At 41.8% G+C, this 71,369-nt stretch overlaps 3 protein-coding genes across 4 annotated transcripts; 2 read left to right on the plus strand and 1 right to left on the minus strand.

The window, feature by feature from the left end:
* Positions 1–5,693: 5,693 nt before the first annotated feature.
* On the plus strand, positions 5,694–8,836 carry LOC307171402 (glyoxalase domain-containing protein 5-like; the record flags this gene model as incomplete). Its single annotated transcript, XM_079893010.1, has 4 exons — positions 5,694–5,780; positions 7,014–7,166; positions 7,266–7,421; positions 8,318–8,836. The coding sequence occupies 4 exons, from the start codon at positions 5,694–5,696 to the stop codon at positions 8,438–8,440; spliced, it is 519 nt and encodes a 172-aa protein (XP_079749136.1). The 3' UTR covers positions 8,441–8,836.
* Positions 8,837–19,123: 10,287 nt separating this feature from the next.
* irg1l (immunoresponsive gene 1, like) lies at positions 19,124–24,678 on the minus strand. Of its 2 annotated transcripts, XM_079891802.1 has the most exons (6): positions 23,595–24,678; positions 23,160–23,223; positions 22,743–22,930; positions 22,408–22,500; positions 21,608–21,813; positions 19,124–20,937 (listed from the first exon to the last, which is right to left on the minus strand). In XM_079891802.1, exons 1-6 carry the CDS (start codon positions 23,610–23,612, stop codon positions 20,010–20,012), a joined length of 1,497 nt encoding a protein of 498 aa, XP_079747928.1. In that variant the 5' UTR covers positions 23,613–24,678; the 3' UTR covers positions 19,124–20,009. The 2 variants fall into 2 exon arrangements, with proteins under 2 accessions (XP_079747928.1, XP_079747929.1); XM_079891803.1 differs by lacking the exon at positions 22,743–22,930 and having other exon boundaries at positions 19,621–20,937; positions 23,595–23,879.
* A 1,802-nt stretch (positions 24,679–26,480) lies between these two features.
* On the plus strand, positions 26,481–30,634 carry LOC307170618 (uncharacterized protein). Its single transcript, XM_079891804.1, has 9 exons — positions 26,481–27,953; positions 28,032–28,124; positions 28,214–28,318; positions 28,411–28,520; positions 28,628–28,819; positions 28,929–29,091; positions 29,245–29,410; positions 29,840–29,934; positions 30,052–30,634. The coding sequence occupies exons 1-9, from the start codon at positions 26,642–26,644 to the stop codon at positions 30,135–30,137; spliced, it is 2,322 nt and encodes a 773-aa protein (XP_079747930.1). The 5' UTR covers positions 26,481–26,641; the 3' UTR covers positions 30,138–30,634.
* The last annotated feature ends 40,735 nt before the right edge of the window (positions 30,635–71,369 follow it).

A 71,369-nucleotide genomic window follows, 5' to 3' on the forward strand; every position in this document is an offset into this window, starting at 1 on the left:
AGCTCGGAGTTCGGCCCGAACCCAGAGTACTCCCCCCGTATGTAAGTGTTTAGGACTAGAAGCGTGGAGAAGGGGTGGTGGGGGGATGCTGCAAAACTGTCAATGGATTGAGGTGAGACTGCTGAGTGTATATATACCTCTTACCATTGATTGCTGAGTGCTCTCCAAATGTGTTAATTATCTGAACGTGCTCCTCCCGAACTTTGTTAATAAAACTTCATTTGTCGCCGATCATCCTCATACTGAATATGACACTGACATTGCGCCATCACAAAGGACATGGGTTTGACAACAGCTTCCTCAAATGAAACAAATTTGATGAATTAAACTTACGTTTTTGCTATTCTTACTAGAGTAAATTAAGTTACTGTTATATTGTAAACCATATCAATGAAGTGGTTCTGATTACAAATTACTCGGTAACACTTTACAATAAGGTTCATAAGTTAACATTAGTTAACTAACATGAACTAACAATGAGCAATATATTTGTTACAGTATTTAATCATCTTTGTTAATGTTAGTTAATAAAAATACAGCTGTTCATTGTTTTTTTTTTCATGTAAGTTCACAGTGCATTGACTTATGTTAACAAATACAACCTTTGATTTTAATAATGTATTAGTAAATGTTGAAATTAATATGATCTAAGATTGATAAATGCTTTAGAAATATTGTTCATTCTTAGTTCATGTTAACTATGATAGTTAACTAATGAACCTTATTGTAAAGTGTTACCAATTACTCAACACATTATGTATTGGAATCATAAGATTATTGGAGTTATGATTCCTAAACTTGAGTCTCTTAGCTATGTCTTTGACTTCAAAATCCATCAAGTAAAGATTTTAACCAGGCGTCCAGACCCGTTCCTGGAGAGCCACTTGAACTTTCCTGCAAAGTTTATCTCCAACTCTGATCAAACACACCAGAACCAGCTAATCAAGCTCGTCTACTCGAAACTTCTGAGCAAGTGTGTTCCAGGCTGGAGCTGAACTCTGCAGGACACTGGCCCTCCTGGAGCAGAATTGGACTTCCCTAACTTTAGCCATTAATAACTCAAAATGATCAAGTAAAATACTGAGGCTGTGGAAAATACCCATAAGCCCTTGCAGTTGTACTGCGTGTATATACACTCAAAAGTATTGAGCTGAATCAAGAGTGTTCAATCACTGACCCAGAGTCAGAATTGATCTTTTAGGGTCTATACATGTTATAATATTTTAGTCAACAGCAGTGCAAAATATGAAAAGACAATGCAGAAAAGCAGAGCGCATGTGGCGGAAGACTAAACTTGTAGTCCATTATAACATCTACAAAGACAGGCTTCATGCTTTCAATATGGAACTAGGCAAAGCTAGACAGACTTTCTTCTCAAATATTATAAACAGCAATTTAAACAACACACGCACTCTTTTTGCTACTGTAGAGAGACTGACAAACCCCCCAAGCCAGATTCCCAGTGAAATGCTCTCAGACAACAAGTGCAGTGAGTTTGCTTCTTTCTTCTCTGAGAAAATCAACAATATCAGAAAGGTGATCAGCACATCCTTGAGTTGCGCTGGGGTCAGACAGATCAGACCACAACCTGAGAAAGTAGTTACTATGTCTGATTTCAGCGAAATTGATGGCAAAATTTTGGAAGAAACCGTACAGCACCTTAAAACATCAACCAGCGCTCTTGACACACTTCCCACATCTTTTTTCAAAAGTGTGTTAAACAGTTTAGAAGCAGATCTTCTAGAAGTGGTAAATGCCTCACTTCTCTCTGGGAGTTTTCCAAACTCCCTGAAAACTGCAGTTGTCAAGCCCCTCCTGAAAAAGAGCAATCTGGATAAGACCATATTAAGCAACTATAGACCAATCTCAAATCTTCCTTTCATAGGCAAGATCATTGAACAAGTTGTCTTCAATCAGCTGAACAAATTCTCGAGCTTGAATGGATCCTTTGACAATTTTCAATCTGGTTTCCGACCGCATCACAGCACAGAGACAGCTCTCATAAAGATAATAAACGATATTCGCTTAAATACTGATACAGGCAAATTATCAGTGCTGGTACTACTCGACCTCAGTGCTGCATTTGACACTGTCGATCATAACATACTTCTTGACAGGCTGGAAAACTGGGTGGGGCTTTCTGGGACAGTTCTAAAATGGTTCAGGTCATACTTAGATGGGAGAGGTTATTATGTGAGTATAGGAGATCATAAGTCTGAGTGGACATCCATGACATGTGGAGTCCCTCAAGGCTCAATTCTTGCGCCACTCCTGTTCAACCTGTATATGCTCCCAATGAGCCAAATAATGAGAAAGAGCCAAATTGCTTACCACAGCTATGCAGACGACACACAGATCTACTTAGCCCTATCGCCTAACGATTACAGCCCCATTGACTCCCTGTGCCAGTGCATTGATGAAGTCAACAGTTGGATGTGTCAAAACTTTCTTCAGTTAAACAAAGACAAAACTGAAGTCATTGCGTTTTGAAACAAAGATGAAGTTCTCAAGGTGAACGCTTACCTTCACTCTAGGGGTCAAACAACTAAACATCAAGTGAGGAATCTCGGTGTGACACTAGAGTCAGACCTTAGTTTCAGTAGTCATGTCAAAGCAATAACTAAATCAGCATACTATCATCTGAAAAATATTGCAAGAATAAGATGCTTTGTTTCCAGACAAGACTTAGAGAAACTTGTGCATGCTTTCATCACCAGCAGGGTGGATTATTGTAATGGACTCCTCACTGGCCTTCCCAAAAAGACCATAAGACAGTTGCAGCTCATACAGAACGCTGCTGCCAGGATTCTGAGCAGAACCAGAAAATATGAACATATTACACGTCAAGTCAAGTCATCTTCATTTATATAGCGCTTTTAACAATGTAGATTGTTTCAAAGCAGCTTTACAGAGACAAACGTATAATTTGAGGTAACAGAGATTGTTTTGGCTTTATAGCGGTTCTTTAATAAAGTTATTTTCCAGCTAAAGTTAGTTTTGATTGATTCGCTTCCGTCGCAACAATCATTTGATATTAAATTAGGGGCCGCTAAGACGACACCATTCTCTCTACACAGACTTTAAACGCGAACCTGTGAGAAACGCTGATGGCGGTCACATGCGCATTAAGAATTGGTTCTATAGTTATGTGCGTTTGAATATATGTGTGCAGGTTTGGAATTCCCTACAAATCAAGCCTAAACAAAGTACTGGTCTTTCCTCATAATTTTTGATACAGAATTTTATTTTATTTTATCAATTCGGGGTAGATACGCGAATTGAGTTTCCCAACGACGCTTTATCTGTAGAGTGGGAAAGGGATCCTCCATAGGGAGAGACTAGTTGGCACTTCAGCACTGCGTTGTCATCGGGTCCAGGCAAAGGCCCTTCATCAGATCTGGATACGGCCTGGATCCGGCAGGCTGCGGGAAAACCTCGGGATAAACAAAAGACACTAAAATTAGCGTAGATGCCATTCTTCTTATGATGTAACGAGTACATCAGGATTTATGGGAAGTGTTCCCGGTTCCGTCTGACCTAATCTATGCAGCCTAACACTGAATTATAGAAGTCTATAATGTATTATGTGAATGCTAGATCAAAGAGATGTGTCTTTAGTCTAGCTTTGAACTGACTTTGAGATTGTTCCTGAGTGTGTCTGCTTCCCGGACAATGTTAGGAAGACTGTTCCAGAGTTTTGGTGCTAAATAGGAGAAGGATCTACCGCCAGCAGTCGATTTTGATATTCTAGGTATTATCAACTGGCCGGAATTTTGAGATCGCAATAGATGTGAAGGACTATAATGCGTTAAGAGCTCACTCAAGTACTGCGGAGCTAAACCATTTAGTGCTTTGTAAGTGATCAGCAATATTTTAAAATTGATGCGATGTTTAATAGGGAGCCAATGCAGTGTTGACAGAACTGGGCTAATATGGTCATACTTCCTGGTTCTGGTAAGAACTCGAGCTGCTGCGTTTTGGACCAGCTGTAGTTTGTTTATTAAGCGTGCGGGGCAACCACCCAGTAGAGCATTACAATAATCTAGCCTTGAGGTCATGAACGCATGAACTAATTGTTCCGCATTTGTCAATGAGGGCATATGTCGTAATTTAGATATATATTTAAGATGGAAAAATGTGGTTTTACAGATACTAGACACGTGACTTTCAAATGAAAGATTGGTATCAAAGAGCACACCCAGGTTCGTGTTAGACAGTATTCTAGGTTATTACGTGAGGAAGTTTTTTGTCCAATAATTAGAATCTCTGTTTTTTCAGAATTTAGAAGTAGGAAATTACGAGTCATCCAATTTTTTATATCTGCTATGCATTCTGCTAATTTAGTGAATTGGTAAGTTTCGTTTGGTTTTGAAGAAATATACAGCTGAGTATCGTCGGCATAACAATGAAAGCTAATTCCATGTTTCCTAATGATATCTCCTAATGGTAGCATGTACAGAGTGAACAGCAGCGGTCCTAGTACTGAGCCTTGAGGTACACCATACTGAACTTGTGATCGATGAGACATCTCTTCATTTACTGCTACAAACTGATAACAGTCAGATAAGTATGATTTAAACCATGCTAGTGCATTTCCACTAATGCCAACACAATTTTCGAGTCTATTTAAAAGAATGTTGTGGTCCTCAGGTCTTTACACTGGCTCCCAGTTAAATTTAGGATTGATTTTAAAGTATTATTACTGGTATATAAATCATTCAATGGCCTAGGACCTCAATATATTGCAGATATGCTCACTGAATATAAACCCAACAGATCACTCAGATCGTTAGGATCATATCAGCTAGAAATGCCAAGGGTTCACTCTAAACATGGCGAGTCCGCTTTTAGCTACTATGCCAGCCGCAGCTGGAACCAGCTTCCAGAGGAGATCAGATGTGCTCCTACAGTAGTCACTTTCAAATCCAGACTCAAAACACTTCTGTTTAGCTGTGCATTTACTGAATGAGCACTGTGCCGCTGTTCGTCCGACTGTTTGTACTGTACTGTACTGTATTTTATTTTATTTTTCTAAACTGTTTTAATTATTCTTATTTCTTTTTATTATTTTAATTTCTTCTATGTAAAGCACTTTGAATTGCCATTGTGTATGAAATGTACTATATAAATAAACTTGCCTTGCCTTGCCTATTTTAAAATGTGTTCTATTTAAATTTGCTTCTATTTGCCATTGCTGACATTTATTTAAAATTCACTCTTTGAAGGGACACACTTTATTTTACTGCATTGTTCTCCGTGTTACTGTAAGTACATATAGAATGTACATCAACTTGGTAATAACTTGGTACACTAACCCAGAACCTAACCCTAAAGTATCTCGATATATAAGCGGAAGGAACTGGATGAAATATTCTGAATAGTATCAATCCACAAATCTGACTTGTGCTGCTTTTAATGGGCAGGAATAAATATCAGAGCAACTTTGACTTATGGCATTGTACTATGTTACGTACGGGGCTTTGCAGCTGCAGACCCATGAAAGTGCCTATGATGACCCCTGTCCACTGTCGAAAGCTCCTGCAAAGGGCACGTGAGTGTCAGAACTGGAGAAGTGTAAGGTCACGAGTCCCGTTTTCTTTCACATCACGTGGACGGCCGTGTACGAGTGCGTCGTTTACCTGGAGAAGGGATGGCGCCAGGATTCGGGTGGAGAGATTGTGATGCTCTGGACAATGTTCTGCTGGGAAACCCTGGGTCTGGCCATTCATGTGGACGTAAATTTGACACGTGCCAACTACCTAAACATTGATGCAGACCAGGTACACCCTTCATGACAATGTGTTGCCTGGTGGAAGTCTGCAGGATAATGCACCCTGACACTGCACACATTGATCAGGAATGGTTTGAGGAACATGATAATGAGTCCTAGGTGTTGCCCTGTCCTCCAAATTGCCCAGATCTCAGTCCAGTTGAGCGTCAGTGGGATGTGCTGGACCAACATGTTCGATCCACGGCTCCACCTCGCAACTTACAGGACTTGAAGGATCTGCTGCAAACGTCTTGGTGCCAGAAACTACAGGACACCTTCTAGTCCAGGCATCTGCGGGTCGGTGCTGTTTTGGCAGCACACGAAGGACCAACAGCATATTAGGAGGGTGGTCATAATGCTTTGGATCTTCGGTGTGTGTCATGAAGAGAACAGCAGCTGTTTCGAGGGAGAGGTGTAGGAAACTCAGAAGCAAAGACCAGGAGACGCTGATGTATCTTCAGCAGGAATCTTTATTGAGAACGTGCTGTTGGTTGATGCAGTCATCAAGTCTGACTAAGGCAGACATACAATGTATTTGTATTGTATATTTTCTTGTGTGAGTGAAAAAAGAGCCCTCCCCTCGGACAGCACGCCAAATACACATAATCTTTACTCTATCTGATTACATGTAAGTGTGAACTCGTGAAATCTAATCGGTAAACTGATGCCATCGTGTTCACCTTGAATGCCCAGTGCATTGAAGTTTACCTCAGTTTTTCATGTGATGTAATGTCAGGATGTAGGATCGGCAAATTTTAAACAGACTCTTAAATTTGTAATCCCATAGAGGGGAGGTTAACATTTGAGGGAATATAAATGTAAAATAATAATAATAATAATAATGTGGACGGATGATAAATCATTCATAATAAACACTGCAACATTCTGCACACTGCACACTCGTCGTACTCGCTGAATTACGATTAGCATATTAGCATACTATTGCTATAGCTGCCATAAAACCCATTGAATGTTTAGAACAACAGCACTCTTTCTCTTGTGATGATGATTATTTTTATTTTTACTATCATAATAAAGTCAGTACAACAAATAACCACCATGATGTCCTTGTTATATATTATGTTTTTGCATAAAGGAAATGTATACTACTTTCAGGACCATTAAGATTCTTGTTACAATAATGTTGAATACATAAAAAATAAAAAAATATTCATTTTTGTGATATTACGCCAAATACATTCATCACAAATAATATTTTCAATCCTCTGACTCTATGTTCCAGTCAGTTGTCAGTGGACTGTCATCAGTCCGGTTCAGAAGTTCCTGTCCAGTTCACATCAGTCATCTGGACCACCTGGTGCTCACTGTTCGGGACCTGAACAAAACCACTCATTTTTACTCCAAGGTTTTGGGAATGGAGGTCATCACTTTTAAGGTAGAACTTCACACAAAAACCACACAGCGAACAATACCACATGGTGGCAGCAAAGTATAAGAATTCCCACCAATCACTTCAAGACTGTCTGTGTTCCAGGGTGACCGTAAAGCTTTGAGCTTTGGAGAGCAGAAAATCAACCTGCATCAGGCTGGGAAGGAGTTTGAGCCGAAAGCCAAAAGCCCAACACCAGGATCTGCTGACCTGTGCCTTATCACCAAGACCCCTCTGACAACTGTTTCTGCCCATCTCAAGGTATTCATTGCAATTAAATTGACTAATAAAATCATTAGTCCAACACTAGTTTTGCTAAATAAATAAATAAAACAATGACTATTAATTTGGACTTTTTATTCATATTCATTCATTTTGTCATACACAGAACGTCTGAGAACGAGGAGTTCTTCCACCATGCTTCATAATTAAGCAATACCACAGAGTGCTGTTGTTTTTAATACTAATTATAGGCATGGTCAAATTTATGACAACAACATGATTGTGAGTGTGATATTGCTTTTATACAGCAGGTCTATAAACAAGAAGTTACTACTGAATAACTTACATTTTAGACACAATATTGACAAAATTACTCTAACATTATTCAATTTAATAATCATTCTATTTTTACGGACAAAACATATTTCCAGACGAAGCCAAAGCAAAATCTCTGAGCAACACACCAGTGTTTATTTCCTGAATTAACTTTTCTTGTTTTAGAACTCAATCAGATTCAAGAGCCAAAACAAACTGTTCAATACATTGAATGTTAATGATTAAATAAAATGTAATATTTTTAAATACATATTTCTATAACTGACATTTGAAACATTAAAAATGTCAACCAACTGTTTCTAAAACACCCCCCATCTTTGAGTCTTTCATGCTGATTTTTTTTTAAACTACTCATACAGTATTATCTTGCTAGAATTTAATTCTACTATAATTTTACATACTTTAATTCAAACGTTAATTCTGCATTCTGTTTCCTACTTCAACTCAATTTCATTAATTGAACTGAAATTTAAAAGGCCTTCTAAATTCAGCTCTTAATGGTGCTCATCCCTGGTTTTAGAGGACAAAACACTGAAGTATAGCCGATTGTTTTATCATAGAATGATATATTCTCTGATTTTCTGATGTTGTGTTTCCAGGAGTGTGGCGTGACAATAGAGGAGGGCCCAGTTGACAGGACTGGTGCTGTGGGTCCCATCAGTTCCCTCTATTTTCGTGACCCTGACAACAACTTGATTGAAGTCTCCAATTACCAACAATAGACAGGAGGCCTTGTATCATTGCCTAAGGATGAATAGAAATCGTTCTATAAATGAATTGCTATTTAAAAGCAATAAAAAACTCCCATCCAGGTTTTAAAAAGAAGGAAATATTTGCTCAGCCGAAACCACATTAGCTAATTGCTTTCATGGTGTTTTAGGCTGAGCAAATATTTCCTTCTTTTTAAAACTTCCTCATGTTGTAACCTAAAGTTTTGTAAGATTCTGACTATATTCAATTAATCCTAAACAATTTTACTCATTCTATTTTCCTCTGTTCTTTGGATAATGTTAATAATATTAATTTAAAATGATAATATGTCATGATATTATTGGTCTATTGCTATACCTTAGTGATGATGATGATTTTTATTGTTTCTATCATAATAAAGGCCGTACAACAAATAACAACCATGATGTCCTTTTTCTTATTTAATCTACTTTCAGGACCATTAAGATTCTTGTTACAGTAATGCTAAATAAATAAAAAATACCAAAAATTGCAAAGTATTCATCTTTGTGATATTCTGCCAAACACATTCATCACAAATAATAATTTCAAAATGTTTGTTTAAATGATTCTTGGCTTCACATCCAGTCAGTTGTCAGTGGACTGTCATCAGTCCGGTTCAGAAGTTCCTGTCCAGTTCACATCAGTCATCTGGACCACCTGGTGCTTACTGTTCGGGACCTGAACAAAACCACTCATTTTTACTCCAAGGTTTTGAGAATGGAGGTCATCACTTTTTTGCTCCCCTACAACTTACTAAACAGCAAATATCAGTGGCATCAAAAAAAAAAAAAAAAAAAAAAAAAACGAGAATACTCACTATCACAGTGTTTGTTCGTTTGTAGCACAAATTTTATGCTGAACTTTTATAATAACTTTTATCTTTTTATTAATTTAGAAAAGACAAATCACTGTCTGGCCAACTGAGATTTAGGTATGAAGACAAAGGTTAGGATCAGTAGGACGTGTATTTTTGCAACATTTATCATTTGCTTTTACGATCTGATAGAGCGATTGGAGACACATTTCGAGAGCGTTTCGTTTCAGACTTAGCAAACGAAAATGACGTATGAAATGAGACCATTGGAAATTCTCTGTAAATGAAACCTGAAGGAATTCTCGTGGAGATAAGAGTTTAATTGTTCCACAGAACAATCACATTCACCTTTGGGATGTAAGGATGAAAACATGGGTGTGCTCTTTGATACCTTTTATTTGAAACTTTACTGAATGCATAGCTGATATAAACAATTGGATGATTAGTAATTTCCTATTACTTAATTTTGAAAAAAACAAAGATTCTAATTATTAGACCAAAAATCCCCCACACGTAATAACCATTGATGAACGCACCTGTCTAACAACTGATAACTGCTCTGTCAAGTCTTCGTCATCAGTTAGGAACCTGGGTGTGCTCTTTGTCACCGAGCCATATTCCTAGCATCTGTAAAACCACATTTTTCCATCTTAAATATATATCTAAATTACTCCATATGCTCTCAATGACAAATGCAGAACAATTAGTTCATGCGTTCATGACATCAAGGCTAGATTATTGTAATGCTCTACTGGGTGGTTGCCCTGCACGCTTAATAAACAAACTACAGCTAGTTCAAAACGCAGCAGCTCGAGTTCTTACCAGAACCAGGAAGTATGACCATATTAGCCCAGTTCTGTCAAAACTGCACTGGCTCCCTATTAAACATCGCATCAATTTTAAAATATTGCTGATTACTTACAAAGCACTAAATGGTTTAGCTCCGCAGTACTTGAGCGAGCTCTTGACGCATTATAGTCCTTCACGTCTATTGCGATCTCAAAATTCCGGCCAGTTGATAATACCTAGAATATCACAATTGACTGCTGGCGGTAGATCCTTTTCTTATTTAGCACCAAAACTCTGGAACAGTCTTCCTAACATTGTCCGGGAAGCAGACACACTCTGTCAGTTCAAAGCTAGACTAAAACACATCTCTTTGACCTAGCATACACATAACACATTATAGACTTCTATAATTCAATGTTAGGCTGTGTAGATTAGGTCAGATTCCAGTTCACGTGGCTACGCGGAAACAATAAATTATTCTGTATTATAATTTCTTAAGGCCAGACAAGAAATTTGTTGAGGTCAATTTGTAAAGAAAGACTACACACCTGCGCACATATATATTCAAACGCTCATACCTTTAGACTAAACACGTAATACGCATGTGCACGCCGTCAGCGTTTTCACAAGTTTGCGCAGAGATAATTATTTATTTATTTATTTTTTCAAGGCTTGCACTTTGGAACCTATTTCAAGGTTTGCGTTCTCGAGCCGCCAGGCACTGTTGTTGTGCGGATGAGCGGACTGGAGTGCGTTAGGGGTTTTCTGTTAGAGCGGTGTCGTGTTAGCGGCCCCTCAGTTAATAACTAATGATCGTTGCGACTGAAGTGAATCAATCAACACTAATGACTGATTTCCTTTTCTCACGTTTTTGCTGGGCAAGAAGGGCAATGATGTGTCACTGATCAGTAGGCCTATTGTTTCCTCAAACCACTTATGTAAAATAGAATTCTTGACAGGAAGCTATTTCCTTGTTCCATCACATGAACAGTTTCAGTGGAAAGTTTTCGTTTGTTTGTTTTATGTTTGTCGCCGATCATCCTCATACTGAATATGACACTGACATTGCGCCATCACAAAGGACATGGGTTTGACAACAGGTTCCTCAAATGAAACTAATTTTATGAATTAAGTTTATGTTTTTGCTATTCTTTTAAATTAAAATTAAATTAAGTTACTGTTATATTGTAAACCATATCAATGAAGTGGTTCTGGTTACAAATTACTCGGTAACACTTTACAATAAGGTTCATTAGTTAACATTAGTTAACTAACATGAACAAACAATGAGCAATATATTTGTTACAGTATTTTAATAATCTTTGTTAATGTTAGTTAATAAAAATACAGCTGTTCATTGTTTTGTTTTTTTCATGTAAGTTCACAGTGCATTGACTTATGTTAACAAATACAACCTTTGATTTTAATAATGTATTAGTAAATGTTGAAATTAATATGATCTAAGATTAATAAATGCTGTAGAAATATTGTTCATTCTTAGTTCATGTTAACTATGATAGTTAACTAATGAACCTTATTGTAAAGTGTTACCAATTACTCAACACATTATGTATTGGAATCATAAGATTATTGGAGTTATGATTCCTAAACTTGAGTCACTTAGCTATGTCTTTGACTTAAAAATCCATCGAGTAAAGATTTTAACCAGGCGTCCAGACCCGTTCCTGGAGAGCCACTTGAACTTTCCTGCAAAGTTTATCTCCAACTCTGATCAAACACACCAGAACCAGCTAATCAAGCTCATCTACTCGAAACTTCTGGGCAAGTGTGTTGACACTGGCCCTCCTGGAGCAGAATTGGACTTCCCTAACTTTAGCCATTAATAACTCAAAATGATCAAGTAAAATACTGAGGCTGTGGAAAATACCCATAAGCCCTTGCAGTTGTAGTGCGTGTGTATATAGTATTGAGCTGAATCAAGAGTGTTCAATCACTGACCCAGAGTCAGAATTGATATTTTAGGGTCTATACATGTTATAATATTTTAAAATGTGTTCTATTTAAATTTGCTTCTATTTGCCACTGCTGACCTTTATTTAAAATTCAGTCTTTGAAGGGACACACAGAGGAAAATTCCAAGGGTAGCACTTTATTTTACTGCCTTTTTCTCCGTGTAATTACTGTAAGTACATATAGAATGTACAACAACTTGGTAATAACCTGGTACACTAACCCAGAACCTAACCCATGCAGACGCCTTTTATTACTCAGCTTTCTTGAGTACACTGTAGATAATGTGCAACCAAAGCCAAGTCCATTTTACTTGAACCAAGTAAATTTACTTTGATTTTTTAAGGCCAGTGGTTTGAATGCTCTTGTTTTAAGTAAGGTCAGATAATTCCGTTGGCAACACTTTGCCATGGCGTTTTAAAGACGTAATGATCAAATTTATACCTTGAATGAAGGTAATGAAAATAAGTGCTGTCCATATGGATATGTAACTCCCCAGCCTTTTTACATCCTCAATGGTTTTACTGAAATTCCACATGATAACTGAACACTCATCCGGATTGCTCATGTTAAATTAATCTGATTGATCATGATGTTTCCATATTCCCTGCACTATTTCATCTTGTTTTATTATCTAACTGACAGCTTAGTGACTCCATCACTTCTTTCAGAGTGTTATTATGTGAGGTTTGATCGATAGTAATTTGTTATTTGCTTGTTTTTTTTTATTTTATTTTTTTTATAAAATTTTATTTTTGGAAAATACTGATGTCCACCTGCCCGACTTACAGTAGCACCAAGCAGTGTTCAAAGATTTCCTCATGATAGACAGTAAAGCCCTTGCGATCAAAACAGATTAGAAGGACTATGGGTATTGAGTTCCCGTAAAGCCCAGATTTTAAAAGTTAAATCTTTCTCTTCCTTCTTCTTGAAATAACAATGAATCAGATGTGTTTAAGATATCTGAGCCTCTAATCAGAGTTTCTTCTATTCATGCATTACTGTAAACTCATTCGCAATCTTTTCAGTGTTTGTTTTTAAGATTTGTCCTTAACCCCCTGAGGTCGACGGTATCGCCGGCGATACCAGCTCGCTTTTTTTTTATCAGTGTAAAAGAAACTCATGAATACTCTGTTGACTTTGATTTTCCATAGGAGTTCCATACATCAATCGATTCTGTTAAATGTGTATTATTTTTGTGTATACTCACAATAAAAACATAGTGTTGTGCTTTTCGACAAATAAAGAAAAATTAACACGAAGCGAGTTCTGCCTTCTCTCTGTCCGTGTAGTCCATTCTGAAACGCGTCCGAAAATGAACCATAACTCAGTGAATACTTCTCACACATACAAGTGATATATGTCTTTATGAAGCTTGAAATCTCTTCTTTTAAATGAAGTAATTTATATAAAAAACAAATATTCTCATCTTGTGAAATCTGTATTAAAAGAGAGCGATTCCAGTCGACCTAATTAGAGCTAATTCAAATGTAATGTGACTCCGCCCACGGAGAGCGTGCGCTATTCAAACGCAAATGGCTGAGGTAATCCGCGCAATCCTGTGAACGCCCCCATCAGCTCGAGAAAACCAAAACACAAGTTTATTCAGAACATTACTTGCTTACACCGTCTTGCAGCGCTGTGAGGAATAATGAGGAATACGAGGAATACGAGCTGAGGAATACTAGTAAGTTTTTCCTTCTCGGGTTTCTGTTTATTGACGAATGAACGGCATGCGCTCTGTTTTTTCTCCATTATGGACGCGAGCTCTAAAAAAAAAAACACTAAAAGACTTTCAAACTTTCACAGAGACCTCAAAACAGAAAGTACAAATCCTTTCTTTAAAACGAATTTCGTTTTGTATCAATTGTATCTTAATTTTAATAATTTTTTCATTAACAACTTTCCTGGATTTAAAGTAAATAAGCCTATCGTCAACGAATGATGATGTTTTAGCAAACTGTATTGCTATACTGAGATGAGTAAAAATCGACTGAAATATGTTGAAATAAAATGTTGGCTATTTGTATAAGCAACGTAAACTGCAAATTAACATTTATATGCCCTAATATTTCATGAAAACAACTTTACAGTCAGGCGAAATATGAAAGACAACATTTTGTTTAGTAGATTTGGGTACAGTTTTTACTGTAGAATATACTGCCTCGTCAAATAAGCTTTTGTTTAGCAATTTCTATATATAAAATAGCCTAATATTTTTGTCAAAAATAAAGTCATCAACTAAGATGTTAGCTGTTCCAATGTTGGCTATATTCAAAGTAATGAATACATAGATAAAATGTAGGCCTATAATCTTTCTCTTTTTTTACAAAGAAAGAGTACACTTGAAATATTGTTGAAATTGTAATTATTGTTGTAATTGTAACCTTTTTAATAAAATAGCACAACATATGTACAAGATAGATGTAAGCAAAATCTTAAATGGTCAATATAAGTCTTCTTCTAAATATCTTTTGTCCAAGCATTGTGGCTCAGCCAGTTTCACACCTGTGTGAATGGCTCATCATTATGCAGAGTGGGTGGTAATTCAGGTGAAAACCACTCCTCGTTCACGCCCCCTCGCATATTGGCTTTCCAAGCAAAACCTGTTTTACATCAATTTAAATCAATGTATGGTTTTATTTGAACGATAAAGCAAGACTATTTTCACATAATTTTGAAGAAAAAACTATAGGCGACGACATCCATTGGTCAAAAGTCTTATTGACACAAATTTACTATGTGTTTTGTGGCCTTAATTCAGAAATTTTAGTTTTTAGTTTTTTCAATATCCACGCATAAACATTATTCTCTCAAAAATTAAAACATGTACATACACGTGGCTCACATATTATGGTAGCCCTGTTTGTGCTTTATAGAGTGAATTTACACCTTTGCCATTAATATGTTTATAAGCAACTGAAAAAAGCACAAATGTAAGAGCATGTCAGAACATCTCAAGGGCCCAGAAAACCGCTCAGACTCCAGAGGGTTAATAAAAAGCAGTCACGAAGGCCCCTGCAGTGCTCCATCAGGCTTTGAAGAAACCGTAAAGCTTCAGTTTGTTGGACTCCCTTCCCACAAATGAATGAACTTCCTTCTTTTATTGTGTTTGTTCAATCTTAACGATTCAATTTCTCAAGTTATTTTCAAATGGTTTGCCAAAGTTTATTTATTTATTACCTACTCTTAAACCTCTGGTCTCTGTTGACATTGGATTGACGTTTTGTTTATAGACTATATTTTTTTCAAGATAATCTATTAAGTGCTTTCAGCTTCCTTATTCAGGAATCAGTGCCATTCTCAGAAATTCCTACTGACTGTGTCACTTTCTCTCGGGTGACACTGTTATTGTGTGAATATTAAAAATAGACCAGTAAAATGTAAATCATTAATCAATCTTTTGACAGCATACGGAAATCACTGTATATGTAGGTGTCTGTATATGACCAAGACACAGTTTTTCCCCCAAATCTTTTGTTTTGTCTACGAATGTAAGAAAAAGTCTCCTGATAATTAATCAGTAAAACAGACAAAGATATGATGTGACACATGACACAATGAAACCAAAATTCTTTTCTAGTTTTTTGGTTTCATTCCAAGGAAGTTTTAAAATACAAAATCTTACTTTCAATTCATAGTTAACAATTTGTATACATCAATAGACTATTGTAGGTGTCACATAACTCCTAACTGGAAGTATCTCTCCTATAGCAATTGACATTGACGACACTCCTCACAATAGATGATGCACAGATGCTGAAACCAATAAACAAATGCCATTTGTGGTGTAAGATGAGAACAATCATCTTATATTTCTGAATGAAAGCATACAAAAAGAAAAATGATCGCAACCATCTCACGAGACAGGAAAAACTAAACTGGTGAGCGTCCCTAGGGAGGACACTATTGCGTGTTCAACACTGTACAATACATGAATCACCAGGAACAATGTTGGAAATTATGCAAGGTTCCAGATTATTTGTCTTCACAACATGACATGTCATTGAGGGCGAGAAGTTTCTTTTTCGTTCTGTGGCACAGTAATACACTGACTGGCAGGAAAGGCACCTTTTGATCAGCTAACCTATATTCTGAACCACTTTGCTGGAAAGTAGTCATTTAGCGGACACTTAGTGTCCAAAGTACATTTATTACAGGAACAATATCCCTGGAGCAACCTGGCATTAAGTGGCTTCTTCAAAGGCTCATGACTCCTTTCAAGGAATTAACAACAACAATGAACTTCAAACTCACCACACCTTTTTTTATTTTAATGGCTGCAACACACTCCAAAAAAGTTGGGACAAAGGCAAAATAAAAGTGAAACAATTATATGATATCCAAGTTAAACTGTTTTTAAACTGTACACAATGATCAGGTGAATTGGTAAAAGATGAGGGAATCGTGTTTGGGTGTGAAAGAGCTTCTCTGTCTTTGCGAGCAAAGATGGGTCATGGCTCACCAATCTGTGCCAAATTTCATAAGAGAATTGTCAAACAATTCAAAAATCTAATTTCTCATTGCAAAATTGCAAAGAATTTACGTGTTTCACCATCTACCATAATATTGTGAAAAGATTCAGGGAATCCAGAGAAATCTCAGTCTGTGTAGGGCAAGCCAGGAGACCAGCTGGAATCCCTGTTACGCAAGGATAAAGTATATTCAAAACACAGATTCCACCGAGTTCTCTGGGACCGAGCTCCCCAGACAGCAACATAGTGTCCGCCCAGATCCGACACACACCATGTTGCTGTCTGGGTCATCTCAGATGGTCAAAAACACAGTGGAAATGTGAGCTGTGGTCAGATGAGTCCATGTTTCAGCTTGTTTTTGGAAAAAATGGACAATGAGTTCTCAGTCCCAAAAACGAAAGGGACCATCAGGTCTTTAAGAGTCTTATTATGTGAGGTTTGATAGATAGTAATTTGTTATTTGCCTTTTTTTTTTTTCTTTTTTTTTATAAATGGAAAATACTGATGTCCACCTGCCCGACTTACAGTAGCACCAAGCAGTGTTCAAAGATTTCCTCATGATAAAACAAAGACAGTAAAGCCCTTGCGATCAAAACAGATTAGAAGAATTATGGGTACTGAGTTCCTGTAAAGCCCAGGTTTTAAAAGTTAAATCTTTCTCTTCCTTCTTCTTGATATAACAATGAATCAGATGTGTTTAAGGTATCTGAGCCTCTAATCAGAGTTTCTTCTATTCATGCATTACTGCAAACTTTGTTTTTCATCCAGATTTTCATCAGTGACAGGTGCAATGGAAAACAATTATCATGGTATCATCCGTGCAAACAGTTTGGGTGACTTGTGTGAAGGTACCTTTGACATGGAGGCATATATTTGGATTATAAAGACACAAAAACTGCCATCAAGATGACATCTTTCCTGAGAAGCAAGTCAATGCCAGGCTCATTCTGCACATGCTAAAACTGAGTGGTTTCTTAAACACTCTACACCATAAAATGGATGTGCCTGACTGTCTGTCTACAGTACAGTTCTGTCTCTTATTGAAAATGTTTGGCCCATCATGAAAAGGAGAAGAGCAGATGTATTTTATCTTTCTTCTTATCATCTTTTATATGTCTTTCTACTAGCAAAACGGCAATAATTAGTATCCTCGATTCCCCAAAAATTAAAAAGTGTAAAAAAAAAAAAAAAAAAAGGTAATGTGACACAGTGGTAACCCAGACAGCAACTTAGTGTCGGCCCAGATCCGGCCCACATCTGGTACGTGTGGCATCCATATGTAGCAGATGTGGGCCGGATCAGGGGCGACACTATGTTGCTGTCTGGGAAACATGCCTCTGTCCCAACTTTTTTCGGAGTGTGTTGCAGTTATCAAAATCAAAAGTTGTTCAGTGAAAACATTGTACATTTTGTACAAAGAAAATTGTTTTCTTTGTACATTTGTCATTTAAATAAAGGTTCAAGAGAATTAACAAATCAGAGATTCTTGATTTTATTTCATTTTACAAAATGTCCCAACTTCTCTGGAAATGCGGTTTGTAATTTCAATGTCACTATATCGCAAGTGGTGTTGTCGTTACATATAAGGCAATATATTATTATCACATACACTCACCTAAAGGATTATTAGGGACACCTGTTCAATTTCTCATTAATGCAATTATCTAATCAACCAATCACATGGCAGTTGCTTCAATGCATTTAGGGGTGTGGTTCTGGTCAAGACAATCTCCTGAACTCCAAACTGAATGTCAGAATGGGAAAGAAAGGTGATTTAAGCAATTTTGAGTGCGGCATGGTTGTTGGTGCCAGACGGGCCGGTCTGAGTATTTCACAATCTGCTCAGTTACTGGGATTTTCACGCACAACCATTTCTAGGGTTTACAAAGAATGGTGTGAAAAGGAAAAAACATCCAGTATGCGGCAGTCCTGTGGGCGAAAATGCCTTGTTGATGCTAGAGGTCAGAGGAGAATGGGCCTTGTTACCACTGTGCAGGCTGATGGTGGTGGTGTAATGGTGTGGGGGATGTTTTCTTGGCACACTTTAGGCCCCTTAGTGCCAATTGGGCATCGTTTAAATGCCACGGCCTACCTGAGCATTGTTTCTGACCATGTCCATCCCTTTATGACCACCAATGTACCCATCCTCTGATGGCTACTTCCAGCAGGATAATGCACCATGTCACAAAGCTCGAATCATTTCAAATTGGTTTCTTGAACATGGCAATGAGTTCACTGTACTAAAATGGCCCCCACAGTCACCAGATCTCAACCCAATAGAGCATTTTGTGGTGGAACGGGAGCTTCGTGCCCTGGATGTGCATCCCACAAATCTCCATCAATTGCAAGATGCTATCCTATCAATATGGGCCAACATTTCTAAAGAATGCTTTCAGCACCTTGTTGAATCAATGCCACGTAGAATTAAGGCAGTTCTGAAGGCGAAAGGGGGTCAAACACAGTATTAGTATGGTGTTCCTAATAATCCTTTAGGTGAGTGTATATACATCCTCAGGATATATGAAGATATAAGTTTATACCATGTATGAAATATCCATAGTTAAATTAAAATAACATATATGTAAAAAACAGGAATAATGATTTGATTATATTTACCTCATATTAGTGTATAATGCAAATTCATTTTATTTTTAAATACAGTAGTTATGTTTCATTGCCATACAAGCTCCTACCATGTCTCGAATCATTACATTTTGATGGGCCCCATAGACCTACATTTTTACTTTTACTGGAAAAACCTTTAATCTTTCTGGGAAAATGCAAAATTTGGCTCTGCATTTCTGTTCAATCCCATTACGCTGTGATATTCAAACATCATCATGTATTTTTTACATTAAATCCTGTAACATTTTGCCCTAAATCATATTTCAATATAAGTAGAAGAAATCTAGCAATAGCTAGATAGCAGATGGACAAGATCCAACTAGCGGTCTATCTGGTTTGGCCAAAAATAACAATGACCTGAAATCGTTTCAGTACCTACTTTCAGTTTGTAGCCAAACATGTTTGATTGTTGTAATTCATCCCGTTGAGGTATAACATTTTGCAGCCCCACTACATTAACCATAAACATACAGTAATGTAGACTCCCAGACTATTTCAATTTTATGTGTGTTTATATGACAAAATGTACGGTGGACAAGAAATCATGTATAGTAATACATTTTGAAGTTTATTGAGTTTCATTCTAAACAAGATTTTACAAAAAGCAGAAGTCATCAAGAAGATTCTATTATATGATATTTAAAAAGAGCTTTTAAATAGTCATTTTAAATAGTGTAAATAAATATTGTAAAAACATGAAAACAGACATTCACAATAGGAAAATAAGAAGGTTTGTACTGTTAGTCTACAGTATGTACATCAAGAAAGAGTATAACATGTTTGAGTAGTACTTCTATTAAATAAATACAAGTAGCTGTGTTTCTCAAAAATTCTATATTCATATTACACTATTGGTGTCATTTCGTAATAAAAGCACCAAGCTGTTTACTGCAGTTGAGTTAGCAGTGGTTTACAGTCATCTAGATGCTCCAGGCCTTCGACAGCTTCGATCAGCCTCTCCACCCTCTCATTGGACAGAACTGTGCCTGCATTGTTACAGAACTTATTCTGAAGGCTTTCTTGGCTTAGTGGGTTCCTCCAATGGCCGTAGAAGGTGTCACATCGCCCTTTTAGGACATCTCCAGTTACCAAAGTAACCTCCACCTCGCCGTACATTATGTTGAAATTGGCCGGGTTGTCGTGGGGGTGCTCCAAACGGACACGGGAGAGGAGCGCATGAAGTTCGGGCCGTTGGATGGCTTCTGGGTGGAAGGACTGCACTGTGACTTCTCCATCCAACAGGGCAGTGCAGGCATTAAACTGGAAGGAGTGTCGCGCCTGGTGCTCTGTCTCTGGGAATGGACGGTTGATGTACTTGGAGAGCGGCACCCTAAGCAGGATATCCTGCACCAGGTTTGGAGAAACGCTGCCTCCTCTCAGGCCAACCAGGGTCTTGTGCACAACAGCGGCAGCATCAGCGATCCAGTGCATCCCCAGGTGTGCGGGAAAGCGCTTGAAAGCGATGTCTTGTTTCTCTAAGAGGAAGCTGTGCTCATCCCTCTCGGGGGACGGGATGGGGTGCGGGGCGTAGTCTTCATAGAAAGCGCTGAAGCCAGCTACACCAGGCACTGCATCCAGGACCATAGGACTTGCTTCCAACCCACGAGATGCCAGCAGGGCTGCTTCGAGCCCGAGGCGCGAGGCGTTTCCGATGTGTAGAGGTTTGGATTGTGTGGCGGCGTTAGCCATTGGCGCACCTGCCAAAGATGCAGCGATGGCCAGGGCATTACTGCACTGATTGAGGTCCAGAGAGAGGAGGCGAGCACAGGCAGCAGCACTACCCAGAGTTCCCACCACACTGGGAGGATGAAACCTAGCAGAGACGACAGAGAAAGAGCACAGTCGTTATTTTACAAGCTTGGCCATTCTCAAGACAATACAGAGCCACAAAACTGTCTAAATGTTGATCAGCTGATCAGAATATAAGTGGTGCTTGCCTGTGCAAAGCTCTCCACAACTGTAAATCCAACCCCAAGCCCATCCTGGCCTCTAAATATGACTCTGATCCTTCTTCAAAACAAGTATATGAAATATTTACACTCTTTTCTATTGTTTGCCATGGTAAAATCCCCTAAATGTCTGAAATAGTCACAGAAAAAATTCATATCCTTTGCTAGCTCCAATAAAATTCTCTTGTACTCAATAAATCACAATGTTTTTTTTTTGTTTACACTTTATAGCTACCAGACATTATTCTAGAACACAGGTGGATTCTGTTTTCAGAGTACTCAGGAAATAACAAATTATAAGTGTTTAACTATATTCCCGGAGCACAAACAGAACTGCTCTGCATAAACAGGAGCCTTGACAACCTTTCACATGGAATCTGCAGTGTTCTTCCCCACCTAGCCCTCTGTTTGTCTATGACCTCAGACAATACCCATGCTGTTATACTGCCATATTCAGGCTGTGCTGTACTTAGAAATATAGTTATCGCTCTCAGTCACTTTAGTTGAGAATGAGACAAAGAAATTGACTCTAACCTCTTAGGGATGTTGTGAGCCTCCCTGGAGAATCTCATCAGTCGACCCTGTACTTCGATGCCCACATTGAAGGCAATTAGAAAGTCGAGCCCACTTGGTTTGCTGTTCTTTTGCAACATGTCACTTATAGCCAGGAGTGCAGGCAGAACCGCTCCAGAGGGGTGGGTTGCAGGGTGCCAAGTGTCGTCAAAGTCCATTGAGTGAGCCTGTGGAAAACCAACATGTCAATCAATGTCTAGAGTAAAGACTAGAGTATCTCTTTACTGTGGCTGTCCTGGGATGATGGTTTGTGTTTCTAAATCTCACTGCACATAGTCTCAGAAGACTATGTCATAGCCTTCAGATAGCTTCACTAGCGTAGCCAAAATGCCACCGGGAAAAGGAAAAAGCTGTGCATGACTACCGATAGTATGAGCAAGACCCAATAACCCGGTCTGTCTAGTTTCTATAATCTGAAACACTTCCTGAAGTGTTAGTGGTTAAACACACTTTATTTAGAGGGTTTACATACTAGACTTTAGCATGGATGTTGCTGTAGACCATAAAAGTGCTGAGGTTTCATGACTTATTAGAGTTTTTTTTTCTTTCTCATTTCCACATTTTGAATGTTGCTGAATGTTACAAAACAAGTTTATAATTTCATGCATAATTGACTGTCTGGCTTGATACTAATTTCAGGATATGCAGAACAGGACTTTCTGGAGAAACACTGAGCATGTGTGTAGGATGTTGAATCACTCTTCCAGTGTAAGATAAACTAAGAACTGCAATGACTTCACAATGCACTTCATTATACTTACTGCAACTCCATTGACAAAAGCTGAAAGGGTTGGAGAAAGCTTCACTCCTTGACGCCCATAGACGAAGCTGACGTCATCAGAAGCATACATGTGCTTGGGGAAAAGGATAAATGAATGGTCATTAGATCCAACTCATTCACACATAAACAAACAAATTAGAAGTGTCCGACATCACTTCCTGTACACCATTACTAAACTATGTCCAGGGAAGAATTGCACTCTGTTAAGTCTTGGCATCACTCAATTCTACTGAAATATGCTGTTCTCTCAATGATTGAAAAACATGTTGTTTTCTCTAAAGGTTACTATTATTTCCTATTGGCATTGTGCCCTACCTGGCAGTGCTGAAGGGCCAGTTCAAACACCTCAGTGTTGCTTCCCAAAAGCCCAACGCCGATGCTGTCCAGAATCATGCGTTTGCTGCGCTGCAGCACGGTTGGTGACAGATGCCTTGGTTGTACGCTCTGAATAAACCTGCCAAAGCTGCTGGTCACTGTTTCCTCAGGGGCAGGACGCTCTGCCACTAAAAACAGACAAGAGACAGTGTAAATAAACACTGAAAGAATTTCTTTTGCTGGATAGCACTCATCCTGAGTGCCAATGACTATCCTAGATTAGCGATTCAGTCTATATTAATGTTTATCTAAATTCCAGACCCAATAAAAGTCCAGACTTTCACTTTTCTTTTCTGCCAAGAGTTAACAAACAGCAGTTTACTGTAAATAAGACTGTGACAAGTTGAGCTTGCTCACCATCTAGTGCAGACTTATGGAGTCCTCGAGCAGCAGAAAAAGCAGACAGGCATCTGGTAGATCTCTGTGTACAAACAATTATATTTGAGTGCCTCAGCTCAATAGTATGTACATACAGTATATTTAGTTAGTGTATAGTATATGTTTTGTTCTCTTTTAAGTGTACCTTAAAAGCACTGCTAAAAAGCCTAGTCAAATACAATATAAAAACCTTCTTTATTTAGTAATATTTTCTGAAAGTTTTTTCTTATATGAAACATAAAAAACCCTATTAAACTGGACAAATTGTAAACAGTTTGGCTTCAATAAGACACTTCATAAAAAATCCCGTAATTTATAAAACTTGTAATATTTTTTTTCTTTATACACCGAGCAATCACATAAATCTAGAAATTACACATCTATGACAACATGATAGCACAAAATTTTCTCTACCTGTGCAAATGTAAGCATGTTGTCAATTTTTGTTCAGAATCTGGATACGAAGAGGCTTGATATCTCTGTTTGTTGATTCGAAGTTGAAGAAAGACTGTCTTCTTTTCCCTATCTCAGTGTCGAGATGGACTGGTTGAAGGTCGATGATGATGATGTGCTAGAGTCAGGTGTGTCCACATCTCCTTTTTTATACAGTTCTGGACCACAAAAGATGATGACACGCCCACTGAAGAACTGAGGAAGGGCTGGAATTCCCAAGTTTGGTTTATTTTTAGGTTCATAGGTGGGATTTCGCAGCAGGAAACAAACTGTCTTATGAAAAGGGTCAATGATGTCATCATTTGCAAGACCAAGGGTTGGTTGACATCACTGTAACTCCTCCCAGCTTCCATGAGGATGTTTCTATAAACTTAAAGCTTTCTTCACAAGCATCTCAATACTTCATTACAGATCAAGGATTCTCATTAGGTAAGTTAAGAAACTTACTTTCTTATTTTTTTAATGTCAATGTAGTTGTGTCTATTTATTTAAAGTGTGTATGCGCGTATAGGCATGTTCCATAAACATAATGATTTTTATACTGTACAAACTGTATATTCTATCCCATAAACCTACCCAATTACAGAAAACTTTCAGCATTTTTACATTTTCACAAAAACGTTTATTATGATTTATACTGTTTTTCTCATGGGGACAAAAACAAACAAAAAAGAAAGTCCTCACAAGGTCAAAAACTTTTGGTATTACTATCTTTGTGGGAACATATAATATTGTAAATATGCACAATAACGTTAACATTTCATTGCTCACTCAGGTATGATTACGTTACTATGTTAAAAACATGTTGAAAAGTTGACATAAAAGTCTGTTCAAACTTACTGTGAGTTTATCCTCAAGCATTGTCCACAGATAGCTATCTGTGTATGATGACACCTGTCTGCTGGCTGTTTGAAATGAAACTGTACCGTCACCTAGACTGTAATTGTATAAATCTTCAGCCAACAGTCACATCTGTGTCAGAGAGGCAGTTTTAGTTTTCAAGCCTGAAAACTAAAACATCCACTATGTGAAAAGCTTTTGCCTCCTGCTCAGCTGTTTGCTGAATAGACAACTGTGTTGCTTACTTACGGAGGGGAGGGAGAATATGAAACTAAACACACCCATAAATAGGCTGTTTAGTGCTCACTCAAGAGATAAATCTTTTGGCACATCTTAACGAGGCTTTGACAGGTTTCATTTTATGAAGGTTTTTAATAATCTTTTATTTCACATAGACTAAATTTATTTGTAGACATGTTTGTACACATATACAGTACAGGCCAAAAGTTTGGACACATTACTATTTTTAATGTTTTTGAAAGAAGTTTCTTCTGCTCATCAAGCCTGCATTTATTTGATCAAAAATACAGAAAAAAATGTAATATTGTGATATATTATTACAATTTAAAATAATTGGTTTTCAATTTATTATACTTTAAATTATCATTTATTTCGGTGATGCAAAGCTGAATTTTCAGGATCATTACTCCAGTCTATCAAATGATCCTTTAGAAATCATTCTAATATGATGATTCATTATCAAAGTTGGAAACAGATCTGCTGCTTAATATTTTTTCATAACCTGTGATACTTTTTTAGGATACTTTGATGAATAAAAAAAGAAAAAGAAAAAAAAAAGAAGAAAAAAAAAAGAAGCAAATATTTTCAAGATAGAAATCTTTTATAACAACAATATACACTACTGGTCAGTAATTTGGGGTCAGTAATTTTTTTCTTTATTTTTTTTTTAAATAAATCAATAATTTTATTCAGCAAGGATGTGTTAAATTGATAAAAAGTGATAATAAAGAAGATTTATATTAAATTTTTTTTTTTTTTTTTTGAATAAATGCAGTTCTTTTTAACCTTTTATTCATCAAATATATTAGGCAGCAGAACTGTTTCCAACACTCATAATAAATCATCATATTAGAATGATTTCTAAAGGATCATGTGATTGACTGGATGTCACATGTGACACTGAAGACTGGAGTAATGATCCTGAAAATTCAGCTTTGCATCACCGAAATAAATGATAATTTAAAGTATAATAAATTGAAAACCAATTATTTTAAATTGTAATAATATATCACAATATTACATTTTTTTCTGTATTTTTGATCAAATAAATGCAGGCTTGATGAGCAGAAGAAACTTCTTTCAAAAACATTAAAAATAGTAATGTGTCCAAACTTTTGACTGGTACTGTATGTCCCGCCACTAAAAGTACAGAATACAGAAAGTACATTTTAGCATGCTGATTAAATGGCTTATATCAATCAGTTAAAAGTAATTTTTATTAACCTGGATACGTTCATAATGTCAATCAATTTGGGCTGATAAAATCAGAAAAAAATATTTAAGCACACTGGGAATTAATTATTAATGTTTCAATGTTTGACTGATCAAAATATCATTTTGCCACAAATGTTAGAATTTGTATTTTTTTATGATCATATATTTATATATTATCCAACTTAATTCTATCAGCAAAAGCTACACTTAAGGGGAAGTTCATGGCATCAGCGAGTGACTTTCCGGCAAGTTTTTATGGTGAGCCAGGAGTGCTTGGGCTCCTTGCCAATGGCATCAGTGCTTTCCTGGTCTTACTGCAGAACTTCCATGGGGCCAGGACTGGCATTCCTGCAGAGGGAGTGGAGAACATATTAGCAGGTCATTGTTTTGTCATTTTAATATAACAAACAACTTGTAAGAATTATACATTTATATGCTAATAGCAGAAAATAATGCATTTTTGCATTTTAGTTTGTGCAATACACCAGACAGCTTACTTCCTTGAACATCATGCATCCCTTTCTTTGCATATTATGTCAATTTATACAGGTGTTCATCTCATTCTGATTGGTGGAGTGTGTCAGCTTGTGGCAGGTTTGCTGTCTTTCCGAAAATATGACCATCTGAGTGGAACGTCATTTGTAGGATACGCAGCTCTGTGGGGGAGCTATGGGGCCACAAGAATTTTTCTAGGTGCCAACCAACAAAGTCCAATGACTCAGTCTAATGAATCAACAATGATAAACAGCACATTTCAAAATCTGCTCACAAACACTAGTGCCAATAACACCGACATTCCAATGTACATCAAGGAGTCTGCCATAGCTGGGCTGGTACCTTACATCCTGCTTTCCTTTCTACTGGCCTTCTGTTCAGCAACAGTAAACTACATCATGCCCTTTGTGTTTGGGGCCATCACCCTCACACTGATATTTGAGGCTGTGGGTCTGGTAGGAGGGTGGGCTTTAGTGGTCTCTGGGATTCTGGAGCTCCTAATCCTGCTCTTTGCCATTTATGGCTCATCAGCACTGCTAATCAAGGGATTGGCCCAACGCTACGTGCTGAGGGGTTTTGGAAACCCTCTTTTTAATGTGCTGCTCCTAGGAACCACCAATGCTAGCAGCTCCCAAAGCTTGGGCCAAGAGAAGAAGAAGAACACAAAATATGCCGAACCTATGGCCTTGGGATTCTTCTGCGACACCGTCTCACCATTTATATTCGCATTCTACGCCTTTGGCTACTTCCCGTCAATCCCAGTAGCTGCCATCTGGATAAGCATTAATTCTGCTGCTCAGCTTCTATCAAGCTATTATGCATATCTGCGTCAAGATTGCTACCATGCAACCAAGTTTGGCCTGCACTGCGTGTTTTGGTTGGTGAAGACCTGGGAAGAGTATGTGGTTACAGAAACCATTGGCCGGACTGAAGCTGGTGAAGTAAGGCATGCCATGGTGGGCAACTGGTTCTTCCTGTCTGCTGCTTTGGTTTTCTGCGTTGCAAGTCTAAACAAAGACACTCTTGAGCTAGTTCACAATTCATTTTTTGTCCTGGTGACCATATCAACCATCTCCCAGATTCCCATCGACAGGTACTACATCTTTTTTGGAGTGACCTGCTCCCTCTTCACTCTCTTATCCTTCTATGGCACTTTTGCACGCCTCATCAACACTATTGCTGAGAAGTCCTTGATTCCAGTTGGACCCCAGCCTGTCTCCACTGAATCCCTGCAGAAATATCTCAGTTACCTAAAGAGATCTAAACTGGATGAGCCTGAAGATAAAGGTGCACAGCTCCCCGATGCTTTATTCTACCTTTGCAATGGAGTGGCGGCACTCTCAGCCATTCACAGCAGTCAGTCCGGGCTGGCGTTTTTCGACCTAACTGTTCCCTGGGTACTCATCCCAGGAGCTATTATCCAAGCCTACGTCAGTCGACTACAAGTACTAGGTGGCCAGAGATTTGGCTCTGTCATTCCCTCGTTCTATGTGGCTATTTGGGCAACTTGGAGCTGGTTTAGGTTTGCAGGTATGAAAATGTAAGATAAAAAAAAATACTTGGCTAAAAATTTGGGTAGAATTCTAAGATTCATATTTTTTCCTGCAGGACATCGCTTGCAAATATCCACAGAGTCAGCAAACGGATTTGCAGCTGGGGCAATCGCATTCCTGGTCATTAATGCTTTCTTGATTCTAGTTGGTAGGTTTGTTTACTAATACATTACATACATCCTCACTTCTGACTTTTGCCGTTTGAAGGATTGTGAATTGGACCTTTTTTTTTTACAGCAACCTATGGCAATCTAGTTCTCTTGGCATTGACCACTGTCATGGAGATCATCATAGTTTGTTTTCTCCTCTCTACATTTAGAAGACTGCCCTATCAGTTAGAAGGTACAGAAATACATTTTGTTAAGAAAAGGATTGTAAAGAAATGAAACAATGTGTACAAGTTACCTCACATTTTCTTGAAACTCTTTCTTTAGTTGCTATGCTAGCAATTTTCGCCATCATATGTTTGTATGGCATGCTAGCATCCCTTGTGAACGCTATCTTCTCCAAGACCCTGATACCAGTTGGACCTTCCCTTATCAAGGTATTATATTTTAATAATGATGACAAAGTGCTTGTGAAGTTTAATTATGTTATACATTCATGGTTAGACAAAACACTCCAACTGATTAACATCTGCTTTTTTCAAAGGACAAGAAAAAGAAGGAGTCTGAGACCACATATCCATGTTTCATTGCCAAGTCTCGGGAAACCAGCGGACTCCTCAAGATTGCAAAATTGTTGGAAAACAATGGAGTGTGTGGTATCCCAACAGATACAGTCTATGCATTGGCTGCTTCATGCAAGAACCCCAGTGCAATTGAGAAGATCTACAGTATCAAAGTACACGCCATCACAAACGCTTTGAAACATAATATTATTTTACAAATGATCAGCTGCCTGTGCGCTTTGTCAGCTGACCCACTGACTCATAAACCTTTCTCTTCGGTAGGACCGTCCTGCAGAAAAGCCAATTTGTATCTGTATCTCAAGTGTGGAGCAACTTGTGGCAGCCAAACCTCCCTTCAGTCCTTTGCTGTGGGAGTTCATGAGAAACGTCTACCCGGGAGGCATTAGTTGCATTGTCCCGAAAGGCGAATGGCTCCTCAAACTCGGTAAGGGTATAAACACGCATTAACATTTTGTAATTACACCTAACCTAACCCCAACTCTAACTCTAATTAAAACTTTACTGAGAGAACCTTTTCAGGAATCTGTGATGATTATCTATTATCTCCAATCATTTTCAATGGTCCTATTGTTCACAGGTGTGGGTCCTGCATATGACCGTGTGGGGACCAGAGAAAGCATTATGATAAGAGTACCTGACCACACTGCTACTGCTCACCTGTGTGAATTCACCGGTCCATTGGCCATTACATCAGCCAATCCCAGTGGAGAAGCTGACAGTACACATCATGATATGGTCATCAAGTAAGTTTAAAAAGCCCCAACAATAGTTAGAGGCTATACTGTGAAGGAATACAAACTCCACAAATCAAATGCATTGAACACGGAATTGTATTAAATTAATAAATAATGTAGCCTAAACAAGGGAATATTATAGGGTTTTAGGGTTTGAGATTTTACATAATTCAGGCTGTTACCTTGAAACAACAAACCACAATACTCTAATGTTAGGCACAATTAGCAGTGTGTTCTACGATCAAAGGTTTACCTCTTATATTAAAGCATACCTCTTCAGAAGCCAACTTTATTATTAGGAAGGATGTATTCACTGCTGGTCGTGACATTTTATATTAAAACAATAATTGCAATAGAAACACGTTAGATTTGGCAGTGTTGCCTGATTGCTGGTCTCAAGGGTTAATTGGAGCATTGTTTTCTTTTGTCCTGAAACAGCCGTCTTGGCCACAAGATTGAAGGAGTCCTGTGTGACGGAGAATCTAATGAGGTGGTGGCGTCAACTGTAGTGAACTGCCTCAAAATTGATGAAGGTAAACTGATATCCCAAAGAGCTTATATCATGTCCTAATAATATATATATATATATATATCTATATATATATATTTATTCCATTATTAATAATAACATGCATTTTGTTCATTTCCAGGAACTATCAGCATTCTCCGTGAAGGTTGTGTACCTGCTTTGAAAGTGAGGCAGATTTTTGATCGAGTAAAAAGCAACATGCTATAGGATTTCTACTAAAATCAGCTTCAACCTCTAATTATTGTCTTTAACATGAAGGATGTTTCATTTTGCACATGAAGAGAAAACTTTGACACACGTAAACAAGTCAATTTTGATCTCACTTGCTCAAATGTATTATCAGTTATTCTGAGCAAGTATCACCATTAAAACATTACGTGAGCAATGTTAAAGTTCATATTAAGTGAGCGTTATAGCTACATAAACCTGTTACAGTAGTGCTGCGTGAATTTACTGTATGTTTGCCAATGGTTTTGAAGGTTTAAATGTGTTGTAATACTGAACTGTTCTTTTAATTTATTGCTATTTATATATTCTTTCAATGGATCGTTCCTTTGTTGATTAAGAGTAAACATCAACGAGCAATTCAACCAGAGTGAGTGAAAATGCATTTGAATATTATCTTTGTAAAGAATGCTTTGTGTATATTGCGAAATGAGAAACTGTATGCATGAGATTACTGTTTAATAAAATACTGGTATATGAAGATTTGTTTTGTCATGAACATCAAAGTTGGTCTTATACAATGACTTCACAATGCCAAGTTTTCATGCTGTTTGCAGTAGAACCAAACAAAATCAGTGAAGACAATAAAAACAGAACACACAAAACACATGGAACAATATACAAAACACAAGGAAAAACGTAACACTTCAGAATACTGCCCCGTATAATATAATATTAACATTATAGTAACTAATAATAAACTCTGATTAAGAAATTAGTAAGTAATAGTGCTTAGTCGAATGTGGTAGTTCATCATTAGATAATCAATAACAACTGTTTTTTCACACCTATAAGAGGACTACTAAGAACTACTATATACAGGTTCATAATTAATGTGAATAATGTGAATAATGCATAATGTATAATTAATTCTAAAGTGAAGGTAATGGTAAACCACTAGTAACGTCAACGGTTGCTGTGTTGAACACTCTCGAGGATGAAGGACAACAAATCCAAGAGTGTTTATTTTAAATCCAACAACTTAAATCCAAGAAATTGCAAGGGAAAACAATACCACACAACTAAAATATGACTAACGCCAGACAAAGAAACAAACCGAAAATGAGGGTATAAATAGAGAGCAAACACAAGGGCTAAAAAACAAGGAACACCTGAACTGAATGAATCAAACAATGTGTAACTATGTAAACAAACAGTCAGGGAACAGAAAGAACAGAACTACCGTATTGTTCCGAATAGAAGATGTGCCAAATTAGATTAGTACAAAGTAGATTAGATTAGTGTCTTTTCTGTGCTATGTGATCCGCCTAAAAAACATTCATATCCCCCCTGGACCAGTAATGCCGATCAAACACCTATGTTTTTTGACATGCCAGAATATCAAAATCAACTGTTGGTGATAGATCCTATTTAGCACCAAAACTCTGGAACAGTCTTCCTAGCTGTGTTTGGGAAGCAGACACACTCTGTCAGTTTAAATCTAGACTAAAAACACATCTCTTTAACGTGGCATACACATAACATTTTATCAATTTCTACATGTAAAATTAGACTGCATAAATTAGGTCAGCCAGAACACTTCCCATAACACCTGATGAACTCGTTATATCATAAGAAGAATGAATTGCTATGCTAATGCTAGCTAAATGTTAGTTTATCCCGAGGTTTACTGTAGTCAGCTGGATCCGGGCCATATCCAGATCAGCAGATGAATTAACTGCTCCTAGACATGACCACAACACAGCCCTGACGTGTCAGCAGAGTGTGCGCATGTGACATATTAGTTAATAGTAATTACTAGAATGTTAATATCGCGTTACTCATTTGTTCGTGTATAGTTATTCATTAATAACTGCAGATAACAGGTCATTGTGGTTCCTCCAAAAAACTGAAAATATGGTTAATGTTGAATAAAATTGTGAACATTTATAGATATTCTGGTATGGTGTTTTTTTTATTATTATTCTTGTGTTGTGTTTTGTATGTCCTTAACATCAACCTGCAAAAGGGACAACGGATGAAAATTAGCCAGTGTTGGCTAAATCTGGCGCATTTTACAAATTGTTATGTACAATTAATGTGTACTGTCCCTGATTAAATAAATAAAAATAAAATATAATGACAGAACAGTATTCTAAAGTTTTACCGGAAAACAAAATATATAACAATTGAAAACATTCATTGCACTACACAGTAAATACTGTATACAGTACATAAAAGTAATGTGTTCAGAAAACAATATACAAATTTTGAAGATGATATATGTGCAAATATGTATAATTCATATACTGTATATATATAAAAAGTCTACACACCCGTTTTTTTGTGATGTAAAAATGAAACAAGGATGAATCAAATCAGAACTTTTGCACATTTATGTAAAAATGACAACCTATGTGTGGCGACCGAGTTCTTAAAACAGGGACACAAATTAAATAAACCAACTACGCCACCCTGGGGGCTTTTTACCAGGGAATCGCCCTCGGCAAACTAGGAGCACACAAGGCTCACAGGCTCATATCGGTTGGAGTCAGGCATGAGACATGGGTAGGGTACAAATAGTACAATCACTTTTATTGATTAAAATGATCCAAACAATCACAGAAAAAGAAAACCATTATCAACAAAAAGGATATTCAAAATTGGACACAGTCCTGGCGACGGAAATTGGAAACGGCAGCCAAATCACTCAACCCAAGGGGCCTCCCTATTGTCCTAAAAAAAAAAGAAACAAAGAAAACCACAAACACACGTGCACTCACACCGTACTCAGTCGAACACCTCCGTGTGGCACAGCAATCACTCCAAAATACCACCACCAAGATGAGGAGGGCTGCCGCCCTTAGTTTCCTTGCCGCCCAGGCCTACAATAAAGAACACACACATAAAATTCATACACCACAAATAAAAACAAAACAAAAAGAAAAGAAAAACAAAGAACTACACCAAAACAATTGTTGGACCCAAATACACAGTGTTCATCTCAAACAGTATGCTAACAAACCTTCTCATCACATGTAGAATACATTCAGATGATCATCTCACAACATTGCTTGATACTACACATTCAACACTTAAATCCAGGGTACTCCTATGAGAACAATTGGATAACCGGATATCCTAGACAGCATCAGGAAAATACAGACCAGGTGTTTAAATCGTACCAGGGCCACAGAGACCGCACTTGAGCCAAACAAAAGAAGAATTAAGCAACAAAACAAACAAAATTCACATGATAAGTAAATAGACAAAGAAAATGGAGAAGAAAAAAAAAAGAAAAAGAAAAAAAGAACAGTGATGACTAAGAATGAGCATCAAAAGGCAAAGCCACTTAAATAGAGCTGGGTAACCAAGATCAAATCCCGGGCAATGAAAACATTCCCACCAGTTCTCACGGAATGAAACGGGAGCAGTTGACGTTACTGGTGTCGTTGAGGTCGGAGACGTCGTAGTGACGCTAGTCATTAAGGCTACATAGCAGAGCAGCACAACAGCACACGGAATTGTACACTCGCAGTCGTATATCCGTGAAATTAAGTCAAACAGCAGCACGTAGTAAGTTAGTGGTCGCTCAGCAGCTTATGTTGAACTGGACCTCTGATTCAAGCGTCCAGTGAACGACAATGACGAAACAACCCAACCTTGAATAGGCATATGAAACACACCTGGATTAGAACACAAAACAAAGAGGAAACTCACCAAGCGAACTTGAGGTCGGACTGAGGCATTACATATAAAAGGTTGAAAACATACCTGAAACAGCACGTCATTAAAGAACCGCGAAACTCATCCGCTTTACCGGAAGCTCGCACAACAACGAGCGCCGCCGAGTGTATGCCGATTAATTCCCCTGTCCACTACAACAAAGTCCATGTCACTTGGTGCCACAGGAATCACTTGCAACAGAGTCGCTAACCAGCAGCTCTTACCTCTCCAGGGGCACGTTCAAGTTCAAAACGGTAAGCAACGTTTTGCTACGGTTTCCGGGTTGAACGTCATGTTTCCTGGAAACGCCGTGCACCGGTGTGCAACCATAGACAGTAAAAGAAATGGACACAGCGACCCCATTTGAACTCAATTGAGACAATTGAAGCCCATTTTTAGCGATTTCTTAGCACTTCCTTTCCTGACGCGCAGACTCAAACCGAGCAAAGCGTTACACGGACCACGTGAGCAACCCGTCTGTCTTCTAGTAGCTGTGCCAAGAGAAATCTGAATCATTCCCTTCCGAATCTTGCAGAGACGGAGAGTGTGAGTAGGAGCTGTCCATGAGCTTGGAGCAGGAGCAACTTTTGCTAGATATTCTGATTAATTATATTGTCATTTTGCATCCACGTCCCCCCGATTGCCCGCGAGCCTCTCCTCCCCGTCCATACGGTAATCTCTCTACTGTGCGACAGAGAGTCGCGTGGTTATGACGCAATCGTTAGCCTACTTTTACAAAAACTGCTTCTACGGGGCCATAACATAAGCTACAAGGTAATGGAGCATTTTATACATTGTCGTGTTTCTTTAGAAATAAATAATGGACAAATGGAGTCTTCAAACGCCTCAGATGTAAAGTTATTCGCTGTCAAAGTGACGCCAAAATGAATGGGAGTCAATGGGGTGCTAACTGCAGGTGAAGTTCTGCTACAAGATGGTGGCACGCGGCCGGCTTCAACTTCCGGTCGACTTCCTTCCCGCCTGTGTGCAACGGGGTTTGAGATACGTTTTCTCTTGTTTGGTGGGTGTGTCAGAACTGCAGTCCAATCAGCAGCAACATGTATAAAGCACGCGGTATTAAAGTGAACTCGCACAATGGGTTCAAGGAAAGTAATTTACAAATGTGTTCGATGCAGCTCGGTATACGCAACAACTGAGGATATTAGAAGACATGTTTGTTGTAAGTTTTATTGTAAAAATATAGGATATCAACATAATGTAGTTGTTTATATTTTTAGCTTCATTGCAAGTGTATGACATTTGGTATAGAAATAAACAATGGTAATTAAGTGCTTTTCCTAAAAATGAGAAAGAAAATACAGGGTATTAAAACAGTGAACTACAAATAAAGTCAGTATGTGAGGCTAAATAGATGTGTTTTAGTCTGAATTAGGTAAGATGTGTGCTTCCATTTCAGTTTCCACAAATTCCTTCACTCGATTGGGATGTTCTCTTGTGTTCTGGGCGGCAAGTGCAGTAACTGTTACATCGGGCATATTTTGTAGTATTAAACACATATACCGAATTCATCAGGCTCCGAAAATTCTCACAAAGAACATAAAGAATGGCCTTCTCAGCTGCCATAGTTGCAACTCTTGCGTCATCAGTGGCATGTTCAAGTTCAAAACGGTGCGCAACGTTTTGCTACGGTTTCCGGGTTGAACGTCATGTTTCCTGGAAACGGCGTGCACCGGTGTGCAACGGGGTTTGAGACACGTTTTCTCTTGTTTGGTGGGTGTGTCAGAACTGCAGTCCAATCAGCAGCAACATGTACATAAAGCACGCGGTATTAAAGTGAACTCGCACAATGGGTTCAAGGAAAGTCATTTACAAATGTGTTCGATGCAGCTCGGTATACGCAACAACTGAGGATATTAGAAGACATGTTTGTTGTAAGTTTTATTGTAAAAATATAGGATATCAACATGTAGTTGCTTATATTTTAGCTTCACTGCAATGACATTTGGTAGCCTATAGAAATAAACAATGGTATAAGTGCTTTTCCTAAAAATGAGAAAGAAAATACAGGGTATTAAAACAGTATGAACTACAAATAAAGTCAGTATGTGAGGCTAAATAGATGTGTCTGAATTAGGTGTGTGGTTACATTTCAGTTTCCACAAATCCCTTCACTCGATTGGGATGTTCTCTTTTGTTCTGGGTGGCAAGTGCAGTAACTGTAACATTGGGCATATTTTGTAGTATTAAAAACATATTTATACCGACTTCATCAGGCTCCGAAAATTCTTCACAAAGAACACAAAGAATGGCCTTCTCAGCTGCCATAGTTGCAACTCTTGCGTCATCAGAACAGTGTGTTCAACGCATCACCGTTTCTGTTTAAAAAACGTCGTGCAACGTTTTGTCGGGGCTGAACATGACGTCACGTGTAATGCCCTGACAGGTAACGTGCACCAACCACATTTATAGTCCTCATAACTAGAGCTAAATCATTATCCAGCCGAGCGTTAATAGGCGGGGCGAATGCTACATATGCAATGCCATTTAAACCAAAGTGAGACATTTCAGAGAACAAAAAACTTGGAATAACTAACTGCATAAGTGTGCACAGCTTTGAACAAATATTTATTTGAAGCACTTTGATTTTATTTCAGCACTCAGTCTGTTTGGACAGAAGTCTATCTGCTTGGCACATCTTGATTTGTTTTCCCATTCTGGCTGGGCCATTCCAAAACATTCATCTTGCCTTGCTGAAGACTTTCTTTTGTTAAATTCAATTGTGTGTTTTGGAAATTTGCTGAAAGCTGCAGGTTCTCTTCATTCAGCTTTCTAGCAGATTCAAGGGGCCTCATTTATAAAATGTGCGTATGTCCCATTTTTGATCTTACGATCATCTCTCAAAAGTGAGTATATGTCATTCAGAGAACAAAATCACAAAAATGTGCATATGCCTCTCTTCCTGATGTGGTTGAATGGTTTCACATCTCTGCCTTTTAAACGCCGCCTATTTAATGTCATTAACATATAAAAAACACCAGTCAACATCCAAATAAAAAACACCAGTCAACATCCAAATGCTTTACTTGAGAATGGCGAGCGGCAAGATTTCCAAATACCTGCAGTTCTCTGACTCTCTGCCACAAGGAAATGTGTGTACATCTGCTCAGACCCTGACGTGGGACTAAGCACTTTTCCGTGTCAAAGACCATTTTTATAAATATGAACGTTGGTGTGGTTTTATTTTACAAACATGTTTTTGCACCCAACATTGTAGTGTTCTCGTGCAGTGTGTTGAAACTCTGACTAAACACCAAGTTAAACCGTGCAAATGAAGACAGAGTCGTAGTAAGTTTGATGCTTTACAGTCACACTTCCTCATTTACATGTAGTGGTGAAAACTGTAATAAAACAATACATCAATATTCAGTGTCCATTTCTTGAGTACAATTACATTGTGAATGATAACAACATGAATATACAATGCTATTCTCAATGTAGCAGCAGGTTATACAGGCTATTAGCATTGCTGTGAACTTGTACACAATAGTAAACATCGTTTTTAACAATGTTATCAAACATCATCTTTTCAACACAATCTCTACTAATATGATCTTTAACATGTCTAATATCACATAAATAGCCTAAACTTACGGCATTGCCTCAATAATGCTTTAAGATGGATGCAAATGGATTGAACCCCGAGAGCACACCATGCCTGTCTCATTGCTTCCATGCAGTACCAGGAAGGACAAACAGGAAGTGACTTTATAGGAAGTGACATCACCACATGACACAAAAACTCTAAAAGTTAAATTCCTTAAAAGACAACACACTCCCTGCCTGACCTATGTGAGGTCACTATGAATTTATGAGAGTGCCAAACCTTAGATCTCTAGATCAGTCTTTGGTTAGAAGTAGAACAACTTCTGCAATTGGCCGTAGAAAGGTTTTTATATTGCCTTGGTCACTTGTCGTTACCTCAACCTTTCTGACATGTCCATCCTTTCCAGGGAATATGGCAGTGATTCCATGGGCCAGCAGTTGCGGGCTTATTTGCTTGTCCCTGAGCAGAACTAGATCTCCAACTTGAAGGTTTCTGCAAGGTACTGTCCACTTCTGTCTGTGTTGCAAGCAAGGTAAGTATTCACGGCTCCAGCGGGTCCAGAACTGGTTTGCAAGAGCCTGAACTTGTCTCCATTGCTTTGTGTATAGGTCCTTGTCCGAGAAGTCTCCAGGAGGAGGCGGAACTCCTGTCTTCTGTGTAAGGAGCATTGATGGTAAAAGTATGAAAGGTTGTTCTGGGTCTGCAGACACAGGTAAGAGTGGTCGTGCGTTAATAATAGCAGTAACTTCTGCCATTAGTGTGCAAAGAACTTCGTGGGTTAAGCGAGTGTTCAGCTGCAGAAACATTGAATCTAGGATTCTTCTGGCAATGCCGATCATACGCTCCCACGAGCCTCCAATGTGAGAACTGTGTGGTAGATTGAATTCCCAGCTGCATCCTTGCTCACTGAGGTACCTCTGCACCTTTTTGTCCATTCCAAGCTCCTTGCATGCCCCAATGAAATTGCTACCGCAGTCGGAACGGAGCTGCTTCGCAGGGCCTCTGGAGTGCGAAGAATCGCCTTAGAGCGTTTATGCAGCTTGGCGTGTCCATAGACTCGATAACCTCGACATACACAGCTCTCGAACTCATACAGCAGAACATGATCGCCCATCGCTTGCTCTCCGCCTGTCCTCCGCTGGTGCGTCTGGTTGTAACGCACAAGGGTCCAAAGACATCAAGCCCCACATATGTAAAAGGAGGGCAGGTTTTGAGGCGTTCAGATGGCAAGTCCGCCATACGTTGTTCTTCTAGCTTTCCATGTAACTTGCGACAGGTTATACATTTGTGGAGTACTGAATTGATTAGTGCTTTGCCTCCCAAGATCCACAGTCCTGCTGCCCTGATCGCTCCTTCCGTCAAGTGACAGCCTTGATGTTTCACTTGCTCATGGTGATGTCGAGTGAGCAGTAGGGAGATGTGGCTATCTTTGGGCAGAATTATTGGGTTCTTTTCAGCAGCTGCAACCTGAGAGTGTTTTAGACGTCCACCAACACAAATTAAATTGTCCTCTATGATCGGACTGAGTTTCCGCAAGCGGCTACTTTTGGATACTGCCTGGTTAGCTTGGAACTCTGACAGTTCTTTTGAAAACGCAGCTTTTTGTGTTGCTTGAAGGATAACATTCCTTGCTTGGTCCATTTCATCCGGAGTACGAGGTAAGTCACATCTGTGCCAACCTTTGCATTTTCTGTTTTGGTTTGTGTGTTTACAAGATTTTGCCATGTGAACTAGAAATGCTACTCCTCTTACTAGGGATGTGAAGGTGGAGAAACGTTGGAATCGGTCAGAGGTAAGCTCTGGTTCTTCCAGGTTAGTAGCACAGCTTTGTACTTGAGGTCTGATTTCTGAGTCTATTTCAGGTTCAATTAGCTGAAATGACTCACTCGATTCTGTTTTCTCTGCAGATGGCTGATGCAGGAAGGAAGGACCGGTGAACCAAGAAGTCTGCACCAGGCAAGATGCAGGTAAGGATCTTGATGCATGATCTGCAGGATTTTCTTCTGTACATACATACCGTTCCCGCGGCGGTAAATTGCGGGTGTGTATTTGCAGCCTCTCACCGCTAAGAGGCGCTACAATCACAGACTTTGCCCAAACACCAAACAGCAAGGTGTCAATTTATTCTCTATTGCGTAATCTGCCGTAATCTCATTGAGAGCGATTGAAAGCTGGTAGCAAATCAATTCAAATGAAACATTGAACGAATTCATAATCACAATACTGAAATTACTGAAATTAAATGGAATAAATTGAATAATGAAAAAAATTCAACATAAAACATTGCAATAGAAAAATATTAGGCCACATCAATGAGGCTTTGTAAGAGCAGACCTTAACTTAACAGTATTCAGACAATAGCTCTGTGGTCAACGCAACAACATGAACCTCTTGAGCCTCAAGCGATCTGAGAGCGAATCTCAGTGTAGCTGATAGTGTTTATGTTTTTCCGTTCTTGATGCTTAAATATGTATCTGTTTATTAAGTCAAGCATTGTTTAATTATCAATTGTACATTACAACATAAATTTGCTACATTCCAGTTGAGCCGCTGCAAAGACGACTCATCTGATGAAGGAAGACTGTCAGCCGAATGAAGATGATGAAGCTCGTCTTTAATCTGCTAAATGATTTATTTATTTATTTTTGTGAATCATTCACGAAATTGAGATGACTGACAGTGATACCCGGCCAAAGCCACATAAGACATTTTTCAAAACAGATCGAAAAAATCTGAAAAATACTTTCAATACAGTATTGCTTTCAATTAAAAGTTTGAAAACCCATCGCACATTTCAAGGTATAAATAAAGTGTCGGGACACTTTATTTATTTAAAACAGGGTTGCATCGATAGAGTTTATTCCCTTTACGATGCAAAATAAGAAACACAGAATCTTATTCTTGCAACATTTTAAACCTCTATTGTCAAAGAAATTGCAGCTAAGTAAAAAAATTAAAATGGTACAAAACGAAAATAGTTCAAAGAAACATAAATTAAGAACAGGCATTTTTCTTTGCCTCTCTCTCGCGCTGGATCTTTGTTAGTAAGTTGTTTAGTAGCCTAAGTCTCCCTCACTGCGCGCGCCGGGTCTTTCTCGAAATTGAACATTTCAGGGTAAAAACACACCATACAGCTAATAGTACTGTATATGTAGCTGCGTGTCATACACACAAATCACGAAAGAAAAAAATGTAACAAATAGCCTTTGTTGCTTCAAAGATACAGCATATTGCTGAATTCACCTCACAATAAAACGAGGATGATCGCGACCAGATAGCTTTGTATCTGCTAAATTGAAATTGTGTGTGGAAAACCAATTAAACTACAATACTTATAATTTAATAAGATATAGGCTAGGGCCTACATATGGACTTTTGGAGATCTTTGCCTGCTCATCAGGCTGGCTATCCAACACTCTCCATATGAAAGACGGAACATTAACACCTCTTGTCCTGCATCCCCACGATAAAGCAACTGCCTTCTCCAAAACCCCCACAGGCTATCTGAGTTTGCAAAACAAAACAAAGAGTTTGCAATTCACACTTAAATCGCTATTCTAGACATTAGCAATAGGCTATTCAGGTGTTGATAATGAAGGAATTAAATAATTTAGGCTATGTAGTAATATTCCTGTCATAAATTTTTATTACTAAATATTTAATTAGGCCTATTTCAATAACTGAAGAATTAAAATGCTACTTCAGTTTGGGCCAGCTTTTTCCAAGCCAAACTAAATACAATCTTCAAACGCATGTTCATTTGTTGTCATGAACAAAATGTTCAACTCAATATTAAATTCCACAGGGATCTTTGAATCCTTACAACCAGGGTGCGATTTGTGAATAAAGTTTTTTATTTTTTTATTCAAATAAATCTCGAACCACAGTACTTCGTGCTGCTGTTAAACTAAATAACATTATGAACTTAAATGAAACAATATCGCAACATTGACATTTATTTGAGCTTTTTTTACAATTTAATTCAGGGCGATTTAGCCTATTTAATTAGTGCGAGATTACATAATCAGGCTTTAGACATAGCTGATTAATTTCGTATCGTGACTGAGCTGAGGCAAGTGGCTTTCGGTTCATTTTTGTGACGCGCAGTTTCCAGAGACAGAGACGACAGACACTTTTGTCGTTAGCCTAATATGAATAAAAGTTTACAGTTTTGAACGATGTAGGCTACTCTACTCGTATCTGTATGACCGAAAAACTACAGAGTAGCCTACTATAAGTTATTTTAGCTATTAAGAGAAAAATAAATCCAGATGAACGCGCCGCTGCATTTGTCGAACATTAATTCAACATGCCAGAATAAAACCTGGCTTTGCATTATTTTTTTGTTTTTTTGTTTTTTTAACAGAACTGCTTTTGAAATTACGATTGGAATTATTATAGGCTACAGAAGTAAAGTCATTGTATAATATTTGTTCTCTTACGAGAGGTTCTCTTGTACTGCGTAATATCTTACGCTACGGGGAAATCTCTTTTCCGTGAGATACTGAAGCCAAAAATTATCCTTAATTTTGTAATAATGTAAAACGCGTTGCGGCAGCACACAGACATAGGCGAAACAGCTTGCGCGCCTGTTGGCTGCTCTGCGGCAACTGCAGCAGCCTATCGAAAGGCCCCGTCGAAAGGCCTATTGAAAGGCCCCGCTTCGCGCCCACTGCGTCACGTCTCGCCGAAACGGGCGTGGCCTTGGGCTACAAATATAGCTCGAGAGGCTGGTATAGCTGATTTTTCATCTCTTCAGCGGAGCTCACGCATTGCTGGATCCTGAGAGAAGAAGCCGCGCCGTCAGAAAAAGCCTTTCAGCGGGACGAGCCTTGCATCTGAAGCCGCTGGCCGTGGCGCCTTCAGCCGCCGTTCCTGCTGCGCTATCCGGCGTTATATCCTTTTCTCTGCTACTGTGTTTTGTGTGTGTGTGTGTGTGTGTGTTCGCCGCCACAACACACACTCTCATTGCACTAAAAGAGCCAGGCGTCTTTTTCAAGATGCCCCTTTCCTGCCTGGGTGAGGTTCACGCAGCTCTCGCGAGCTACTGCCTATGGCGACTCTGAGGACTCGCCTGGCATCCTTTTCTGAGACTGCACCTCTGCCCGCCGCGGTACCGCGACATAAAAAGCGGCGTGCTCGGAACCAACCCGCAAAAGCTCGCCGGTTCGCCCGCCTGCTTCACCCGCTTCGCTAGAGTCTCTTCCTGATGGACAGCGGCCGCCGTCTGCTGCCGCTTTCCGTCGTGGATATCGACCAAGAAGCCGCGTCTGTGGGGGATGATACCTGCTCTCCCTCTGTTCGAGCCGCGCAAACTGCGGCGTTCACAAGAGAGGTCAGGAGCGGACGGTCCCGGGGCTAGTTTTTCTTTGCGTTACAAGAAAGCTACCCCGCCCTTGCACCCATTCACGCGTCACTCACCGGCGTAAAAAGAAGAGAGTTTTTAGTCCCGCCGAGGCCGGTCTAACCTCCATTTCTCACATTTCTCACATTTCTCAGTCCCCTCTTGAGTTCAGGCGACTGGAAATATCAATATTGCAGCAAACGAGCCTGTTATAATACACGCACGCCTGCAAACAAACGGCGAAGCAAAACATGATGGCGCTCTCTCTCTTCCCACTCTCTCTCCCTTTGCTCGTGCCGCGCAATCTGCGCAGTTCACAAGGGATGTCAGAAACGGACGGTCACTGGGCTAGTTTTCTTTACGTACAAGAAAGCTACCCCGCCCCTCGCGCCCATTCGCGTGCGTCGCCGGCGAAAGGAGGAAAAGAGAGTGTTTTTTTAGTCCCGCAGAGGCCGGACCAACCTCCTTTTTCTCACACATTTCTCAGTCCCCTCTGAAGTTCAGGTGACTGGAAATGTCAATATTGCAGTAAACGAGCCTGTTATAATACATGCACACCTGCAAACAAACGCCGTCACAAGACGTGTTGACGCTCTCTTATATGCTCGCGCTAACTGAAAGCTTATGTGTTTCCCCCTGTGGCTCAGTGGCGGAATCTTAGGCTTTCGCGCCAAAGACCCGTGTTCGAATCCTGGGTCTGCCGGCAGATAAAATTATGCCGTCAAGGCTTTCGCTCTGTCAAGTTCCCTTAAAAGGCAACATCTGTGTATGTGCAGATGTGTAGAAAATGCGACTGTCCCAGTGTATTTTGCAGAAACAAGCCGGTACCACAGCCCGTTTGCCTGCACACAAACGCCGTTTTCACGCCGGCCCAGATAAATCTCATAAAGAATATATTTTTGGTATTCCGGCCACGGCCGATGGTGTTATGAGTGTAGTAAAATGCCCACGCCCAGTGCTCATTCCTACACACAAGCACAGCCCGCCACATTTCAGGGCTCGCACACATGAAATCGTCTCATGTCGATTGTGCATTAAATGTAGTGAATGTGCCCACGACCCAGTGCCCACAAACACTGCACACTGCATGTCTCACGGTTTCTGTAAAAACGAAACCAACGCACATACAGTCAGCTCAAGCCGACGGCGTTCTCAGTGTAGTAAATGTGCCCGCTGTCCCGTGCCCACATTCACTCACAGACATGACAAGCCCAGGGCTCGCACAAATAAAATCGGCTCATGTCGATTGTGCGTTAAATGTCCGGTAACACTTTATAATAATTGCACACTATTAATCATTAGTTAAGCATTAGTTAACAGTTCATTCATCATTTATAAAGCATTAATAGACATTAATAAGCAGTTTATAAATACGGCTATAAATGCTTTAATCTTGACTTATAAGCATATCTATAATGTGTTTAATAATTGTATTTTCATAATTTATTAATGATCACTTTATCATTTTTAAATTAAGTATTGCATTATTTACAAACCAGTTATTTAGGTGTTGTCATTGATTCATAAGATCACTTAGAAAGTGTAAGTAAATGTAGTAGATGCAGGTAGTTATAAAGCATTTAGTAGTGGTCAGTTCACTATTTCTGTGAGCTCATCTAAAGTGAGGACTAGTTATGCTTTGTAAATCATTTATAAAGGAGATGTAAAGACTCAATTATCTTCTAAACAGAAAAAGGAAACAAACACAACACAGTCATACAGAACTTAGAAATATTAACAGCCTTTAAATCTCCTTTATAAATGCTTTACAAGGCATAACTAGTCCTCACTTTAGATGAGCTCACAAAAATAGTTAACTGACCACTACTAAATGCATTATAACTACCTGAATTAACCCTGAATTACAGTAGAAATACATGTTAATAAAGCATTTATTAACACACTAAGTAACTATTACTATATGTCTGAATAATAAGATGTATGAATGTACATTTAAATAGTTTCTATTGATAGTAAATCATGTACTTACACTTTCTAAGTGATCTTATGAATCACTGACAACTCCTAAATAACTGCTTTGTAAATAATGCAATACCTCATTTAGAAATGATAAATTGATCATTAATAAAGTATGAAAATACAATTATTAAACACATTATAGATATGCTTTTAAATCAAGAATACAGCATTTATAACTGTATTTATAAACTGCTTATTAATGTCTATTAATGCTTTATAAATGATGAATTAACTGTTTACTAATGCTTAACTAATGATTAATAGGGTGCAGTTATTATAAAGTGTTACCAAATGTCCTGCCACGGCCGATGGTGTTATGAGTGTAGTAAAAATGCCCACTGCTCATTCCTACACACAGACACAGCCCGCCCCACAGGGCTCACGCACATAAAATCGACTCATGTCGATTGTGCATTAAATGCAGTGAATGTGCCCACGATCCAGTGCCCACAAACACTACACACTGCATGTCTTTCGGTTTCTATAAAAACGAAACCAACACACATACAGTCAGCTCAGGCCGACGGTGTTTTCAGTGCAGTAAATGTGCCTGCTGTTCTGAGCCCACATTCACTCACAAACATGACAAATCCCACGGGGTTCCCCCCGCCCGCTCTCTCTCAGCTATATGCCCAAAGAGAGTCGAGCGCGGACAGGCTGCCCGCTGTGATCAGCGGGCCCCCCGCCTCAAACGCTGCAAGCACTATGTTACAGCATACCGAAGCTCTCCGGCCGCCACTATGTCACGGCCAGAGCCCAGATCTCATTCAATCCCTAGCTATTCATGTGAATGCATGGGCAAAGCTTCCCGGGGTATCAGAATGGGTGCTGAACGTTATAGAAAGAGGCTATTCGCAACAGTTCGCTCAACGCCCCCCGCAGTTGCGCGGCGCGAATCGAAACCACGGTGAAAAAGGAAGTAGCACATCTACTTCGAACCGAGATTGCGAAACTGTTGAGCAAAGGGGCCATAGAGCCTTTATCTCAAGCTCAGAGCGAAGGGGGTCTGTACAGCAGATATTTTCTGGTACCGAAAAAAGACGGGGGTCTCAGACCCATTCTAGATCTAAGACAGCTGAACAAAGCGCTTGCAAAGCGCCGGTTCAGAATGCTCACAACCAGGAAAATCCTCTCGCAAATTCGCCAAGGGGACTGGTTTGTGTCAATAGATCTGAAGGACGCATATTTTCAAATACAAATAGCGTCACGTCACAGGCAATTTTTGAGATTTGCCTTCGAGGGCCAGGCATATCAATACACAGTCCCGCTCAGAAAGTTTCAAAGGATGCTGGGTCTCATGGCCTCAGCATCATCAGTACTTCAGTTGGGTCTGCTCCGCATGCGCCCACTGCAGTTCTGGTTAAAAGCGCGAGTGCCGCGCCGAGCGTGGACCTCCGGTCTTTTTCGCCTCAAGGTCGATCAGAAATGCGTCTCAGCTCTGAAACCTTGGAAAGCGATCAACTGGTACCAGTCAGGTGTAAGCCTGGGGACTTCCTCGAGTGTGAAGGTGGTGTCTATGGACGCCTCCACCTCGGGATGGGGAGCGCTGCTCGAGGGCAGACCGTTCTTTGGCCAGTGGTCAGAACGGGAAAAGCTTCTACACATAAACTGCTTGGAAATGATAGCAGTCGACAACGCGCTGAGGCGCTTTTTGTCCCCAGATAGCAGGGCACCACGTCTTGGTCTGTTCGGACAACATGTCAGTGGTGGCCTATATAAATCGCCAGGGAGGTATCAGGTCCCGAAACCTTTACAGGCTGACGGAACGCCTCCTGGTCTGGGCTCAGCACAATCTGCGCTCGCTGAGAGCAGCGCACGTGCCCGGCCACCTGAATGTGGGACCAGACAGACTGTACAGGAACAATGTTCCAGCAGGAGAATGGTCTTTACACCCGCAGACAGTCCAGCTGCTGTGGGAGACATTCGGCAGAGCGGAAGTAGACCTGTTTGCGTCTCAAGAAAACGCTCACTGTCCGAAATTTTTCTCCAAGAGCAAGGATGCGCAGGCCCACGTCTGGCCCCGCTGCCCGCTCTATACTTTCCCCCCCGTCATGCTCCTACGTCAGGTATTAGAGCGGATCAGGGAAAACGGATGCTCAGTGCTACTAGTAGCTCCGTTCTGGAAGAACCAGGCCTGGTTCCCAGTTCTGATGCAGCTGACAAGCACTGCCCCATGACCGATATCAGTGAGGAGGGACCTCCTCTCTCAAGCCAGGGGCTCGATCTGGCATCCTCGCCCGGAGCTTTGGTCCCTACATGCGTGGGCCATCAACGGGTACCCGCTAGCCTCCCGGAGGGAGTGTTAAACACGATCACGCAGGCTAGAGCCCCCTCTACGAGACGGCTCTATTCCTCAAAATGGTCTGTGTTCACAGCCCGTGGCATATCACCCCCAGATTGTGGGGTGACGGAGGTTCTCTCCTTCTTGCAAGAGCTACTGGATAAGGGCAGGACCCCATCCACGCTCAAGGTTTACGTGGCGGCTATAGCAGCGTTTACTAAACCAACGCTTGGCCAGTCAGTGGATATCAAACACTTGACTTTCAAGACAGTGTTTCTTCTGGCTCTTGCTTCAGTGAAGTGTATTGGGGACTTACAAGCGCTCTCAGTGAGCGCGACATGTATGGAGTTTTGGCCAAATGGTCTCGTTTAGGTCTCGGGTGATTTCCCTGTCAGCCCTGCCGGTCTCTAATGAGGAGAAGGACGCCAGCTTCCTTTGCCCGGTCAGGGCATTAAGGGCTTATGTGTCTCGCTCATCTGTCTTCAGACAGACAGAGCAGCTCTTTGTCTCATTCAACGGACATTCTAAGGGACTAGCCGTGTCGAAACAGAGCCTATCCAGATGGATAGTCAATGCTATAGCGCTGGCTTACGCCTCTAAGGGCTTGCAGTGCCCGTTAGGTGTTAGAGCTCACTCCACGAGAGGCATGGCCTCATCGTGGGCTTGGTCTAGTGGGATTGCCTTACAAGATATCTGTATGGCGGCAGGCTGGACCTCCCCGTCTACATTTATAAGGTTTTATAACCTAGAGGTTCCCGCTTTGCAGGCTAAGCTGCTTTCGGTCTGATAAATCGGTATTGTCTGCCCCGATGTTTTTGGCCCAGAATACTGAAACTGCTTGAGCAACGCTCGCTGATCGATCATGCAGTTCTATGGGCAGTGTGTAAGACCCATAATATTCACCAGACTAGGCCGAGTTTTCGCCCTGGCTGTGTGTGAAACACTATCTATATAATTGCTCCTTTTAGGATGCTATTTATTACAGGAATGATGAAATAGTCTAGCCCCTCTTCCTGGACTCTCTGTGAGTCCCTGATGATCATGTACTATATGGGCCCCGGGCACCTACCCTTGGGACTTTGGTACTGGATCTCAGCATACATGGCATTTTACACTGTGTTCCCCATAGCGTAAGATATTACGCAGTACGAGAGAACCTCTCGTAAGAGAACGTACTCGGTTACTAATGTAACCTCGGTTCTCTCTAGAAGAGGGAACGAGTACTGCGTATCTTGCCGTGCCTGCAACAATACGTCTCGGTTACGTATGTAACCCTCGTTCCCTGAGTAGGGAACGGAGACGTTACGTCGGATGACGACGAATGGGGTTTCGCTTAGAAATCCTATCATCTTCGAGTATATAAAACGAGCCAATGGCAAAGAAATGCCATGGGTCTGCGGAATTTGCATAGCGTAACTCCGCCCCACCCTAGGAGTATATAAGGAAGTACGCTGGCAACATGCAGATATGTCTTCGCTGAGGAGCCGAGACTGAACTCAGGCGTTCCAGCGGTACAGCGGAAGTGGCAGGGAAACGTAACGTCTCCGTTCCCTACTCAGGGAACGAGGGTTACATACGTAACCGAGACGTTCCCTTTCGTTGTCACACCGAGTTACGTCGGATGACGACGAATGGGGTTCCCAGTGTAATCACGCCACCTATCGACTGACTTCCAGTGCCCTGCGTAAGTCTGAGCTCCCTGTCGTGAGACTAGCACGGACGAAGGAGTCCTACTTAACACAGGAATACCAAGGTACACTGGGAAGCATATCCAGTGGAAATATGCAATCATGCCCAACCCGAAAAGGGGGACTTAGAATACACATATGACCCCGAAGGGCTGCATACGGAGTAACACTGGGGTGTCCAGCCGCAGGTGGAATATTTCAACCCCAGGGGTGGCAAGGTGGCTTGCCAAGGGAAAGACACATGCTCAAGAGGCTTACAGTGGAATACACATGTGGGGGTCACCCGGAGGGGAACCATGCACATGGAGGCACCAAGCCAAGCGCGAAAGCTGCTGGTGGCATAACTCTGGCGTTGACGTCGTCAGTGCTGGAGGAGACTCAGGGCTTATTAGGCTCACCTGAGGACAATATCGCACGTATCCCGTCCGTGGAGAGGAATGGCGAGCAAGCGAAGACACCTGAGCAGAATCTCTTACCGGCTAGTTGAAGCGAGTACATGAGAAGAAACTGGCTCCACTCGGAGATTATAGAATCTCGCGAATGTGTTAGGTGTCGCCCAGCCTGCAGCTCTGCAGATGTCTGTTAGCGAGGCGCCATGCGCTAGAGCCCAAGAGGATGCCACACTCCAGGTGGAGTGGGCCGTCACACCAAGGGGGCATGGTCGACCTTGCTGCTGGTATGCCAAAGCAATGGCGTCCACTATCCAGTGAGACAACCTTTGCTTGGAGAGAGCATTTCCCTTCAGCTTCCCACCATGACAGACAAAGAGCTGGTCTGAGGTCCTAAAACACTGCGTCCTATCAACGTAAGCACGGAGTGCGCGTACTGGACAGAGCAGTGCCAAGGCTGGGTCTGCCTCCTCCAAAGGCAGCGCTTGCAGGTTCACCACCTGGTCTCGAAAGGGTGTGGTGGGAACCTTGGGCACATATCCAGGCCGGGGTCTCAGGATCACGTGAGAGTTGGCCGGCCCGAATTCCAGGCACGCTTCGTCAACCGAAAATGCCTGCAGGTCCCCTACCCTCTTGATGGAGGCCAATGCAACCAGGAGCGCTGTCTTCATTGACAGGAACTTAAGCTCCACTGATTGCAGAGGCTCAAAGGGAGCACTCTGCAGGGCAGTTAAAACCACTGAGAGGTCCCAAGAGGGTATGAGGGGAGGACGAGGAGGATTCTGTCTCCTGGCTCCCCTCAGGAACCTGACGATCAGGTCGTGCTTTCCTAAGGACTTACCATCAACTGCGTCGTGATGTGCGGCAATGGCGGCAACATACACTTTCAGGGTGGAGGGAGACAGCCTTCGCTCCAACCCTTCTTGCAGGAAGGAAAGCACGACACTGATGGGGCATTTCGTGGGTTCTAGATTTTTAGAAGAACACCAGTTGACGAAGAGGTTCCACTTCAACGCATAGGCATGTCTCGTGGACAATGCTCTAGCGGAAGTGATGGTAGCCACCACCGCTGGTGGTAGGGTACTCAAACCTGCCTCGTCCCGTCCAGGAGCCACACGTGGAGGTTCCAAAGATCTGGACGAGGGTGCCATAAGATGCCCCGTCCCTGAGAAAGCAGGTCCTTCCTCAGAGGAATGGGCCAGGGAGGAGCTGTCGCGAGGAGTACTAGTTCTGAGAACCAGGTGCGGTTGGGCCAATACGGGGCAACCAAAATTACCTGCTCCTCGTCCTCCCTGATCTTGCGCAAGGTCTGCGCAAGAAGGCTCACTGGGGGAAACGCATACTTGCGGAGGCCCCGCGGCCAGCTGTGCGCCAGTGCATCCGTGCCGAGCGTGCCCTCGGTCAGGGAAAAATACAGGTCGCAGTGGGACGAGTCGTGGGAGGCAAACAGGTCTACCTGTGCGTCCCCGAACTGATCCCAAATCAGCTGAACCGTCTGGGGATGGAGTCGCCAATCTCCAGCGAGAGGCCGAAGCCGAGACAGCTCGTCGGCCGCCTGGTTCAGGTCTCCCGGGATATAAACGGCACGAAGCGACCTCAGATGCTTCTGACTCCATATGAGGAGGTGGCGGGCGAGTTGTGACATACGGCGGGAGCGCAGACCACCTTGACGGTTGATGTACGCCACAGTCGCGGTATTGTCCGATCGGACTAGTACGTGTTGACCCCTGAGCAACGCCTGGAAGCGGTGCAGGGCAAGACGTACAGCCAACAACTCGAGGCAATTGACATGCCAAAGGCGCTGGGGTCCTGTCCAGGAGCCCGCGGCAGCATGTCCATTGCACATGGCGCCCCAGCCCGTGGTGGAGGCATCTGTTGACACAACAACATGCCTGGACACTCGTTCCAAGGGCACTCCGGCCCGAAGAAAACTGAGGTTCGACCACGGGGTGAAGGTCTGACGGCAGGTCGGAGTCACTGGGACTCGGAGCGTGCCGTGATGCCATGCCCACCTCGGGACTCGATCGCGAAGCCAAAGCTGAAGTGGTCTCATATGAAGCAACCCGAGCGGCGTGACTGCGGCTGCGGATGCCATATGCCCCAGGAGCCTCTGAAATAGTTTCAGTGGAACCACACTCTTGCCCTCGAACTGACGAAGGCAAGTCAGCAGTGACTGCGCGCGCTCGCTCGTAAGCTGCGCGCACATGGCGACCGAGTCGATTTCCATACCGAGAAAAGAGATCCTCTGCACTGGGCAGAGTTTGCTCTTCTCCCAGTTGACCCGAAGGCCCAGACGAGCTAGGTGCCGGAGCACTAGGTCCCTGTGTTCGCAAACCTGGTCTCGAGAGTGAGCTAGGATCAGCCAGTCGTCGAGATAGTTCAGGACGCGAACCCCGTGTTCCCGAAGGGGAACAAGGGCTGCCTCGACGACCTTCGTGAAGACGCGAGGAGACAGGGCTAGCCCCAAAGGGAGAACCGCGTACTGGTATGCCTGCCCCTCGAAAGCAAATCGTAGAAACGGCCTGTGTCGAGGAAGAATGGAGACATGGAAGTAGGCGTCCTTCAGGTCGATCGCTGCAAACCAATCCTGCGGCCGTATGCACTCGAAAATGCATTTGGCCGTGAGCATCTTGAACGGCATCCTGTGAAGGGAGCGGTTCAAAACGCGCAAGTCGAGGATTGGTCGTAACCCACCGGATTTCTTCGGTACAATGAAGTAGGGGCTGTAAAAGCCGGACCTCATTTCGGCTGGAGGGACAGTCTCGATCGCACCCTTCGCCAGTAAGGTAGCGACCTCCGCTCTCATAACCGGGGCATTGCCACCGACCATAGTGAAGCGGACTCCCCTGAAGCGGGGAGGAGACCGCGCGAACTGAATCGCGTAGCCGAGCCTGATGGTCCTCGCGACCCAGCGGGACAGCCTGGGAAGCTCTAACCAGGCTTCCAGGAACTGTACCAGCGGGGTCATACGGACCACAGACGTACCCTCGGTGGTGCAGCGAGGCGGAATGACCGGCCCAGGCGTGGGTGGCATAGCGGCCCGGTGCGGGGGCACGGTCATTAGCCGCGTTCTGCCAGAGGAGGCCAGGGGAGGACCAGCATCCCACTGGGGCGTGCTCTGGCAGGGAACTGGCGACAGAGGGGGACGAGAGTGGCGAGGCTCGTGAGCTGTCATCCACTCTGTGTGCTCAGAGATGGGGGAGTGAGTTCTTTCTTTAACCACATTAGGGTGCTGCCCGTCGTGGGACGAGCAGCGGGGTGGGGAAAACCAAGGATTCTCCCCCGGCCCTCCACCGGGGGAAGGAGCGGCCCTGCTACCGTCTCCTGGGAAGAACTCAACGCCATCTCTGAGCAGCCCGTCTCAGGAGCGCCGCTTGGCCTGGCGTTTAGCAGGGCACGGGGCGGGAGAGGGCTGTGGCGCCTTCCTACGGCGTCCTCCACGACGCGACCCGGATGGAGGCTGCTGCTGGGGCCGTGCGGGAGGGGCGGGAGCCGTAGAAGGGCGCCCTCGGCGGCGAGCAGACTGAGGCACCTGTGCCGACGGCTGGGTGGAGGCAGCAGCTGGCCGTCGGGGCAGGACGTGTTTGAGAGCCTCAGTCTGCTTCTGGGCGGCAGAGAACTGCTGGGCAAATTCCTCAACCGCCCCGCCGAAGAGGCCAGCCTGGGATATGGGAGTGTCGAGGAACCGGGTCCGCTCAGCCTCACGCATATCAGCCAGGTTGAGCCACAGATGTCTCTCCTGGACCACGCAAGTGGACATCACCTGACCCAGGGAGCGTGCGGTCACCTTCGTCGCTCGGAGAGCAAGGTCGGTGGCGGCACGCAGCTCATCAAAGAGTCCTGGGTCAGTCCTCCCCTCGTGCATGTCACGCAACATCTGGGCCTGGTAGACCTGGAGTGTCGCCATGGCATGCAGTGAGGAGGCCGCCAGCCCCGCAGCTCTATAGGCCTTCGCCACAAGGGTGGAAGAGAACCTACAGGCTTTGGAGGGGTGCTTTGGGTCGCCGCGGGAAGAAGCACTCTGAGGACACAGTTGCATCGCAACAGAGCGTTCAACCTGGGGAACCCCAGTGTACCCTTTGGCGGCCGCCTGATCGAGAGGAGGCAGGGCGGAGGAGGTCGCCGAGCGATCACGAGAAGACAATGGTGCCTTCCAGGACCTCGTGACCTCCTCATGCACATCCGGGATGAAAGGCATTGGGGACACGCGCTGACGAGGATCAGCGGCGGCACCCAAAAACCAATCATCCAGCCGCGAGCGCACCGGACCAGGTGGCGGGGACCACTCAAGCCCAATGGCCGCGGCTGCCCGGGAAAGCATGGCAGTAATCTCGGGATCAGACTCGGGCAATGCTGGCACACCCGAAGGTGGCAGCACAGCCGAATCCTCACTTCCCAAGGACTCTTGCCCACCCTGTGATGCAGCGATCGACATCGAATCTTCCTCTGGAGCGCCAAATGAGACCCGCGGCAAGTCAGAGGACTGTACTGCGGGCTCATTTGAAACACTCGCAGGTTGCACGGCGCTAGAGGACGGTGTGGAGTGTGGAATAGTCCGTGAGCTTAGAATTATAAGGTTCTATCTCCGTTTAGGGTAGTTCCGAGATATTGAGCATCAAAGTTTTTACATCCCAGCTGGCACAACTGAGATGGAACCATTTTATTTTATTAATAACTACTAACAAAATATTTTTTTACAAAAATAACACCACACAGGCATTAATAAACACCTAATGGATCAGATTATGTCAAAAACTCAATTTCGACCAAAAGTGGAGATAGAACCTTATAATTCTAAGCTCACGAGTCGGCGCTTTGTCCCACACCGTAATCCTCAGGTCACCCTGGCCGCCAGCCGAAGTACTAGCTCTCGCGGAGCCCGTAGATCGGGGTGCGGATGAGGGGACTCTACCATGAAGGTCATCGAGTCTCGACCGTAACCGTGCGATGGGCATGTTCCCGCAATGGGAACATGACTCATCCACAAACGCTGCCTTAGCGTGCTCAAAGCCCAGACACACAAGACAGCGATTGTGCCCATCAGAGTCAGAAATGAATAGACCGCAACCAGAAGTGCACGGGCGAGGCATCTTTAAAAAGACGTGCCGCGTGCAAGCTCTTTTAGAAAGGAGATTTCTCCACAAATGCTGAAGCGACCAGGGAGAGAACACACAAACACTGGCAAATCACTGCGCAGATAAGCAGGGAATGTGCACTCGCTGGAACTCGCTGTCACACCAACACTTGGAGAGAGGCTCGTCTCGAAGAGAAATGAAGAGATGAATCTCAGGATTGGCTGTGGAGTGAAGTACATCAACTTGGCTCCGAAGCGAAAACATATCTGCATGTTGCCAGCGTACTTCCTTATATACTCCCAGGGTGGGGCGGAGTTACGCTATGCAAATTCCGCAGACCCATGGCATTTCTTTGCCATTGGCTCGTTTTATATACTCGAAGATGATAGGATTTCTAAGCGAAACCCCATTCGTCGTCATCCGACGTAACTCGGAGTGACAACGAAAGGGAACCGAGGTTACGTTAGTAACCGAGTACGTTCCTTAGTGTAAAATGGAAATGCATGGTAATTTTATTTTATAAATATAAGCAAAAAACTATGGTGTAACAGAGTTTTAGAACTACAAATCTCTCTGCATCAATAATAGGCTATAAAATGCATTAACAGGCTAATATAAAAATGTCAGTAGTCCAAGTTGGTTCGGGATTTGAACCCGTGTCATCTACATTTTCGACATGTAAGTTCTACCACTCGGCCATCACTTTACTAGTTGCGGATTGCTCAAACGTACCAATGTGTGTTCGCTCTTCATTCAAATGAACGCACCGCCGCGTTTGTCGAACACTAATTCAACATGTCAGAATAAAACCTGGCTTTCGAACAATGCATAGCACCACTCGTCGTGGTGTGCCAAAACACTTAATTATAAACTTCATCATTTCATTCAAAACAATGTCAAAACGCTTTGTGACATTTTCAAAAGCCGTGCATGCACTACTGCCACTGGAACCATGAACGTAACAGAATACTGGTTCTGATTTTATTGTTTGTCGTTTAAACGTGCCTGTTGCATATCTTTGTTTTATATATTTTATATGGTCTATTGAATTAACATTGATTTTTATTTTGGAACAGAACTGCTTTTGACCAGGGCCGTGCACAGGGGGGTGGCCCGGTGGCCAGAGCCACTGCCCCTCTGCCCTCATCGATTGAGGTGCCCCTCTTCCCCACCCCCACCGCTCCGCTCAAAGCATTCCACTGATTCCGCTAATCCGCTCCAGGTTTTCCCGCTCGCTCCGCACTCTGCAGCATCACTCACTGTATGTGTCTCTGCGGCGCTCTTTTGAAACTATGAGTGAACACGACAGTTCACGAAAGCTGTCGCATTAACAGGTAGGCTATGTATGTGAGAAGACAGTGGTTGAATCTGCGAAATTAGTCTTTTATTTATGTCGGAAATGTTTTGCTCTTGGTCTTCTACTAGTGCTAACAACTTGTACAACAAATCCACGTTCTTTGAATTAACGTTAGCTGCTTGTCTAATCAAATTATTGTACTCTCGATCAGATCTAATACAAATAACTAAATTTTCTGTTGTTGGCACACTTTGTAGACAAAAACACACACAAAACAAGACAATGCCTTCACAAAAAAGAAGACAGAGACAGAGAGAGAAAGAGCGAAGGGAGGCTGCTAAAGGCAGTTCAACTCTGCAAACATGGATTCAAAGCTCCAGCAAGCCAGCAGGTAAATCATCATATAGAACAGTTAGCAGACAGTTTGTCTTTTTAATTCTTGTAAGTATATTTCCCATTATAATCACTTATCTTAGTTGAGACTAACACATCGTAGGCTTTGGCTCTAAGTGAGTTGTATATTAGCATAGTATATAGATTTATGCTGTATGCTAATATGAAATTAAATGTCTATTACTTATTACTCCATTAAAGATGAGGAAGAGGCAGGCTTAGAGAGTGAGGGAGAGCCCATTGAGCATCAGCCAAATCAGACACTTACAGTTAAGTGTTGTTAAACTGACTGACAGTAAAGGATTCTGAATATGCTGGAATTTGATACAAAGAAAGATAGACATTAAATTATTTGAAGAGTAATTATATTACAAGAACATAAATTGAATTAGCACTAAAGCCTAACAATTGTATTTAAAATATGATTGTAACAGGTTTGTTATTCATTCTATATATTAAGATGAAACTGCCTCAGAATCAACTCAACAGAGTAAAAGTGAAGGTCTAGGAACTGAGCCAGAGACAGAAAAAGTTCAGAATGAGAAAGAAAGGCAACACAATGAGACAGAGAGGGAAGAGACAGACGCAGAACAGGAAGAAATGGAGAGTGAGGCAGCCACAGCCATGTACACAAGGGAGAAAAAGCCTGAAGACTTTGAGTTCTTGCTTCAGTTACAAAATCCATCAGATCCTGCTCATGTGAAGAAATACAATATAACATACAATGTGGCCTTCACAAAATTTTCTAATTCAGTAGGACCCTGTCGTCCAATTTTGCCGTTCCCAAAAAATGAACAAGGACGTTCGTTTCAGGGACAGTGGTATGAAGAACACCCCTGGTTAGAGTATTCTCCTGAGAATGATGCAATGTACTGTTTTAGCTGCAGGCTTTTCATGAATGATGAAAAGTATAAGAGCAGGACAGGTTGGAAGTCAGTGGGGTTAAGTCTGTGGAAGCAAGCTAAAGGAAAAATGAAGGAGCATACCAGGACAGAGTCACACATGTTAGGCATGATTCGGTGGAATGCCTTTAAAAAAAAAGCATTGGATACAGCATTGGAAAAGGGCGACTTTGAGATGCAAGCAGCCAAAGAAAGAGAAAGGCAAAAAAACAGGGAGATTATCTACAGGCTGATTGATATTATATTGTACTTAGCGAAACAAGGCATGGCATTCAGAGGTGACAATGAAAGCCTCTCAAGTTCAAACAAAGGAAATTTCTTGGAGCTTGTAGAGTTGGTTGGCCAATATGACAGTGTCCTTAAGCTTCATCTTGACAACATCAAAGAAAAACAAGCATCATGTCAAAAACCTCAGGTGTCTCTCCTCTCAAACCGAATACAAAATGACCTAATTAGAGCAATGGCTATTTATGTGAAACGGGAAATACTGAAGGAAGTAAGGGAAGCGTCAATATTTTCAATTTTACTTGATGAGACTACTGATGTATCACACATCGAACAGGTGTGCTTTGTGGTGCGTTATGACCATAAAGGAGCGCTTCATTCAGCTCTGTGATGTTCAGTCAACAACAGGAGAACAGCTTGAAAACCTAGTAATGAACTTGCTGAAGGAGAACCAGCTGAAAGTTGAGGACATCCATGGTCAGGGTTATGATGGAGCAGCCAACATGAGTGGGCCTTACAAAGGACTACAGTCCAGAATACAAAAGCAAAATGAAAAGGCATTATATGTTCATTGCCATGCTCATTGTTTGAATCTTGTATTAGTGGAGAGTGCAAAGTCAAGCATTCACTTTGTCAGTTTTTTTACAGTAGTGGAAAAACTTTACACCTTCATTGCCAACTCCACAAAACGACATGCAGCTTTTGTTCAAACACAGGAAGCCATGAATCCTGGCCAGCGTGCCCTTGAGCTACAGAAGCTCTCAGACACCCGATGGACCTGCAGGGAAACAGCCCTCAGAACTCTCAGAAAATGCCTTCCTGCAGTTGTGCAATTCCTGGAAGATCTGACCAAGTCTGAGCCACCTGATCTAGCTGCAGGGGACGCACACATGCTGTTGCACAGCATTAACTTTGAATTTATTCTTTGCTTGGAGATAACAACTCCAATATTCATGGAAACAGCAGTTGCTTCAAATGCTCTTCAGCGGCAAGACTTGGACTTGGCAGCAGCATACACTGTTGTAAATGGTGTAATTAGCAGAATGAACACACTGAGGACTGAAGACCAATTCAAAGAAATATTTCACAATGCTACCATCCAAGCAGAGACAAGAGGGATCAATGTGCCTGAAGAGATTCCAGGACAAGCAAGGCGGCGGAAAGTACCAACAAAGTTTAAGTACTGCTCCACATCAGCAACAGAGGACCACCAGCCACAGACTTTAGAGGAGTACTACAGAGGAAGGATGTACTTCACTTTTTTGGATTCCCTGATTCAGGAACTCCACAGGCGATTTCAAGGGAAGGGGAGCACTGACAAAATTGTGATGTCACTGCATTGTTTGATTGAACCATCAAAGTGGAAAGACACAGCAGATGCTGAAGCACTTAATGCTGCCCATACTCTCTGTGAGTTTTACGGATTTCAAGAGGAGGAGGAACAGCTGCGAACTGAGCTTAGAGTTTTCCACTCTTCATTCACATGCTCACAAAAAAGTGCCCATGCAATTTTGGAAACATTTAAGGAGTTTGATGCTCATGTTGTGTTTCCAACACTTTTTAAACTGCTGAAAATCTTTGCAACACTGCCTGTCTCAACAGCCACTGTTGAACGCTCATTCTCGAAGTTGAAGCTGGTGAAAACTAAACTTCGTAATGCGTGTGGACAAGAACGACTCTCTGATATTCTGCTTCTGGCCATTGAAAAAGACATCCCAATCATAAAAGATGAGGTTATTAAGATCTTTCAGGACATGGTACCAAATAGAAAGGTTCTGCTGTAAAAGGAAAAGATAAAAACCAAAATGTAAATCTGTAAATAGTTTCTTCTGTTATTATCACCAATGTGTAATTATGATGTTCTATCAAAACATCTACAATAAAGTCTAAAATGTATTTGAGCGTGTGCTGTCTTTTCTTTTAATTGTACATTTTGTAATAACTGGAAAATTTGTGTTAAAGGGATAGTTCACCCAAAAATGAAAATGCTGTCATCATTTACTCTTCCTCAAGTTGTTCCAAACCTGTATGACTTTCTTTCTTCTGCTGTCCACAAAATAAGATATTTTGAACAAAGTCGGTAACCAAACGACTGATGGACCCCATTGACTTCCATAGTAGAAAAAAAAAATAAATACTATGGAAGTCAATGGGGACCAGCAACTGTTTAATTACCAACCTTCTTTAAAATATTTTGTGTTCAGCAGAAGAAAGAAAGTCATACAGGTTTGGAACAACTTGAGGAAGAGTAAATGATGACAGCATTTTAATTTTTGGGTGAACTATCCCTTTAACAAGCAACCACCCCCTTAGTGCCCTTTTTTTGGTTTAGGCCACTGCCCCTCAACATGTCTGTGCACGGCCCTGCTTTTGACATTACGATTGGAATTATTATAGGCTACAGAAGTAAAGTCATTGTATAATATTTGTTCCTTAGTGTAAAATGGAAATGCATGGTAATTTTATTTTATAAATATAATCAAAAAACTATGGTGTAACAGAGTTTTAGAACTAGACTAATCTCTCTGCATCAATTATAGGCTATAAAATGCATTAATAGGCTAATATAAAAATGTCAGTAGTCCAAGTTGGTTCGGGGTTTGAACCTGTGTCATCTAAATGTTCGACACGTAAGTTCTACCATTTGGCCATCACTTCACTCGTTACGCAATGCTCAAACGTTCTAATGTGTGTTCGCTCACATGCACGAGCAAGAACCGCTCTTTATTCGTCTCATTCCTCAATAGAATAGTACAAATAATCAGCTTCATTGCACATAATTTACTTTTTTGTTATTTTTGGGATTAAATTTGTTTTTGTGTTTTTGTGTGTGTGTGTGTGTGTGTTTTTTATCGCACTGCTTCCCGGGGAATAGGCTTGTCGCCCACTGACGTCTAGGCCGACAATATAATACAGGTTATATTGTTATCTCTATTTTTTACTTGTTATTCTATTTTTCTGGCCTTATAAAATGTTCTATTCTGTTTACCATAGTTGTAGTATTTCATCCTTACTAATAATTGACATTAACCCTTACTTACGGCAATTGAAAAAAATGCAGCAATTGCTGCTGTTTTGCACAATATCCCTTTGCGCCACCTAGCGGTCATTTCACGAATGACTGAAATGCGACTGGTTTATTTTTGCCGCGGCACCTGGCGCGGCGGTAATAGGCATTCTGGTTGCTTACCATCTGTAGGCTTTTATGGCCATGTCCTTGGAACCCTTGGGGTATATCTTTACAAGGCAGATTTTTGAACATGAGCGGCTCCACTGACCTGGACCTTAAACTTCTGTACAGCTTGTACTGACACTAGCCGTTTTAAAATGATCTTCTCCCTCCCCGCCGTGAAGGAGCGTTGACTGCTTGAGGTGTTGGACCAGGGTGCATGGCCGCATCATGATATATACTGCCGCATTCAGCGCACTTCACAGAAGACTTGCATTCTTTAGCGAGATGTAAGATTGAAGAACAGCATTTGAAACATATTCCTTTCTCCTTGAGGAAGGCCTTTCTGTCGTTGAGGAGTTTGTTTCTGAATGTTCTGCATTTTTTCAGAGGGTGGGGTTTATTATGCAATGGACAGATTTTGTTAGGGTCATCATTGACTACACACACATCTGTTTTGTGCACTGAGGTGGGTTTGTTGGTATGGAAACTCTTCACAATGAATCTATCTGGTTTTGTGGGTGTTGTAGCACTGCTTTGATACATAAAGCTAGGGTCGTTTCGCTTCTTTGCCTCAGAGCACAAAAAGTTACAGAAATACTCAAAGGGAGGAAAGTGACCATGATTGTTTTCTTTATACCATGACCCAGAAGTCACCCACTTGTCCTGAAGCCCATACGGAAGTTTCTCTACAATAGGTCCAATTCCACGTGAAGTGTCGAGGTACAACAGACCTGTTAGATAACCATCTTCTTTAGCACCTTGGATTTCCATTAACAAGTCTCAGAGTTCACGTAATTTGGTGTGATCTTTAGCAGAAATCCTAGGAAAACTGTCCAACCGCTGAAACAGTGACTTTTCAATGACTTCTGGCGCAGCATAGCACTCACATAGTCTGTCCCATGCTTTGTATAAAGCAAGATTGGGATTGCTGACATGCATAGAGCGGATACATTTCACTTGTTCGCCAGATTCCTTTCCCAGCCATTTAGTCATGAGGTCTAATTCTTGAGTTGCTGTGAGGTGAACTTCACGAGCTGCACTGGTGAATGAGGAATACCATGACCGGTAATTCTCTGGCTTATCATCAAATTGGTACAGTCCTGAATTAACAAGGTCTCGTCTTGCTAAATACTGTGCCAAAGGCTCTGCATGAGGTGGCGTGCCAGCTGGAGGAATGTATCGAGGAACATATGACCTAGCATGTGCGTTCATGATGGATCCTGTCCTTCTGACTTCATCGCACCCACAGACAGATCAGGTAGGTTTGCTGCAGGTAAGTACATACTATCAGCTTTCAGATTTCAGCTATCAGACTTCGGCTTGTTGTTGATAGACTGTATATGTGAAATATGTTTTGCAGGTGGGCTCCATGTTATGAAACTGTTATGTGAGTCAGCGTTAAATGGAGCAGCGACAGGTAAGCCTGATAAGAGTGGAGAGGGAGAATGACTCTGAAGGTTGATTTGAGAATTGACATATTCACTGATACGTTCAATTTGAACTTTCTCTGATTCAGATCCTCCTCTTTCAACTGCAGCATGCATTGCAAGTTCAGCATCTTCCAGCACTTGTGCTTCCACTGCGGCCACATCAGCTTCTCGATGTAGCGTTAACACTTCCAACTCAGTGTCTATTTTTACTGTTTCCAGCTGGTTTTGAGCTTCTCTTGCAGCCTTTTCCACCTTCAGTTTACACACCATGCCTGTCTCATTGCTTCCATGCAGTACCAGAAAGGACAAACAAGAAGTGACTTTATAGGAAGTGACATCACCACATGACACAAAAACTCTAAAAGTTAAATTCCTTAAAAGACAACACAAACATACCTGGCCAAAAGCTTCAATTTTGGTCTCATCAGACCGTAACACATATTTTTCACATGGTTTATGGAGACTTGATATATGTTTTTGCAAAGATTAGCCAGGCTTGGGGTGTTTTTTTAGTCAGAAAAGACTTGTGTCTCAAAGTCCAGACTGATGAAGAATACAGGATATAGTTGTCACATGTAGGGAGCAATCAGTTCTTGCTGGAAGGAGCTGTAACTCTTCTAATGGTGCTGTAGGCCTCTTGACAACCTCCATGACCAGTTCACTCTTTGTCTTCTTATCAATTTTGGAGGGACGCCATGTTCTTAATAATGTCACTGTTTGCCATACTTCCTCCAATTGTTGATGAATATGTTAACTGCGTTCCTTGTAGCCTATATCTAATGACTTTTTTTTGTAGGCCTTATCTGTGAAACATTTTAACAATAATATCCCCTTGAGGCTTCAAAAGCTCGTTATGGCCCACAGCACTTGTAGTAGCATCCAACCAAGAAGATGTCAGAAAATTTTTTTTTAAGCTTTTTGACATTTGCAGTGTTTAAACATTGTTGACACATCCGAGCTAATACAAATTGCCCAGGTACAAAATATACAAAATATAATATTAACATACATTTTACCAAATACATCATTACAGAAAAAGAGAAAAACATTAAAAAATAATAATGATATATAGATAAATAAATAAATAAATAAATAAATAAATACATTTATTGCAGAGGTTGGAGAGTTTTGGGTTTACTTTATGTCTCATGTCTTACTTTAGGGGTCACATGCAGACGATGAACAATTTTAAACTGCATTTCATCTCACATATGGTTTCCCAATCAGTTATCTGAATTTCTTCTCCAAAGTCCTTTTTCCATAGCACCCTAGTTTTGTCTGAGCTATCTGTATTTGCCCTTATCAAAATATTATGGAAGATTTTGGATGCAGATCGAGATGAAGTAAGTTTATTTAATTGTTCCTCCATTGGGGATACGCTGAGGCCACCTGAATAAACTTCTTATTGAGATCATATTTTGCAATGAATTGTTCAAAGGTCATTAACTGTTTATTCTCCATCAAATCTCCAATGACATGTATTCCTTTGTCTCTCAAATGTATTAGGCCGTCATTCATCCCCGGGGAGAAATCTGGGTTGTTATGTAAGGGTGTGAGAAGTGAAAGGTGGGAGTCAAGCCCTTCTATTTTGCGGACTAATCTCCATATTTTAATCATATTCTTAAGAATAAAATTATCTTAAATTAAAATTCGCTGTTTTTTGGGCGAAAGATATAGTAACTTCCGTAGAGGAACTGGCCCGAGAGTTATTTCTAATTTTCTGCCAGCTGCTTTTTTTTCTGGTTGGATACATAGGAGATAATTAATCCCCTAATGTAAGCTTTAACAGTGTCCCAAAGAAAATTTGGAGACACGTCTGGGGTTTTATTGTCCATAAGAAATAGTTTAACTTGCTCTTTAAGGAAAGATTCAAAATTTGGGTCATGAATCAGCCATGGTTTAAATTTCCAAGAAACTGGATAAAATATATGGTTGGATAGGCCTAACCTAAGAAACACAGGAGCGTGATCTGAGATTACAATGTTCCAAATATTGCAATCTATTAGATTTTGAAGTGAGGTTTTGGGAGAAAAAAATAGTCTATTCTGCTTCCAGTTTTATGGACTCCAGAAAAAAATGTGTATTCTCTGTCTCTCGGATGAAGAGCACGCCAAACATCTACCAGGCCAATTTCTTCACATGTCTCATACAGAGCTCTTGCTCTATTGGAAGACCTATCATTAGATGGTAAAGATTTATCTAACTTTGGTAGCAGTGTACAGTTAAAATCCCCAGCAATTATACTATGTTCACGTTGCCATTCAGCGAACTTAGAAAAAGTGTAATTAATTAATTAGATTGAATAGGGGGGATATAAACATTCATAAGGGAAATGGGTTGTCCCGCAAGTGTAGCTTTAAGCAGGATAAACCATCCAGGTTTATCGGAGTATGTAGTAATATCTGATAGTGGTATACATTTGTTTACAAGTATGACAACTCCCCTGATTTTACTGGTGAATGACGAGCCATATACTTGTCCCACCCAGTCTCTCTTTAATTTGATGTGTTCACTGTCTGTTAGGTTTGTCTCCTGCAGAAATGCAATATGAATTTGTTCTTTTTTTAAATAGTTAACAGGGTTTCTCAAACTCGGTCCTGGAGGGCCACTGTCCTGCACAGTTTAGCTCCAACCCTGATCAAACACACCTGAGCAAGCTAATCAATGTCTTCAGGATCACTAGAAACTCACAGCTAGGTGTGTTTGATCAGGGTTGGAGCTAAACTCTGCAGGACAGTGGCCCTCCAGGACCGAGTTTGAGAAACCCTGGTTTAGAATCTTCTTCCTTTTTACTGGATTTTGAACGCCCTTTACATTCCAACTGCATATGTTTAGTATTGATTTATTCATTGACTTAACCAAAGATTAGTCCGTTTAGATCTTGATATACATGAAAGGTATTCCCATATAAGATGAATGAACGGTGATGTCAAGTATAGCATTGAGAAGAAAAAATAAATAAATAAAAAATAAAATAAAAAGGTGTTGTCCTGCATGTCGAACATAAAAACAGAACTATTTACAATTAACATCTTATGAACATATTTGAGAATAGGCAAGGGAAGTCTGACGCTGGTCAGTTTCACATTTGAGATCCACTCTGTCTCATTGGAAACATTACATGACCGAAGCTTCAATATAATAATCAAAAAAAGCGCGGTTTTCAAAAAGAGCACCGCAAGGTCCGAAAGCTTTAATATGATTCTCGGCACACCGCTGCAGCAACAGCCCTCTATACATTAACTTTATGATGGTTCAGTCTTTAAGTCATGCCATCATTATATTCTCCTTACTACGTTTTCCCTTTAATTGTCTACCCCCTCAGACTCTGAACAATAACATTGCTTAGTTGTTGTGACCCAATAATTAAATCATTGAACTCCTTAAGATATGAATGAAGCATCAGTAGAAATATGTCACAAAAAACATGTGCAGTCTGTTACCATGTCATTCAGTCTCTCCAGGGCGCTTTGCACCTGACGAAGTGGAGGTTGCTGGTTCGGGCAGCCTGTCCAGAAAAGACTCCGCCTCTGCCGGTTGTTTGAAAAAAATTTTGCCGCCGTTGTGTTGTACTCGAAGAATCGCTGGATATGTCAGGGCGAAGCGAATTCCTCGTTCACGGAGTCGTTTCTTCACATTTCCAAAGGCTTGTCTTTTCCTCACTATGGCCACGGAGAAATCTTCAAAGATAGACATGTTATGGCGTTTGTAGACCAGCTAACTCGCGGCTCTCGCTGCTTGCAAGATGCGTGCCTTGTCTTGAAAATTATGTAGTTTTACCATCAGCGCGCTCGGTCGTTCTCCTGATGTGGGAAGACGTGAAAGGACACGATACGCACGCTCTATCTTTACTTGGTGATTCTTGAATTCGGTGTTAAGCAGAATGGGCAGCCAGGTCCTGAGGAACGAGACCGGGTTAGTCCCTTCCTCCCCTTCGAGTAGGCCAATTATTAGAATATTGCATCGCCTGCTCCTGTTTTCCAGGTCGTCTATTTTTTTCAGTGCCGCGTCAAGCTTTTTTTTTCATTTCGTTCAGATCCGCATTATCTCTTGAGACCGTGTCTTCTACCGCCGATATACGTGTTTCAGCCGACAATTTCTCTAGCACTGGATCAATTTTATTCTCCAAAGCCTTATCGACGCCCGCCAGGACTTCTGATGTTATTTTCTTCACCAGTGTGTCCATGTCGCTCGGGTTCAGTAGCGCATCCGCCATTTTCGGAGAGGAGCGAGTACTGATATTCGATAATTTCCTGTTACAAAGTTTGTGACTGGAATCAAATTGTTTCTTTGGCATGCCTTGTAACTTCTACATTCAAGTTCTGCACTTTCAGAGATGATATTGAGTCTAGAGAGGGAGATTTTTGAAGGCTTTGCCGGAGCTCGTTGTCAACACTGCTACTCCATTAGATGCCCCCCCCCCCACCCACCCATTCTGAATACGGACCCAACTATAAAAGGATGCGCGCAAATTGTCACATTTAAAGACTCACACAAACAAAGGATGAAACAAAATAATTATTTACTAAACAAATGAGAAACACTAGATCGTTTTAGCCTTCCACAGTAACTTAAACAATACCGAACGTGGAACTGAATAAAGTGAAGACTTAAATACACAAGGGAGCAATTAAGAAAAAAAAAAAAAAAAAAAAAAACAGGTGTCGTACTAATTAACAACCATGAGAACAAACAAGGACCTGTGAAGGACAGGGAGCAGGAAATACCAGCAGGAGAAACTAGGGAGGTGGAAGGAGCAGGAGGAGCCAGTGGCAGTGTCCCTTGATTGCTAATGAGGTGGTGGTGTTGATGAAGGTACACTGATATCCCAAAGAGCTGATATCCTTTCATAATAATATATGTATTCCATTATTAATAAAACATGCGTTATGTTCATTTTCAGGAACTATCAGCATTCTTAGTGAAGGTTGTGTACCTGCTTTGAAAGTGAGGCAGATTTTTGAACGAGTAAAAATTACTACTAACATCAGCTTCAATATCACTTCTAGTTGCTGTTTAATGTTTGATTTTGCACATGAAAAGAAAACTTTGATATAGCTTCACATGTTAATATGCAAACATGTAAAATGTGCTTAATTACTGTCTAATAAAATATTGGGATATGAAGATTTGTCACACTTTAGTTTGGGGAACACATATTCAGGTAGCACTTTATTTTATAGTCCTGTTTAGCATGTACATGCTATGTATTTATATTTATATATTTATCGATATGGTAACACTGTACAATAAGGTTCATTAGTTAACTACCTTAGTTAAAATGAGCTAAGAATGAACAATACTTCTTCAGCATTTATTAATCTTAGTTAATATTAACTTCAACATTTACTAATACATTATTAAAATCAAAGGTTGTATTTGTTAACATTAGTTAATGCACGGTGAACTAACATGAACAAACAATTAACAGCTGTATTAACAACTAACATTAACAAAGATTAACAAATACTATAACAAATGTATTGCTCATTGCTAGTTCATTTACTAATGTTAACTAATGAAACTTATTAAACTTCAGTGTTAACATTTATATTTATTGTAGTATTTACAATAACCAGGTAATAACTAGGTACTAGTTAAACTAGTCCTGAAATTACCCCTAAACCTAATCTGAACCCATGTAGTTACCTTATATTACTTTCTCGGTAAGTACACTGTAAGTATTAGTGGCAGTACTACTAATATAAGCTACATAAGTGTAGCCAGGTAAATAGGTGAGGGACTAGCAGCTAATCGCAGTGAAAATTATATCATCACAGGGGTCTTGAGCGTCATTAAGCCAGGAAACTTTAAGGACATGTTAGTGAACAAGGAGTGCCGCTGACAATCCCAGAGTTAAAGAGTTTCCTTCAGTTGCATCTGAATGAGAGAGGTAACTCTGAGCTCTTCCAGGAGTTAATGTGTGGTAAACAGAATGGCATTAAGACTCACAAATAATTACTGTATAGACTGACTGGACTGAAACAGAAACACATTTTTTTCTGTCCAAACAAGCAGTCACAGACCTGGAGTATAATGAACAAACGATTCAAAAAGTACAAGCAGTTTCACGTTGAAATCCCTGCTTACGAACTGGCTGGTGATAGATGAGGCACTCCTGCGCTAAGTAACCCAGATGGCCAGTAACGAGAGTGAAGCAACGTTGGTTGGGACAAGCTTCACGCCAGAGAGTGTTGAATGGCCTCAGTGCCCAGTGTGAGTCCAGCCAAGGTAAGGATGCAGATTGCAATTGACAAAATGACCAAACTGAGATTGTTCATCGGTTGAGTGCACAAAATGAAGCTCATATAAATACAGTTGAATCAATTGCAAAGGTGAGTATGACAGAAGGTCAGCGCATAGTCACCGATTCCCAGCTGCAGTTAAAGCAATGTAAATTAATGTGTCCCAAATGTAGTAGCAAGGATGTTATCTCTTGCAGTCATTGCTTTGCCGATTTGCAGAATCAAAGACAAAGTCCCTGTGACCAAGTAGCCCAGCTCATTGGAAAGAAAGCTATCCTCAAGTGCAACATTCATGGTTTAGCATTAACCGCTCTACTGGACACTGGAGCACAAGTTGTTATAATCAACTACAACTGGAAGAGTATGTACTGACAAGCTCTGGGACCACTGTAAGAGATAGTCGATGGGTGCGACTTTAATGTCTCAGCTGTTAATGGAGAACCCCTCCCATTCGAGGGATGGGTCGAATTGACAGTGATTCTGCCCAGGAATGATAATCCAAGTTTGGCTATTCAAGTGCCTTTCCTTGTGGGGAAGATGCCATTAGAGCCGCCATTGCAAAAATAGGAGGATGACCGCAGGGCAGACAGTTTGTAGCATCCGCCTAGTGATATAAGCCATCTGGAAGAAGAACAGCAGAAATTAGACAAAGAAATGCTTTATGAAGAATCCAAAGTGTTTGCACACGGGGAGGATGATATTGGGTGTATCTCAAGCTTACAGATAACGATAAACCTGAAGATTGATATCCCTGTTCATTGAGTATATGCCTCCATCACAAAACCCCTTTAAAAAGAGGTGAAGGAATATGTCCAGGACTTACTAGCTCAGGGTTGGGTGGTTATTGCAAAGTCTCCATATGCAGCCCCAATGTTGTGCGACTGGAAGAAAGATGGCACCCTGAGACTGTTTAGACTACCGATGTTTAAACCAGAAGACAGTCCCAGACCGACATTCACTTCCCCGGATCCAGGACATCATCGAAGGCTACTTATGGTTTTCTATCCTAGACCAAGGAAAGGTCTACCATCAGGGATTCATGGCAGAGGGACCTTAACACCTTACTGCATTCACAACCCCTTGGGGACAATATGATTGGGTGTGCATACCCTTGAATTGGCTAATGCACCAGCTGCATAACAGGGGATACTGGGGATACTTACTCGCTAAGTAATGAATTATGTATACCATATCTTGACGACATACTTTGCTTTGGCAAAACGTTCAGCGACCATGTGCAGGGACTTAGGAGAGTCCTCAAAGTACTGAGAGATCATGGAGTAAAGTTGTGGCCAGCAAAATGTGAACTCTTCAAGAGAGAGGTCAGTTCTCTTACGAGAGTACTCTCGTGTTGCGTAAGTTTTGCGTAAAACTCCTTTTCTGGAGAATACTGAAGCAAAAAATTATCCTTTAATAATAATATGCTGCTCTGCGGCAACTGCTGCAACCTATCAGTGCGTCTTGGCATGACTTCAGCGCCCATGGGAAGCCTTCCCGCGCTGTCGTCATAGCCCGCCAGATCAGGGTGTGGCTTCGTCTTTAAAACCCCCCTGCACAGGTTGCACAAGTGATTTCGTCTCCTTCAGCGAGGGACTTCGCTGGATCTAGAGAGTGAAGCAACGCCGTCGATCAGCATATCAGCGGGACGAGCTCGAGTCAAGGACCCGGCTGGATATTCGCCACCTTAGCTCGCCGTACCTGCTGCGCTCCCGGCGCTCATATCCTTTTGTGGATATCTCTCCGTGTGTGTTCGCCGCTGCGACACGCACGTTTTTTCCTCTAAAAGAGTAAGGCATTTTTCAATGCCCATCAAGTCCTGCGGCTCGTGCCGAGCCGTTCTCAGCGACGGGGACCGCCACGAGCTGTGCGCTTCCTGTCTGGGAAAGGACCACGCGGATCACGCGCTCGCCGAGGGCGGCTGCCGTGAGTGCGAATCTTTGCCTCTCTCGACCCTGCGGGCTCGACAGGCTTTGTTCGCCATCAAACCCGCTATTTCTACGCCTTCTGCTGGGCCGCGCCGTAAAAAGCGCCGCTCACAAAGGCCACCAGAAGTCTCTGTGAAAGAGCACTCGCCGGCGGCGTCCCCGCGAGCCTCTTTCTCTGAGTCTCCCGTCTCTTTTCTCGACGGCCAACGCCCCGCTGTCGCGGCGCCCGACGAGATGGAGCGGGACATCGTGGAGGACGACAGCTGTTCGATTCTGGCGTCCGAGAGCGAGGGCTGGTCAGGCTCCATCCCTGACCCCGCCCCGTCGACGCAGGAATCCAGCGTGAGGGCTTCTGTTGACGCCGAGCTTCTCCGTCTTATCACTAAGGCCGTGGAAGACCTCGGCCTCGAGTGGTCAACGCCCAAGGAGCCCGCGCCTAACAGGTTGGATGGCTGTTTTCTGCCTGGACGCCGCTCTGCACCTGTTTCGAGGCCCGCTCCCTTCCTCCCCGAGCTGCACGACGAGCTCTCCAAGTCATGGGGAGCTCCGTACTCAGCCAGACTAAAATCCTCTGTCTCTTCGACGCTCTCCGCGGTTGACGGCGCGAAAGACAGGGGATATATTTGTGTTCCTCCCGTCGAGGAAGCGGTAGCGACTCACTTGTGCCCGCCCTTTGCGGGATGGCGGTCCAAGCTGAGCCTGCCCACTAAAGCTTGCCGAACGACTTCGACGCTGATCGGTCGCGCCTACGCCGCCGCCGGTCAAGCTGCCTCCGCTCTGCATACCATGGCCATTTTGCAGATCCACCAGGCCAACCTTCTCCGGTCACTGGACGAGGCTGGCCCATCCACGGAGTGCGTGACGGACTTGAGGAGCGCAACAGACTTAGCTCTCAGAGCTACCAAGACCGCTGCTCAAGCTATCGGCCGCAACATGGCCGCTCTCACCGTCACTGAGCGTCACCTGTGGCTAACGCTGTCCGACATGTCTGAGTCTGACCGCGCCACTTTCCTCGACGCCCCCGTGTCACCAGCTGGGTTGTTCGGTCCCTCGGTGAAGGGCTTCACGGAGCGTTATACTGAGGTGCAGCAAACGTCTCAGGCCATGAGACATTTTCTGCCGCGGCGTTCTAGTTCCGCAGCAGGCCGCGCTAGGAAGCAGCCGCACGCTCGGAAAACAGCGCCCCCACCGCCTCCTCCGCCCACCTCACAACGCCAGGGTCGGGATGCACGTCAGCGTTCACGCTCCACCAGCCGCCGCAGACCGCCTCCCGCCCGGGGACCCAGGCACAAGCTCGCGCATATTCCGGCTCAGGCCGAAGGTGTCTTAAATGTAGGATAAGTGCCCACTGCCCAGTGCCCACCCCACACGAAAACACTACCCTCACTGTGTGTCACACTCATTCAAGGTCGAAAACAATAAAGCTGGCTCAAGCCGCCCGACCGCTAAGTGTAAGAATTGTGCCCACTCCCCAGTGTTCACTCTTACACACAAGCACTACCCATGCAGTGTCCCACACCACTACAGGGTCCATATCAGTCAAACCGGCTCACGCCGTTCATGTTCTAAGTGTAGGAAATGTGCCCGCTGTACAGCGCTCACTCCCGCTTGTGAATATGACTGTATCTGCGCCGCGC

This window comes from Squalius cephalus (genome assembly GCF_949319135.1).
Source record: "Squalius cephalus genome assembly, chromosome: 14".
Classification (NCBI taxonomy): Eukaryota; Metazoa; Chordata; class Actinopteri; order Cypriniformes; family Leuciscidae; genus Squalius; species Squalius cephalus.

Excerpts from the sequence above, each read along its gene's own strand:
- irg1l (XM_079891802.1), bottom strand. Across the intron at positions 21,814-22,407 it reads CTTTTGTCAATGGAGTTGCA|GCTCACTCAATGGACTTTGA; the intron begins GTAAGTATAATG and ends GGTTTTCCACAG. Across the intron at positions 20,938-21,607 it reads GCTCACAACATCCCTAAGAG|GTTTCATCCTCCCAGTGTGG; the intron begins GTTAGAGTCAAT and ends CGTCTCTGCTAG.
- LOC307170618 (XM_079891804.1), top strand. The coding sequence starts at position 26,642 with ATGACTCAGTCTAATGAATCAACAATGATAAACAGCACATTTCAAAAT. Across the intron at positions 28,319-28,410 it reads ACTGCCCTATCAGTTAGAAG|TTGCTATGCTAGCAATTTTC; the intron begins GTACAGAAATAC and ends CTCTTTCTTTAG. Across the intron at positions 29,935-30,051 it reads CTGCCTCAAAATTGATGAAG|GAACTATCAGCATTCTCCGT; the intron begins GTAAACTGATAT and ends GTTCATTTCCAG.